General features: G+C 45.4%; 17 non-coding genes and 3 pseudogenes across 17 annotated transcripts; all 20 read left to right on the top strand.

Annotated features, from left to right (window-relative positions):
• The first annotated feature begins 37,274 nt into the window (after positions 1-37,274).
• On the top strand, positions 37,275-37,390 carry LOC141241023 (U2 spliceosomal RNA; annotated as a pseudogene).
• A 524-nt stretch (positions 37,391-37,914) lies between these two features.
• Positions 37,915-38,096, top strand: LOC141241019 (U2 spliceosomal RNA). Its single transcript, XR_012305811.1, has one exon. It is a non-coding gene; the product is annotated as a U2 spliceosomal RNA (small nuclear RNA).
• A 6,134-nt stretch (positions 38,097-44,230) lies between these two features.
• Positions 44,231-44,416, top strand: LOC141241022 (U2 spliceosomal RNA). Its single transcript, XR_012305812.1, has one exon. It is a non-coding gene; the product is annotated as a U2 spliceosomal RNA (small nuclear RNA).
• A 1,115-nt stretch (positions 44,417-45,531) lies between these two features.
• Positions 45,532-45,722, top strand: LOC141241013 (U2 spliceosomal RNA). Its single transcript, XR_012305805.1, has one exon. It is a non-coding gene; the product is annotated as a U2 spliceosomal RNA (small nuclear RNA).
• Positions 45,723-46,837: 1,115 nt separating this feature from the next.
• LOC141241012 (U2 spliceosomal RNA) lies at positions 46,838-47,028 on the top strand. Its single transcript, XR_012305804.1, has one exon. It is a non-coding gene; the product is annotated as a U2 spliceosomal RNA (small nuclear RNA).
• A 1,115-nt stretch (positions 47,029-48,143) lies between these two features.
• LOC141241010 (U2 spliceosomal RNA) lies at positions 48,144-48,334 on the top strand. Its single transcript, XR_012305803.1, has one exon. It is a non-coding gene; the product is annotated as a U2 spliceosomal RNA (small nuclear RNA).
• Positions 48,335-49,449: 1,115 nt separating this feature from the next.
• On the top strand, positions 49,450-49,640 carry LOC141241009 (U2 spliceosomal RNA). Its single transcript, XR_012305802.1, has one exon. It is a non-coding gene; the product is annotated as a U2 spliceosomal RNA (small nuclear RNA).
• A 2,853-nt stretch (positions 49,641-52,493) lies between these two features.
• LOC141241021 (U2 spliceosomal RNA) lies at positions 52,494-52,674 on the top strand (annotated as a pseudogene).
• Positions 52,675-53,789: 1,115 nt separating this feature from the next.
• Positions 53,790-53,980, top strand: LOC141241008 (U2 spliceosomal RNA). The gene has a single exon (XR_012305801.1). It is a non-coding gene; the product is annotated as a U2 spliceosomal RNA (small nuclear RNA).
• Positions 53,981-56,833: 2,853 nt separating this feature from the next.
• On the top strand, positions 56,834-57,014 carry LOC141241020 (U2 spliceosomal RNA; annotated as a pseudogene).
• A 1,115-nt stretch (positions 57,015-58,129) lies between these two features.
• Positions 58,130-58,320, top strand: LOC141241014 (U2 spliceosomal RNA). Its single transcript, XR_012305806.1, has one exon. It is a non-coding gene; the product is annotated as a U2 spliceosomal RNA (small nuclear RNA).
• A 1,115-nt stretch (positions 58,321-59,435) lies between these two features.
• On the top strand, positions 59,436-59,626 carry LOC141241015 (U2 spliceosomal RNA). The gene has a single exon (XR_012305807.1). It is a non-coding gene; the product is annotated as a U2 spliceosomal RNA (small nuclear RNA).
• Positions 59,627-60,741: 1,115 nt separating this feature from the next.
• LOC141241007 (U2 spliceosomal RNA) lies at positions 60,742-60,932 on the top strand. Its single transcript, XR_012305800.1, has one exon. It is a non-coding gene; the product is annotated as a U2 spliceosomal RNA (small nuclear RNA).
• Positions 60,933-62,047: 1,115 nt separating this feature from the next.
• Positions 62,048-62,238, top strand: LOC141241026 (U2 spliceosomal RNA). The gene has a single exon (XR_012305815.1). It is a non-coding gene; the product is annotated as a U2 spliceosomal RNA (small nuclear RNA).
• A 1,121-nt stretch (positions 62,239-63,359) lies between these two features.
• On the top strand, positions 63,360-63,550 carry LOC141241025 (U2 spliceosomal RNA). Its single transcript, XR_012305814.1, has one exon. It is a non-coding gene; the product is annotated as a U2 spliceosomal RNA (small nuclear RNA).
• A 1,115-nt stretch (positions 63,551-64,665) lies between these two features.
• LOC141241024 (U2 spliceosomal RNA) lies at positions 64,666-64,856 on the top strand. The gene has a single exon (XR_012305813.1). It is a non-coding gene; the product is annotated as a U2 spliceosomal RNA (small nuclear RNA).
• A 1,115-nt stretch (positions 64,857-65,971) lies between these two features.
• Positions 65,972-66,162, top strand: LOC141241017 (U2 spliceosomal RNA). The gene has a single exon (XR_012305809.1). It is a non-coding gene; the product is annotated as a U2 spliceosomal RNA (small nuclear RNA).
• Positions 66,163-67,277: 1,115 nt separating this feature from the next.
• LOC141241018 (U2 spliceosomal RNA) lies at positions 67,278-67,468 on the top strand. Its single transcript, XR_012305810.1, has one exon. It is a non-coding gene; the product is annotated as a U2 spliceosomal RNA (small nuclear RNA).
• Positions 67,469-68,583: 1,115 nt separating this feature from the next.
• LOC141241016 (U2 spliceosomal RNA) lies at positions 68,584-68,774 on the top strand. The gene has a single exon (XR_012305808.1). It is a non-coding gene; the product is annotated as a U2 spliceosomal RNA (small nuclear RNA).
• Positions 68,775-69,889: 1,115 nt separating this feature from the next.
• On the top strand, positions 69,890-70,080 carry LOC141241006 (U2 spliceosomal RNA). Its single transcript, XR_012305799.1, has one exon. It is a non-coding gene; the product is annotated as a U2 spliceosomal RNA (small nuclear RNA).
• Positions 70,081-71,193: the final 1,113 nt, after the last annotated feature.

Here is a 71,193-nt window from a genome sequence, read left to right as displayed (position 1 = left end):
GACTATTGCGCTACCCACACACATTACCCATTGGGGCTGCTCCGGGATATTGGGAGGTGAAGCTTCAGCAGGAGCCTCCGGGTTAGGATCATCGAAGACCATTAGAAAGGCCACCAGGAAGGCCATTAGGTCCAGGAGGATCGGATCCTGTGTTTCATATAGGGGGTTGATCCATTCCAAGGCATCACTCGCCAGGTAAGACATAATGAATGCCACCTTAACCCGATCGGTGGGAAAACATAGAGGGTAGAACTTGAAGTGTAGCATGCATTGCTCCACAAATGCACGACTTTGTCTTGGATCCCCATAGTAACGTGGCGGATCCGCAGGAACGAGAGCAGATAGATCCATCTGGACGGGTGCGTAATTCGCCTGGAACTCAGCTGAGAAAAAAAAAAAATTATTTATTTATTTTTAATGCATGTATTCGCTGGAAAACTTCTCAGAGAGCGAAGGCCGTGGGGCTCAACGGGAACCATGGCCTGAGCATGCTGTTATGCACACGCCCGGACTGACTGGCGTGTGCGGGTGTTGTGGTTCCACTGGACCATGGACCGGAGAGTGCCTGGAGGGGCGTGACTAAGTATCTGGCCGATCCGACCAAGGTGGCACGACGGCATACGACGCCAGTGCACCAGGGAGAAACCGGGCAGAGGGACCAGGTGCTACTCCAGGTCAAACTCCGGACACGGGGGTTGACCCACACTGGGATTACTGGAACAGGCAGGTTAGGCTGGCACAGACTGGTGGATGTAAGCAAACACGGCAGGTATGCAGATGGGTGGATACAGGCGAGTATGCAGGCAGGGAGGTACTGGCCGAAAGGACGGGCTGGAGCACAGAGAGGTTAAGACCCAGTACAGACTGGGTCACAGAACCGCAGATGCGGTAGACAACCACAGCAGAGAGGGAACGCCCGAAGCGGTGGGCAAGAACAGAGCAGGACAGGACTGCCGGAGCAGCGGGCAGAAGCAGGGCAGGGCGGAAACCGCAGAAGCAGTAAGCAAGATAAGAGCAGAGCAGAAACCGCAAGAGCGGCAAGCAAGGCAAGAGCAGAGTGAAAACCGCAAGAGCGGCAAGCTAAGCAGGAGCAGAGCGGACACCGCAGAGCGGTAAACAAGGCAGGAGCAGAGCAGAAACCGCAAGAGCAGCAAGCTAAGCAGGAGCAGAGCGGACACCGCAGAGCGGTAAACAAGGCAGGAGCAGAGCAGAAACCGCAAGAGCGACAAGCTAAGCAGGAGCAGAGCGGACACCGCAGAGCGGTAAACAAGGCAGGAGCAGAGCAGAAACCGCAAGAGCGGCAAGCTAAGCAGGAGCAGAGCGGACACTGCAGAGCGGTAAACAAGGCAGGAGCAGAGCAGAAACCGCAAGAGCGGCAAGCTAAGCAGGAGCAGAGCGGACACCGCAGAGCGGTAAACAAGGCAGGAGCAGAGCAGAAACCGCAAGAGCGGCAAGCTAAGCAGGAGCAGAGCGGACACCGCAGAGCGGTAAACAAGGCAGGAGCAGAGCAGAAACCGCAAGAGCGGCAAGCTAAGCAGGAGCAGAGCGGACACCGCAGAGCGGTAAACAAGGCAAGGGGATAGGACTCTGTTCACAAAGAACAGACGGAGAAGGAAAGGCAGAACCAGAAGCACGCACAGTACTTACATAGAAGTAGCGAGCGTACACTAAATTCACAACAGAGGTACAGAGACGACGAGAAGGAATTTAGGAGCGGGTTCAGACTCTGCAGAAAGACGCAGAAAACAGACATAGAGGGAAAAGGGAGACAAGGTTAAAGTAGAAACGAGGCACAGACAACAGGGAACAGAGGAACGGGAACAGAGACAGCAAGGCAGGAACACAAACAGGACTCTGTTCAGACGGGAACAGATACCGCAAGGCAGGAACACAAACAGGACTCTGTTCCGACGGGAACAGATACCGCAAGGCAGGGACACAAACAGGACTCTGTTCAGACGGGAACAGATACCGCAAGGCAGGAACACAAACAGGACTCTGTTCAGACGGGAACAGATACCGCAAGGCAGGGACACAAACAGGACTCTGTTCAGACGGGAACAGATACCGCAAGGCAGAGACACAAACAGGACTCTGTTCAGACGGGAACAGATACCGCAAGGCACAGACAGGCAGATCTAGGAATACGGCCCCTAGAAGGCGAAAGAACAGGCAAGAAGCGTGTTCACAAGAACAGACCACAGTTCAGACACAGAACTGGAAAACAGGCAGGAAAACAGGATAGGACCTGGCATGTCAGAGACAAAACGCCAACTGACAAGAAACAATGCTCAGGCGCCATCTTGAGGAAGAAGGTGGTATAAATACCCAAAGATGGACAGCAATAGGCTGAAGGTGCAACAGGGGCGTGTCCGCAGCAGGTACAAGAAACAGGAAGTTCAGCGGGCGTCGCCCTATGCAGCCAAAACAGACAAACAGACAGCAAGGAGGGAAGCCAGAGAGACATTCTGGACTGGAGATCAAGTGCGCGCTCTTGCACAGTGGGAGATGGACCACCATGCAAGGACGCCGCCAGGTATGTTACAGCTGTTATAGTGTCTGCCATCACTACTTCTTGTGGTAGGGAATTCCACAGTCCCACTGCCCTGACTGTAAAGAACCCTTTCCTGTTTAGGTGCCTTAAAAAATGGGAATATTCAAAATACACTTTTAACCCACTTCATTCTGTTGTTATTTACAGATGTAAGAAAAATGTAAGAGGTTTTAGTTGCATTAAAAAGCTTTGCAGGTTTTTTTGCTTTGTTTAACTATATAGATGTTCCATGAGAAGGCTCAATGGCTTCTGGAATGGGTACCCCTGGCATGGACTGGAATGACATTGGCATGGGTGTCTTCACAGGACTTTGATGAAATAGTCCTCCATTCTTACCCCCAGCTCATAGGTGGATCTGCCGGCTCTGCCATCCTCAGGGTCTTAATGAAATGTACTTTTTAGGACTGCGGCTCTCATTTTACACTTACATCTGGAGGATGTGCAAGTCCACTAGCTGTAAGCTCTTGTGTTCTCCATAGGCCAAATTTTCCCTATTTAAAAAAAAAAAAAAAAAATCCGGCCTCCTGCCACCCCTTAATAGCCGGCCATCTCTCACCTTTTTCCCCACTCCTATGACAACACTGTCATAAGTATGAGGAAATCCAACTGCCGGTAATGGTAGATTTATCATAGGCAAGTGCAAGATGTTGTTAAAAAAAAAAAATCCGGCCTCCTGCCACCCCTTAATAGACGGCCATCACGCACCTCAGTATTTCATCATTGCCCAAGACAGCACCAAAAATTGGAGCTAAAATGAGCAGGAGGAAATCCTATTACCGGTCAGTGAAAAATGTTTGGCACATGCCTATGATTGGAATAAAGCGCAGATATTATGGCGCTTATTCTTACCGCCAGCCCATAGGTGGATCTGCTGGCTCCGTCATTCTCTGTGTCTTCATTCGGGGTCCCTCGACGTCTCCATGGTCACCTTGATTCTTGCAGCGTTTGTTCCAGTGATGTCCAGTCTTCTGATTTTCAGTCTTCCGGAGGCTCAGGTGGGCCGCTCGCTCTGATGACTATAGAGCTGGGGTCTGCTCAAGGGTTTCCAAGTTGACAAATGAAAATCCCTCAAACAATGCCTGGTCCTTTGTTGATATAGGTGCTGTGGCCTCTGCTGCTTCTAGTTTCTCCAGGTGGAATGGTTTATGACGACGGGGAGGCTCAGATGGCTATAAAGGAAAAAAGGAATTATAACATTAAAATTATGACTTTATATCAGAGTCTCCGTTAAAAACAAGTTGTGTTGATTGAAAACTAGTAAAAGAATAGACACAAAGATTTTAATACTAAGAAACCATATCTGCTCATATACTTACTGCAGGGACGTATGGTGGGGGCAGTTTCAGGGCTTCCACAGAGACCCAGTCGATACGCTGAAAAAACCTGTGCTTTCTGATGTTACCGTTGGCTCCTAAGCGACTGGCAGGATCTTTCTGAAGGAGCTAATAAAGATAAAACCAAAATCCATGAATGTAAACTGGAGAGAAAATGATGACTACTATGCAGAGATGAGCAAATCCACTTGATGCGAACTGAATTTGTGTTGAATTTTTGTGAATCTGCTGAACCCGGTGAATTTCAACAATTTGTGATTTGCTTCTTGGGAATCACCTAAAATAATTGCAGCCAATTTTCATACAGTATTTCTAAAAATTACATCAGCCAGAGAAGACTTATAGGACCTCTGATGTAAGCCGTCCAGGCTTCACCATAATGCTTTAAGGTGTCACATCACATGTTATAGCACAATCAGGAGGGACTATCATAGCCTGTATGAAAGCCAAAGCAATGAATGTAGGAGTCATTTTGTGGTGAATCTGGATAGGGAGAGCACATCACAGCTTAGCAGTAGAGATTGAGAGAGAAAGACATAAAACAGTAAAAGACTGCACAGATAGTATGTGACAGCACAGCAGTAAAGAACGGTTACCACAAGTTTACCCATTTATGTTGAGTACTTGCGATTTTAACATTTTTGGGAAAAAATTGGAACAAGCTGGTTAATTTGAATTTCAAAAGGTTTGCTCATCTCTACAACTATAACATTGTATCCATCATAGTACTAATGACTGTTAAGACAACTGACCTGTTTAATGATGTTCCTGATGCCGGAGGATTTATCGTTGAGTGTCTGATGGTAGGCGCACTCATCGGTAACCATTTCTTTTAAGATGACACCAAAAGAATACCAGTCTACTCCGGCGTTATACTCCTTCCCAGCCAAAATCTACATAAAGAAGAAGAAAATAGATAAAGAGTTGGTCAAAAAGTTCCATATCTTCAGTGTAACAAAGTTCTCAGCATAATAATTGTAAGACTATGTAATATAGTGAGAGTGGATGATTCCTCTGGTTGTGGCATCACTTGAATATTATGATTACTACACTAATGACTGAAAGGAGCCATGCTGCTCTTCTGAGCTCCAGAACCTTTGTGGGCTGACTTGTAACTCTTTGGGTCTCTAATGCTGGCAAAACATATAGCATGATCATGTATTGTGGCCGGACTCACAGATTCCGGAGAGATCATCTAATGTGTATGGAGACATCCCAATTCAGCTCAAACACTGGATGCTGAATTTCAGTGCCCGATCCTTTGTGTCTGGCATGGTCATACTCCCCCCTCCCATTCAGAACGCATGTACACTCAGCTGAGGCAAGCTGCCTATCTAATGTGCATGGCATGCCAGATGTCAATGTCAGAATGTCCCATTTACTGTAATGGACATTTGTTGGATTATGTGTGTGATCCAGGCAGACATACAATTATAGTATGAAAAAAAGAGAAAATCCTTGTTCTTCTCACCTCAGGAGCCATGTAGCCTGCAGTTCCAGCGTATCCAGTGGCTGTTCGGTCTCCATGCATGTTGTCAATTGAGAGACCGAAATCTGTGATCTTAATATGGCCCGTTTCAGCCACCAAGATGTTCTCGGGCTTGAGGTCTCTGTGGATGACGCCCTTTGAGTGGAGATGTTGGATTCCACAGACGAGTTCAGCGGCATAGAATCTGACAGAGAGACAAGAAATTAGTGACTGTCTACAGAAATACAAGAAATCCTGCCCTATCCATAGTGTAATAAAGTGGCCGGTCAGGATTCTGTCCAGGTTCTGATGACTAATATATTGCTTTAGTCTAATCCATATTGCCATCAAAGAGCAATCAATACTGATGACAGAACTGCTGTTTATATATACTGTATATTTCTACTCGTGTATAATTACATAAAAATAAAACTGTACCTTGCACTGGGGATGTCAAGCTGCCCCTTCATCAGTAAGTAGCTGTAAAAGTCCCCGCAGCTCACGTATTCCAGACCAAGGAGCAAATGCAGCTGTTGTACAGAGCAGAGATATAGGTGAATTGCCAGATTATTACAGTACCTACACATCTACTACAGAATAACTATAGGCTACATGGTAAATGCCTGTCTGATTGTCCAGATACAAACATAGAGACATAACTATAGTAGGTACATGTGTTGCAGTTGCACTTAGCCCTGGAGCCTATGGGGCCAAAATATCCTTTTGGCCCATAAGAGAACACCAGTACTATTAAAGATCTGTAATGGTTGGGGGCCATGTTGGAAATTTTTCATTGGGGCTGTAATGCAGCGGCTTGCGGCATTACTGTAATGGTCCAGGGTGTGTTTTGGCCGACCATGTACCTCCCGAGGTGACTGATCACATGACTGTAACATCGTACAGGTCCTGTGCATACAGAAGGTCTGATCACATGACTGTGACATCAGCACAGGTCCTGTGTGTGCACTAGAGGATATATAAACCCTGGTAGATTTGAGACAGGTGTGAAAGGCGTGAGGCCTGTTCCCGTGTGTGGGACACCGTTAGCCTGGAGAGGCTTAGTGAGGCCTAGTGAAGCCTGAAAGGCAGAGGCTGGATCCTTACGTGTAAGCAATACCAGTAGCCTTGGAGGGCCAGAGGCTTGAAGGCAAGAGTCCTGGAAGGCAGAGGCTAGATGTTAGGTGAGAAAACATACCAGTAGCCTCTGAAGGAACGAGGGCTGGAGACCCCCATCTGGGAAGCCGTAAAGCCACAGTGGTAGCAGAACAAATCTGACTGAAGCAGCTAAAACCGGGCAAAGGTAAAGCACTGCATTATATGGACGTTGATATAAGTGACTTTGCTGATGGCTGTAACTGGAGCCAAGTGGGCCTGTCTGCCGCTCCTGGACATTATATGTGTATGTCGGCGAGCCACTGAGTTGGACTCGGTGATAAGCAGTAGTGAAGTGTAATAAACTGCTGGATTGTGAAATCCTGGAAAACGTGGCTGGTGTGCTTTAATTGACATGATGCAGCGAGTGTCCCCCAGCATGATGACTAGCGCTACCTTACAGGGTCTATAAACTTCAAGCAACGCCACTATACACATATACACATACTGTATATACTCACACACATGCACATGTACTGTATGTACACACCAATGTGTAAGTGTGTCTATATACAGGGTCGTACTGGGGCACCGGGACACTGTAGAATTCTCCGGTGGGCCCGGGTCCTCAGCGGGCCCCCGAGCAGGACACACGGGTGCCCCTGGTTAACATGGCCGCCGGTGCTCCGCACTGCAAGGGCCTGGAGGGTCAGGGGGGGCCTTGCAGTGCGGCTGATGAAGGCAATCTGGCCTGCTTCTCGGTCCCATGGGCAGATTGCCCTCATCCTGTGCGGCAGGCAAGGAGCGATCCCTCCAGCTCCACTGCCGACAGGAGGAAAATGGCAGCATAGCTGCAGGGATCCGTCCTCACCTCTGCTTTCTGCCCGGCGTTTCCTCCCTCACACAGGCTCGCGCTGCTTGATGACGTCATCATGCAGCATGGACCTGTGTCAGGGAGAAAGATGCCGGGCAGGAAGCAGAGGACAGTGCTGCGGGGGAGCGCGCTGAGAGATAAGTTTTGGTTTTTTTTGAGGGAGAGCAATGGTGATTGAGGAGGTGGGGGGAGATATGACATGGTGGGGGATATATGGCATGGCAATGGGGGAGGTGGGGGAAGATATGCATGGCATGGTGATGGAGGAGGTAGGGGGAGATATGACATGGCATTAGTGATAGAGGAGATGGGGGAGATATGACAATGATGATGGAGTAGGTGGGGGGAGATATGGCAATGATGACGGAGCAGGTTGGGGGAGATATGGCAATGATGACAGAGCAGGTGGGGGAGATATGGCAATAATGACAGAGCAGGTGGGGGAGATATGGCAATGATGACGGAGCAGGTGGGGGGAGATATGGCAATGATGGAGAAGGTGGGGGAGATATGGCAATGATGATGGAGTAGGTGGGGGGAGATATGGCAATGATGACGGAGCCGGTTGGGGGAGATATGGCAATGATGACAGAGCAGGTGGGGGAGATATGGCAATGATGACGGAGCAGGTGGGGGGAGATATGGCAATGATGGAGGTGGTGGGGGGAGATATGGCAATGATGATGGAGGGAGATATGGCACTGATGGAGAAGGTGGGGGAGATATGACAATGTTGGAGAAGGTGGGGGAGAGCAATGATTGGGATGGGGAAGAGCAATTATGGAGGTAGGAGAGAGAAATGATGGGGAATTATTTGGACGCTATTTGCTGTTAATATCTGGTCTGGTCATGGCATGGTGGTATTTCTCCCTTGTGTGTAGTAATATTCGGTCACTATGGGGTGGTAATATCTGGTCTGGTCAAGGTGTGGTGGTATTTATACCTTGTATGTAGTATTATTTGGTCACTATGTGGTGGTAATATGTGGTCTGGTCATGGTTTAGTGGTATTTCTCCCTTGTATGTGGTATTATTCGGTCACTATGCGGTGGTAATATGTGGTCTGGTCATGGTGTGGTGGTATTTCTCCCTTGTATGTAGTATTATTCCATCACTATGTGGTGGTAATATGTAGTCCAGTCATGGTGTGGCAGTATTTCTCCCTTGTATGTGGTACTGTTTGTGTTGGTACAGTGGATTGTGTTGTGTATGGCAGTCATTTGTTCTCTCTGATATTAATTAGGAGAAGATTCTTTATTTCCATTAGTGATTAATTAAATACTTGGAACAAGATGCACTTACAGGGGTTCTCCGATGAAAACAAGTAATCACCTCTCCACAGGATAAGTGATAAGTTATTGATTAGGGGGGTCTGAATGCTGGGACCTGCACCGATTGGTAGAATGTGGAGCTTTTATCCCCATTAGACTGGAGCTCATGTGCGACTTGACCACTGATCCATTCATTCCCTCAGTGGTTGTTCTTGTTTTTTTTCTGGAAACCCCAAAGAGAATGAAGGGAGCTGCAGTCAGACGTCCCACCTGCCGCTGCATTTTAAAATGGGGATAAGTATCCTGACAGGGATAAAACTTCCCCATTCTTCTGATCGGTGCGGTTTCCAATGTTCGGACCCAAACGATCAGTCAGTTATCACCTATCCCGTGGAGCCCTTGGATCGGTGATAACTTGTTTTAACCAAAGAACATTGTACATCCTAGTTATAGCATGTGCACAGTAGATGTGCAGGAGCCGCCTGTGATTTACAGCAGACGCTCCACTATAACGGGGATATCGGCTATCAGGTATTTACATATAGCTGTAGGGTGGGCCCTGAGGATCAATTCCTCCTGTGGGACCCAGACACCCCAGTCCGACACTGTCTATATATATATATATATATATATATATATATATATATATATATATATACACGAGAGTTGCCATTAAAATGGTATTGGTTGTATATCTCATACTTATGTTCAAAGATATATTGACCTCTAGAACCATGCCACTACTACAAGCCCAACAGGCACATGCTCACTGGGCTGCAGCCCTCACCTACATTGTGGGCCATCGGCCGTGGTTTTGCAGCTGCTGGCCTTTTAATATTTTTTCATGTCCATGTCGTGTGTACCCGCCCATGCGCGCCCATGCACGACGCACACGCACAGCGTTCAGTACACCGCAGTGGCGTACTCTTTGCCAGGCCTAGTGCCAGATAGTGTTATCAGGATGTTCTTGGTAGGAGGGGCTACCGCTCTCTGCGCGCCGGCTCCTTACTTTCCTGCAGGCTCATCTTCAAGCTCTGGGAGGGCTGCATGCTACACTGATTCATCTCCAGGCTATGGGTGAGTTAACAAGCTGAGGCCATGTAATGTATGTACATCAGCCCTAGTGTATCCTACAGTATATGATGTGTATACATCAGCCCCAGTGTATCCTCTGTGATGTACATACTGTACATCAGCACCTGTATATCCTATATGATGTATATACATCAGCCCCAGTGTATCCCATACGATGTATATGTGGCACCCCAGGGGTCTGGTTACCACAGTAATAGAATATTACGTCTGAGAGCAAGTGGGAGGTTTCCTGGTCAGGAGCCCTTAAACATGCAACACCTCCTGTCCCAGACCAGATAGGGGAGGAACCTGCCCTATATAAACTGGATCTGGGGCGGGGTTAGTGGAGTCAGAGCCTGGAGTTTATTCCAGACACAGGGACAGTAACAGCGAGGAGCTCTGTAGGAGCAGGAGCTGAAGACCAGGGACTTGAGCTAAGCGGAGTTCGTCCTGGCAGAAGACGCTAAGAACCGGACACAGGAGTCAGAAGCTGTGGGGACTTATATATACCCAGCAGCAGAAACCCGCCGGCAGGGGATTTCAGGTCCTCTGGCCATAGAAGCCCGGAGGCTCAGTCATGAGCAAGGGACCAGCACCGCCATGGAGGAGCGGGGGCTATCAGAAGGCCCCAAGTCACCAGCCATGCTGGTGAGCACCACACGGTACACTCAGGGACGTGGGCTACTTCCACTCGCTTACAGCAAGGTAGCCAGGAAGAGTGCAGTCAGACGGGGAGGCCTACAACTCCACCTGGTCAGGGGAACTCCTGTTTGCTCACAGACTGACCAGGCCCCTTATGCTAGCCAGTACTCCCGGTAGGGTCTGCCTTATTATCACCAGTAAAGACCCTGAACTGCACTGCAAAGACTCTGAGTCGTTCCTGCTGCGCTCGTGCACCATCACTCCCATTATCCACATTCCCTGCCCTGAGGCTATACTCTTCCCGTGGGGAGTTATCCCATCCTTTGCTGCGCACACCACACCAGCCTCAGCGGTCTGCCTCGCAGCGGCGGTACACCCTGACCGCAATCCACAGGTGGCATAGTCGGACATTAAACCACAAAAACCCTATAAAGACTGCCACTGGTTTGACCACCCTGAGCCACGGGACCTGGTCGCCGCCACGGAGACTACAACCCCCAGAGGCCCGGCTCCGGGTAACCCACACACGTGCACACACGGCCCAGGGGGCGCGTCATATATACTGTACATTAGCTCCAGTATCTCTTATATGATATATATACATCAGCCCTAGTGTATCCTATACGATGTATATACATCAGCCCCAGTGTATTCTATACGATGTATATACTGTACATTAGCTCCAGTATCTCTTATATGATATATATACATCAGCCCTAGTGTATCCTATACGATGTATATACATCAGCCCCAGTGTATCCTATATGATGTATATACTCTACATTAGCACCCGTATATCCTTTAAGATGTACTATATATACATCAGCCCTAGTGTATCCTATATGATATATATACATCAGCATGTCACAAGGAGGTTTTCTCTAACATCATAAACTGTGATGGCGGCGTCCAAGTCTGTGGATTCCACAGATTCATATACTGCTCCTTGTAACTCCATTGATAGCTATGGTCAGTGCAGGGTGACTAGGGCATCGACTCTTAGAGCTGCAGCTCCTTGGCAGGTGAGCAAAAGTTAGTCTTTGCTGGGCTGAGGTTGTTGACTGCCTTTGATCACATGCTAGAGGAGAACCAGTCGTGTCTGCTGTTTCTCCATTTAAGCCGGCTGTGCTTTGCTGGCAATGCCAGTATCGTTTTTCTCTATCCTGTTCTGGAAAGGTGAACACATACTGGTTTAGTGGTTATTGCTAAAGTTGTTGCAAGCGTTGTTTGGTAACCCTTTCCTTTTTCCCTAGGTGTCTTTATATTACTTTGTTGCCTCTCGGGTTTTAGACTTTATATTCCTTTGTGTATTTCCCTGAGAGCGTGTTGTATGACTGTGCTTCAGTTCTGTCCTATCTTGTTTTGTATTCCCCCCATACACTGTACAAACTAGTGCTGCTTAGGAGCATAGTAAGGAACGAGGCTCGGGCATCTCCACATTCAGGAGTAATCCTGGGAACAGAAATAGCTAGGGACCCCTAGCCTGAGGGTCAGAATAGGAGCACACTTGCTATCCCACAGTCACACCATGACACAGCCCCAGTGTATTCTATATGATGTATATATATCGGCCCCAGCGTATCCTATATGATCTATGTACATCGCTCCTATCCTATATGATGCATATACACTGGCACAAGCGTATCCTATATGATGTATATACATAGTCTCCAGCATATCCTATGTAATGTATGTACATCATCACCAGTGTATCCTACATGACGTATATACATCAGCCCCAGTGTATCTTATATTATGTATACTGATCAGCCCCAGCATCCTATATGATGTACAGGTGCATCTCACTAAATTAGAATGTCATCAAAAAGTTAATTTATTTCAGTTCTTCAATGCAAAAAGTGAAATTCATATATTATATAGAGTCATTACACACAGAGTGATCTATTTCAAGTGTTTATTTCTGTTAATGTTGATGATTATGGCTTACAGCCAATGAACAAAAGTCATTATCTCAGTAAATTAGAATACTTTATAACAACAACTTGAAAAATGTTTTTAAAATCCGAAATGTTGTCCGACTGAAATGTTTGTTCTGTAAATGCCCTCAATACTTGGTCGGGGCTCCTTTTGCATCAATTACTGCATCAATGCGGCAATGTGGCATGGAGGCGATCAGCCTGTGGCACTGCTGAGGGGTTATGGAAGCCTAGGTTGCTTTGATAGCTGCCATCAGCTCGTCTGCATTGTTGGGTCTGGTGTCTCTCATCTTCTTCTTGAAAATAAAGCTTAGATTCTCTATAGGGTTAAGGTCAGGCGAGTTTGCTGGCCAATCAAGCACAGTGATACTGTTGTTTTTAAACCAGGTATTGGTATTTTTGGCAGTGTGGACAGGTGCCAAGTAGGGTTGAGCGAGTATGTTCTGACCGAGTATGCTCGGGCCGAGCTCCGAGTATTTACAGCTGCTCGGTGATGAGGTTAAATCGCTCCCGTGTGCATGATTTGCAACTGTTTGACAGCTTTATTACATGTGAGGAATGTGTAAGAAATAGACATTCCTCACATGTAATAAAGCTGTCAAACAGTTGCAAATCATGCACACAGGAGCGATTTAACCTTATCACCGAGCAGCTGTAAATACTCGGAGCTCGGCCCGAGCATAGTCGGCGAAAGGGTTAATAGAACATACTCGCTCAACACTACTATCAAGTCCTGCAGGAGAATGAAATTTCCATCTCCAAAAAGCTTGTCGGCAGAGGGAAGCATGAAGTGCTCTAAAATGTCCTGGTAGACGGCTGCGCTGACTTTGGTCTTGATAAAACACAGTGGACCTACACCAGCAGATGACATGGCTCCCCAAACCATCACCGATTGTGGAGACTTCACACTAGACCTCAAGCAGCTTGGATTGTGGCCTCTCCACTCTTCCTCCAGACTCTGGGACCTTGATTTCCAAATGAAAATTGGAACTCTGGGACCTTGTGGAGTGTGTCAATGACTGCCTTCTGGACATCTGTCATGTCAGCAGTCTTCCCCATGATTGTGGTGCCTTCTGAAACAGACTAAGGGACCTTTTAAATGCTTAGGAAGCCTTTGCATGTGTTTTTTTTGTTAATTATTTTAATTCACTGAGATAATGGCTTTTGTGTTTTCATTGGCTGTAAGCCATAATCATCAACATTAACAGAAATAAACACGTGAAATAGATCACTCTGTTTGTAATGACTCTATATAATATACTAGATGGTGGCCCGATTCTAACGCATCGGGTATTCTAGAATATGTCTCCCAACGGTGGCGTACTTATTTTAAATCTGCCGCCAATAGGCCGGAGACCGTGTTTAAATTTGGCGCCACAATCGCAGATTGGTCGCCGAGGGCGGCCGCGAGCAATCAGCAGAGCGGTGTTTAAATTTGGCGCCGAAATCGCTGATTGGTCGCGTCCGGCAACTGCGACCAATCAGCGAACCGTGTTAGTGAGGACCGGGGAGCATCCACCTGGCTTATAATGCCCCATGCAGGTTGTCACTTCCCCCCCCCATATAATGCCCCATGCAGGATGTCACATCCTCCCCTCCCTTATAATGCCCCATGCAGGATGTCACCCCCCTCCCTTATAAAGCCCCATGCAGGATGTCACTTCCCCCCCCATATAATGCCCCATGCAGGATGTCACATCCCCCCCTCCTTTATAATGCCCCATGAAGGATGTCACATCTCCCACTCCCTTATAATGCCCCAAGAAGGATGTCACATCCCCCCCCCATATAATGGCCCATGCAGGATAATGCCCCATGCAGGATGTCACATCCCCCCCCTGTATAATGCCCCATGCAGGATGTCACATCCCCCCTTCCTTATAATGCCCCATGCAGGATGTCACATCCCCCCCTTCCCTTATAATGCCCCATGCAGGAAGTCACATCCCTCCTATAGAATGCCCCATGCACGAAGTCACATCCCTCCTATATAATACCCCATGCAGGAAGTGACATCCCCTCTATATAATGCCCCATGGAGGAAGTCACATCCCCTCCATAGTGCCATCCCCCCTCCCTTACAATGCCCCATGCAGGATGTCACTCCCCCCCACCATATAAATGCCCCATGCAGGATGTCACCACCCCCCTTATAATGCCCCATGGAGGAAGTCACATCCCCCCTCCCTTATAATGCCCTATGCAGGATGTCACACACATCCCCTCCCTTAAAATGCCCCATGCAGGATGTCACATCCCCCCCTCCTTTATAATGCCCCATGATGGATGTCACATCTCCCACTCCCTTATAATGCCCCAAGAAGGATGTCACATCCCCCCCCCCATATAATGGCCCATGCAGGATAATGCCCCATGCAGGATGTCACATCCCCCCCCTGTATAATGCCCCATGCAGGATGTCACATCCCCCCCTTCCTTATAATGCCCCATGCAGGATGTCACATCCCCCCCTTCCCTTATAATGCCCCATGCAGGAAGTCACATCCCTCCTATAGAATGCCCCATGCACGAAGTCACATCCCTCCTATATAATACCCCATGCAGGAAGTGACATCCCCTCTATATAATGCCCCATGGAGGAAGTCACATCCCCTCCATAGTGCCATCCCCCCTCCCTTACAATGCCCCATGCAGGATGTCACTCCCCCCCACCATATAAATGCCCCATGCAGGATGTCACCACCCCCCTTATAATGCCCCATGGAGGAAGTCACATCACCCCCTCCCTTATAATGCCCCATGCAGGAAGTGACATCCCCTCTATATAATGCCCCATGGAGGAAGTCACATCCCCCCATAGTGCCCCATGCAGGATGTCACATCCCCCCTCCCTTATAATGCCCCATGCAGGAAGTCACATCTCCCCTATATAATACCCCATGCAGGATGTCACATCCCCCCCCACAGTGGCCCATGCAGGATGTCACACCCCCCCTCGCTTATAATGGCCCCTCCACGATGTCATACACCCCCACCTCACCATTTAATGCCCTATGCCCCCATACAATAAAAAAAAAAAATCCAATACTCACCTCACTTCTCAGCTGCTGCTCCGGACTCCAGCGTAGCCGGCATCTTCCCGCTGCGCGCTGTGACCGCTCAGGAGAGAGCGCAGTGTAAAGACGTCACCGAGCCCTCTGACCTGAGACGTCACAGAGCAGCAGTGGAAGACACAGGAGCTGCTGCGGAGGCACAGGGAGGGGTAAGTATGGCGCCGGGTGCCGGGGCCCTGAGCAAGCGGGGGGAGGGGAGGAGAGGGGAGAGGAGGGGAGAGGGGAGGAAAGGAGAGGGGAGGGGGGGCGTCACACTTGCCGTCGGGAGATATGCGGCCGTAGCCGCTGATCTTCCGACGGTAGCCGCATGGAGGTCAGCGGCGCTTCCGGTCGGGGGACTTATGCTGCGAGCAGCCCGCTGCATCTCCCGGCTGCATCGCCGCTGACCTCCGTGCGGCAGATGAGCCGCTAACGGCCGCCATCTTTTTCTGAAATGCCGCGTCGCTGATTGGCCGCGCCAGACCAATCAGCGACGCGGGATTTCCTGGACAGAAGGACAGACAGATTGACAGACGGGATAAGACAATTATATTAATGACTCTATATAATATATGAGTTTCACTTTTTGTATTGAAGAACTGAAATAAATTAACTTCTTGATGATATTATAATTTAGTGAGATGCACCTATATATACATCGGCCCCAGTGTATCCCATGTGATGTATATACATCGTCCCCAACGTATCCTATGTGATGTATATACATTGTCCCCAACGTATCCTATATGATGTATATACACAGGGGTGGATTAAGAGTAGCCAGGGCCCCGGGCAGTTTAAAAGGTGTGCCCCTCCCCCCAGGTACCGGATGTATCACGTGACATGTCACATGATCCCCTTTGATAGATCATGTGATTGGTCATGTGATCAACACACAGATGTTCTGATCACATCTATAGACAGAGAATGAGGAAAAAATTTTTCCAGAACATAGCACTATATATAGTAGATCAGGGTGGCAGATTAATTTTCCGGAGGGGCCACATGAGAGATCGTGACTGTTATGGAGGCCGATCCAATAGGCTAAAATTAATTCTGCTCCATATTAATATTAACAAAATAATAAAAAAAAATTATATTAATTGTATGACTTAATATTGAGCAGAATTAAGTATGCTGACATCCCTCTATATACAGTATGAGCCCCCGCATAGCTCCCTAGATACAGTATGAGCGCCCGCATAGCTCCCTAGATACAGTATGAGCCCCCGCATAGCCCCTCTATATACAGTATGAGTCCCCACATAGCCTCCTATATACAGTATGAGCCCCGCATAGCTCCCTAGATACAGTATGAGCCCCTGCAGAGCCCTGTACATATAGTATGAGCCCCCACACAGCCCCCTACATACAGTATGAGCCCCCACATAGCCCTGTACATACAGTATGAGCCCACACACTGCCACCTACATACAGTATGAGCCCCTACATAGTTATTTAGATACAAAATGAGTCTGCACATAGCCCCTATATACAGTATGAGCCCGCACATAGCTCCTTATATACAATATGAGCCTGCACATAGCTCCCTATATACAGTGTGAGCCCGCACATAGCTCCTTATATACAATATGAGCCCGCAAATAGCTCCCTATATACAGTATGAGCCCGCACATAGCTCCCTATATACAGTATGAGCCCGCACATAGTGGCCTAGATACAGTATGAGCCCCCGCAGAGCCCTGTACATATAGTATGAGCCCCCACACACCCCCTACATACAGTATGAGCCCCCGCATAGCCCTGTACATACAGTATGAGCCCACACACTGCCACCTACATACAGTCTGAGCCCCTACATAGTTACTTAGATACAATATGAGTCTGCACATAGCCCCTATATACAGTATGAGCCCGCACATAGCTTCCTATATACAATATGAGCCCGCACATAGCTCCCTATATAAAGTATGAGCCCGCACATAGCTCCCTATATACAGTATGAGCCCGCACATAGCTCCCTATATACAGTATGAGCCCGCACATAGCTCCCTTCTCTGATCGACTGTCGGTTCCACAGCAAGCTCAGAGAATGGTCGACTCCCACTCTGGGGGCGGCAAATTGCAGCTGCCTGGGAGACACTTCTGACCACCGCATGAGGTGGCCCAAAGGCACCCCCCTGACGGCTGTACCCAGGTCACATGCCCCTCCTCTTCCCCTAGGTACGGCCCTGTAGAGTCTATATGAGAATACATGACTATCTATAATATAATCAGGGATGTGTCCGTCAGTCCGAAGCCTCTATAGACTGTGCACGCAATGCGCCTGCACAGTCTGGCCGGAGACAGAAGAACACATCAGATGTTACAGGTGACAGGGAGGAGGACGAGGATAAAGGATTGTAATGACGGAGATCACGTCATACTGCCATCTTCGGCGCCATTAGGACACATACCTTGATGTCCGGCGAGGTTGGAGGAGTGTGGCGTTGTGGTTCATGCATGCGCAGGTGCGAACTCTGGCGCCACACTCCTCCAGCCTTGCCGGTGTTCGAGGATGCACTGAAAGCGAGAGGGGAAAAGGCGAGTAGGAGTGTTGTTTTTTTTTTTGAATGGATGGAAGAACATCAGAGCAGGCAAGATGGGGGAACATATACCAGGATGGGGGATAAGGATGGGGAGGGAGCATATACCAGGATGGGGAGGGAGCATATACCAGGATGGGGGAGCATTTGGTTTTAGTAATGGGGTCTGGCCCGGCGCCGGTTCAGTCTTTACTTTCAGTATACAGAGCAACCCCTGTAATCCTGGCCCTGACTGACAGCCGGTCTCAATGTAGAGTCAGTGTCAGTCAGGGCCGGGGGCTCGGTTGCAGAGGACGCTATGTATACTCAGAGTGGTGACCGAACCGGTACTGCCCTCATGACTGAAACCGAATGCTGGCGAGTAGAATAAAGATCATTTTCTCCCCATTGCATTCAGCTACTGGGCAGTATAAAAACCCTGTTTACCTGAACGCAGGTTAATAGCGTTATTTCCGATGAAAGGATCCCTTTAATTTTGTAGCACATTACTTCAATGAAATGGTGCCGGAGTCAGTGCATGCGCTTACCACGCTATCCAGCGCCATTTTATTGAAGGGTTTATGAGAATTCGCAGACACAGTGTCTTAAAAAAAATGGCGCCAGAAATGTACCACTAAAAATGCTTGTGACCCGGGTGTAAAACGGGTTCAATAGCTAGTATAATATACTGTGATACAGACATTAGATGTTATACTATACACATTGTTATATCCCATCTGATGTCTGTACCACAGTATAATATACACTAATCTGTTTACTGGATGTGACATTTTGTACAGGGATATACACTGTACTGATCACACCTGCCTACAGGACCTCACATATCATATATGGATCAGTACAGTATGTGATGTCCTGCAGGTTCAGGGTTGATCAATCAGTGCAGGATCCTCTATGCAATGTCTGTGGTCGCTCTGCTGGGGCTCAGTGGGATTTATTACAGGACTCTGAATTTTCCTGCAGATCTGGTGATGCTGGAGCCGATGACCCAGAGTGACCTGATCTGCAGCAATGATGAAAGTCCTGCAATAACTTATACAGAGCCCTATCAGAGCGGCCGCTGAACTGACACTATGGAATCTTATGCAAACTCATCAGGAGGGGAGCAGCGTCCTGCAGCCCCCTTCTCACTCCAGACATCCTCTCCAGACCTCATATTTACCGCCATTCACTGACCTGATCCACCAGCTCCTCTCCCGCAGGATAAAGAAGCTCCAGGTGCTGCTGTGTGATGTCAGTCCTGGAGACGCAGCACACAGCGCGCAGGGTGTGTGTCTGCCTCCCTGTGATGTGGCCGGCGTCTAAAAGGTACAGTGCAGTCCCCCTGCCAAACCTGCCCCAGCCTCCGCACAAAGCATTATAATGAGGGCAATGTGGCCATGGGTCCCCCTGAAGCCTCGGGCCCCGGGCGGTAGCCCAAATTGCCCTCATTATAATCCGTATATACATCAGCCCCAGTGTATCCCATGTGATGTATATACATCGTTCCCAGCATATCCCATCTGATGTATATACATCGGCCCCAGCGTATCCTATGTGATGTATATAGATCGCCCCCAGCACATCCCCTCAGAAGTATATACATCGGCCCCATTGTATCCTATGTAATGTATATATATCATCCCCAGTGTATCCTATGTAATGTATATGCATCGGCCCCAGATTATACTATCTGATGTAAACAGCATAATTAAGTACTGTATATAGTGTGGACCTGTGTATATAGCATGTAGTGAGGTGCTGTGTGTAATATATAGTGTAGATGTGATGTGAATATAATATGTGTGTATAGCATATAGTGTGGGCTGCACATTTTATATAAAAGGCACATCTCTACACTATATAGTATACACACAGCTCCATACCATGTTTTATAACCCAGTATATAGTGTGGAGCTCTGTATATGGTGTGGACTTCCCACTAAAAGTTATGTACTCAGGCACAGCACCACACTAAATAACTATATACACAGCTCCATAGTTCATACTATAATATATATACTATAATATTTACTACATGTATATACAATGGTCCCAGTGTTTGTGTGGGTATATATATATATATATATATATATATATATATATATTTATATATATATATATTTATATTTAGATGTTTGTAGCATATATTTTGGAGCTATGTATGCTGTGTATAATTCTCCCTATGGCCACGGCCCCACTATCAGTATTCGGTCAGTATTTTTTCTCAGGAGTTGGAGACAAAACCAGGAGTTGGTGATAAATGCAGAATTGGTGACTTGCTTCTATTATACCTTTTCTCTGATTGTTCCTCACCTGGTTTTGGCTCCCACTCCTAAGAAAAAATACTGACCAAATACTGATAGTGGGGCCGTGGCCTTACACACAGTATATATAGGACTTGAGAAGTGGTACTTTCCAGTGTACTGTATATATACAGAATAATACAGATACTGACAATTGCAACCAGCATACAGACAGAAGTGGTACTGTGCAGTGTATACTGTATATACAGAATAATACAGATACTGCGGAAATAATACTGACCGAATACTGACCAAATACTGATAGTGAGGCTGTGGCCTAAGTCTCAGTATCTGTATTATTCTGTATATATACACTGCACAGTACCACTTCTCCTGCCCTGTATACTGGGTGTAATTCTCAGTATCTGTATTATTCTGTATATTATACTGGGTGTAATTCTCAGTATCTTTATTATTCTGTATATATACACTGCACAGTACCACTTCTCCTGCCCTGTATACTGATGTAAATCTCAGTATCTGTATTATTCTGTGTATATACTGTATATAGACTGTATATACACTGCACAGTACCACTTCTCCTGCCCTGTATACTGGGTGTAATTCTCAGTATCTTTATTATTCTGTATATATACACTGCACAGTACCACTTCTCCTGCCCTGTATACTGATGTAAATCTCAGTATCTGTATTATTCTGTGTATCTAAATTGACTGCAATATTCTCAGTATTTGTATTATTCTGTGTATATAAATTGACTGCAATATTCTCAGTATCTGTATTAATCTGTATATATACACTGCACAGTACCACTTCTCCTGCCCTGTATACTGATGTAAATCTCAGTATCTGTATTATTCTGTGTATATACTGTATATAGACTGTATATACACTGCACAGTACCACTTCTCCTGCCCTGTATACTGATGTAAATCTCAGTATCTGTATTATTCTGTGTATATAAATTGACTGCAATATTCTCAGTATCTGTATTAATCTGTATATATACACTGCACAGTACTCCTTCTCCCGTCTTGTATACTGGTTTTAATTCTCAGTATCTGTATTATTCTGTGTATATACTGTATATAGACTGTATATAGACTGCACAGTACCACTTCTCCTGCCCTGTATACTGATGTAAATCTCAGTATCTGTATTATTCTGTGTATATACTGTATATAGACTGTATATAGACTGCACAGTGCCACTTCTCCTGTCCTGTATACGGAGTGTAATTTTCAGTATTTGTATTATTCTGTATATATATACACTGCACAGTACCACTTCTCCTGTCCTGTATACGGAGTGTAATTTTCAGTATTTGTATTATTCTGTGTATATAAATTGACTGCAATATTCTCAGTATCTGTATTAATCTGTATATATATACACTGCACAGTACTACTTCTCCCGTCTTGTATACTGGTTTTAATTCTCAGTATCTGTATTATTCTGTGTATATACTGTATATAGACTGTATATAGACTGCACAGTGCCACTTCTCCTGTCCTGTATACGGAGTGTAATTTTCAGTATTTGTATTATTCTGTATATATATACACTGCACAGTACCACTTCTCCTGTCCTGTATACGGAGTGTAATTTTCAGTATTTGTATTATTCTGTGTATATAAATTGACTGCAATATTCTCAGTATCTGTATTAATCTGTATATATATACACTGCACAGTACTACTTCTCCCGTCTTGTATACTGGTTTTAATTCTCAGTATCTGTATTATTCTGTGTATATACTGTATATAGACTGTATATACACTGCACAGTACCACTTCTCCTGCCCTGTATACTGGGTGTAATTCTCAGTATCTTTATTATTCTGTATATATACACTGCACAGTACCACTTCTCCTGTCCTGTATACGGAGTGTAATTTTCAGTATTTGTATTATTCTGTGTATATAAATTGACTGCAATATTCTCAGTATCTGTATTAATCTGTATATATATACACTGCACAGTACTACTTCTCCCGTCTTGTATTCTGGTTTTAATTCTCAGTATCTGTATTATTCTGTGTATATACTGTATATAGACTGTATATAGACTGCACAGTAGCACTTCTCCTGTCCTGTATACGGAGTGTAATTTTCAGTATTTGGATTATTCTGTATACATATAGACTGCACAGTGCCATTTCCTCTGTCCTATTGTTGGAGAGGCTGTATTACAGTTAGGTAGAGTCATTATTGCTTTATAATTTTCTACATTCCTATGGGCAAATAAAAATACATTTTGAAATCCTGTTTAAATGGGTTATCCCAAGTTTGGAAGTTATCCCCCTTCTTATGGATAGGGGATGGCTTTCTGATCACTGCGGACCTAACCACTGGGACCACCATGATCCAGAGAAACGGAACTGTGAAAAGATAAATGGAGCTGTGGTTGATGATGCGCACTGCTGCGCCATTCACGTGGGGCTCTTCAAATAACTCCTTTAAGAGAGTGCTGAGGGCATGACCAAGAAAAGTAACACATAGGTGCGCTTGTACACATCTGTAGATGGACAAAGACAGCGGTGCACACAGCGCGCAGCGCAAAGTTTACCCTTATGTACAGCACCATACAGAAAATGGCACTATATAAAATAGAGCAGGGGTGGGAGATTAATTTTCCCAAGGGGCCACATGAGAGACCATGATTGTTGTGGAGACCAAACCAATAGGCTGAAATTAATTCTGCTCAATGTTAATATTAACATATTAATTATAATTATTTTTTATAATATAATATTTAATAATAATAAATAATAACTTAATATTGAGCACAATTAAGTATGCTGACATCCCCCTATATACAGTATGAGCCCTCCCACATCACCCCCTACATACAGTATGATCCACCACATAGCCCCCTACATACAGTAAGAGCCCCACATAGCTCCTTATATACAGTGTGAGCCCCCAGATAGCGCCTTAGATACAGTATGAGCCTCCATATAGCCTCCTATATACAGTATGAGCCTCCATATAGCCTCCCATATACAGTATGAGCCTGCGCATAGCTCCCTAGATACAGTATGAGCCCCCATATAGCTCTCTAGATACAGTATGAACCCTCGCATAGATCCCTAGACACAGTAGATACAGTATGAACCCTTGCATAGCCTCCTAGATACAGTATGAGCCCCGTGCATAGCTCCCAAGATACAGTATGAGACCCAGCATAGACTCCTAGATACAGTATGAGACCCCGCATAGCCTCCTAGATACAGTATGAGCCCCGTGCATAGCTCCCAAGATACAGTATGAGCCCCCGTATAGCCTCCTAGATACAGTATGAGACCCCACATAGCCTCCTAGATACAGTATGAGCCCCTGCATAGCCTCCTAGATACAGTATGAGCCCCGTGCATAGCTCCCAAGATACAGTATGAGACCCCACATAGCCTCCTAGATACAGTATGAGCCCCTGCATAGCTCCCAAGATACAGTATGAGATCCCACATAGCCTCCTAGATACAGTATGAGCCCCGTGCATAGCTCTCAAGATACAGTATGAGACCCCGCATAGCCTCCTAGATACAGTATGAGACCCCACATAGCCTCCTAGATACAGTATGAGCCCCGTGCATAGCTCTCAAGATACAGTATGAGACCCCGCATAGCCTCCTAGATACAGTATGAGCCCCTGCATAGCCTCCTAGATACAGTATGAGACCCCACATAGCCTCCTAGATACAGTATGAGACCCCACATAGCCTCCTAGATACAGTATGAGCCCCTGCATAGCCTCCTAGATACAGTATGAGCCCCTGCATAGCTTTTTGGTAATAATCTAAATTGAATACATTTTTAATTTTTAAATGGATAAATTTGTTAGCTAGATATTACTAATCCTCAGATATACATCAGTTTTTTGTACACTGGTCCACACGCACATGTAGACACACACACTCACTCACAAACACAGGCAGTCATGCACAAACACACACGCAGTCACACACATACACACACATGCAGTCACGCACATACACACACATGCAGTCACACACATACACACACATGCAGTCACGCACATACACACACATGCAGTCACACACATACACACACATGCAGTCACGCACATACACACACACGCAGTCACGCACATACACACACATACGCAGTCACGCACATACACACACATGCAGTCACGCACATACACACACATGCAGTCACGCACATACACACACATGCAGTCACGCACATACACACACATACGCAGTCACACACATACACACACATGCAGTCACGCACATACACACACATGCAGTCACGCACATACACACACATACGCAGTCACACACATACACACACATGCAGTCACGCACATACACACACATGCAGTCACGCACATACACACACATGCAGTCACGCACATACACACACACGCAGTCACACACATACACACACATGCAGTCACGCACATACACACACATGCAGTCACACACATACACACACATGCAGTCACGCACATACACACACATACGCAGTCACACACATACACACACATGCAGTCACGCACATACACACACATGCAGTCACACACATACACACATGCAGTCACGCACATACACACAAGCGCAGTCACACACATACACACATGCAGTCACGCACATACACACAAGCGCAGTCACACACATACACACACATGCAGTCACGCACATACACACACATGCAGTCACGCACATACACACACATGCAGTCACGCACATACACACACATGCAGTCACGCACATACACACACATGCAGTCACGCACATACACACACACGCAGTCACGCACATACACACACATGCAGTCACGCACATACACACACATGCAGTCACGCACATACACACATACGCAGTCAAGCACATACACACACATACGCAGTCACGCACATACAGACACACGCAGTCACACACATACACACACGCGCAGTCACACACATACACACACATGCAGTCACGCACATACACACACATGCAGTCACGCACATACACACACATGCAGTCACGCACATACACACACACGCAGTCACACACATACACACACACGTAGTCACGCACATACACACACACACGCAGTCACGCACATACACACACATGCAGTCACGCACATACACACACATGCAGTCACGCACATACACACACATGCAGTCACACACATACACACACACATGCAGTCACACACATACACACAAATGCAGTCACACACATACACACACACGCAGTCACGCACATACACACATGCAGTCACATACATACACACGCGCAGTCATGCACATACACACACATGCAGTCACGCACATACACACACATGCAGTCACACACATACACACACATGCAGTCACACACATACACACACATGCAGTCACGCACATACACACACATGCAGTCACACACATACACACACATGCAGTCACACACATACACACACACATGCAGTCACACACATGCACACAAATGCAGTCACACACATACACACACACGCAGTCACGCACATACACACATGCAGTCACACACATACACACACGCGCAGTCATGCACATACACACACATGCAGTCACGCACATACACACACATGCAGTCACACACATACACACACATGCAGTCACACACATATGCAGTCACGCACATTCACACACATGCAGTCACGCACATACACACACATGCAGTCACGCACATACACACATACGCAGTCACGCACATACACACACATACGCAGTCACGCACATACACACACACGCAGTCACACACATACACACACGTGCAGTCACACACATACACACACGCGCAGTCACACACATACACACATGCAGTCACGCACATACACACACATGCAGTCACACACATACACACACATGCAGTCACGCACATACACACACATACGCAGTCACGCACATACACACACATGCAGTCACGCACATACACACACATGCAGTCACGCACATACACACAAATGCAGTCACACACATACACACACACGCAGTCACGCACATACACACATGCAGTCACACACATACACACACGCGCAGTCATGCACATACACACACATGCAGTCACGCACATACACACACATGCAGTCACACACATACACACACATGCAGTCACACACATACACACACACGCAGTCACGCACATTCACACACATGCAGTCACGCACATACACACATGCAGTCACGCACATACACACACATGCAGTCACGCACATACACACACATACAGTCACGCACATACACACACATGCAGTCACGCACATACACACACATGCAGTCACGCACATACACACACATGCAGTCACGCACATACACACACATGCAGTCACACACATACACACACATGCAGTCACGCACATACACACACATGCAGTCACGCACATACACACACATGCAGTCACGCACATACACACACATGCAGTCACGCACATACACACACATGCAGTCACGCACATACACACATACGCAGTCACGCACATACACACACACGCAGTCACACACATACACACACGTGCAGCCACGCACATACACACACATGCAGTCACACACATACACACACACGCAGTCATGCACAAACACACACGCAGTCACACACATACACACACATGCAGTCATGCACATACACACACATGCAGTAACGCACATACACACACACGCAGTCACGCACATACACACATGCAGTCACACACATACACACACATGCAGTCATGCACATACACACACATGCAGTAACGCACATACACAAACATGCAGTCACGCACATACACACACATGCAGTCACGCACATACACACACATGCAGTCACACACATACACACACATGCAGTCATGCACATACACACACATGCAGTAACGCACATACACAAACATGCAGTCACGCACATACACACATGCAGTAACGCACATACACACACATGCAGTCACACACATACACACACATACGCAGTCACGCACATACACACATGCAGTCACACACATACACACACGTGCAGTCATGCACATACACACCTATGCAGTCATGCACATACACACCTATGCAGTCACACACATACACACATACGCAGTCACGCACATACACACACATGCAGTCACGCACATACACACATGCAGTCACACACATACAGACACGTGCAGTCATGCACATACACACACATGCAGTCACGCACATACACACACATATGCAGTCACGCACATATGCATGCAGTCTTGCAAATACACAAACATGCATTCAACACTCAGTCACGCACACACGTAGTCTTGCACACACATGCAGTCTTTTACACAAGCAGTCACACACATGCAGTCACATACACTCACGCGGTCATGCACACAGTCAGACACCAGCAGGCATGCGCACACATGGTCATACACACACGGTCATGCACATGCAGTCACGCATATACGCACACGGAGTCACGTATACACATGCAGACTTGCACATATACGGGTCGCAGAAACATATACAGACATATACAAAGACACATACAGACATAAACATATTTGAAGACATACAGAAAAATACATGTAAACAGACATATCACATATTACAACTGTGCTGGTCTCAGAGATGGTCTTCAATGTCCAAGGGCTACTAAATGGATTTGATGCTTACATTCATGTGATAATTTACCCCATACTGTAAATCATACTAATATTAGTGGTTTCCCTGGGAAGAAGCTAAACCACCCTAGCCACCGGTCTGAGGGTCCTTGGGATACTACAATTTAGGGTAAGCGGTCATAGGCCCTTTGGTCCATTATTCTGATACTTATACATTTGCTGATGGTGGCCCTGGGAGTTGGTATTTTAGTGGCACACTTAGTGCTTATACTCTCACCACTTGCCCTATATAGATTACCTGGGTCAACCTGTTACCACTAGCCTAAAACACCCCGCTTTTCCCAGCCTATACCTTGCATAGAGCTATATATAATCTCTGATTGGTTTTCCCCTGGGGGGTTTCCTTACACTTACCCCTATGCACACTGTTTTTGTCTTTATTGTCTATTTGCTATTATGTATACATGTGTATTTAATAAAGATTTTGTCATATTTTTGCATAAGAAACTCCTAGTTTCTCTGTTTTTTTTCCAAATTATACTAATATTAGTGGTTTCACTAGGAGCATCAGGACCTAAGATGTTATTATACAGATGAGGGAACACTGCGAAAAATGTAATAATCTATAGTAAGGGGTATATTGGGCCTCATTTACCCCAAAAATGTCCTTGTTACCCATCCCAAGAAGTCAGAGCTCAGTGTAATGAGTACAATTCCTCACGTTACTAAATCATTGTGACGTCTATAAACATGGACCAGTGCGTCCTACTGTAAACTCTAGACATATTAGCTGTCATCCAAAGAGCACCATGACCTAAAGAATCAGGGGAATCTTGGGGTGATGGCTGATAAATCTGCTTTTTAAAAATAAAATAAAAAAAATAAAAAAATTGAGGTTTTATTACTATTGTTAACAAAGCCAATTTTAATATTAGACAGTATATCTGAATAAGGCCTAATGTTACCCCTACTATTGATAAAATATTAGCTGTCACCCCAAAGCCAAAACCAGGTGAGGAACAATCAGAAGAAAGGTATAATAGAAACAAGTCACCAATTCTGCATTTATCACCCACTCCTGGTCTTGGCTCCCACTCCTGAGAAAAAATACTGACTGAATACTGACCAAATACTGATAGTGGGGCCGTGGCCTAAGAGCTAAAGTCGGTCTCAGGGGTAGGTAAGCCTTTCTATCATGCTCTCCCACTGCTAACTTATAAAGGAGGCAGAAAAGCGTTTGCCGACATATGATGTAATGGCTCCTCCAATGTCAGGTCTCTATGTATGGAGCAGGTTCAGGAGCTGAGCCCGCATCATACTGGGCAGATGCCTGTACACATAACACCGACAATGAATGGGGTATAGCTACACATTCAGGAAAAAAATACATGTGTATAATCATTAAGGTCCACTGGACCACAATTCAAGTATGAAATGACCTACAACAATCCAGTAAGGATTAAATAATACAGCAGACATAATGGAGTAAATTCTTTATTTGGATAAATCAGTGATCAGACATAGAAAAATACGTTAAAAAGCATGTAATTGACAACTATACATTAAAACACACGTGGGGTGTAGAGACACAGCCTATGTATTGAATAGTGGTTCTCCCTAGGATGCACATATATTGGATTTCATGCAGTAAATACATGAATACAAGTAAATTAACACCATCGATATATTAAATACATAAAGTGCATGTGCAGATATATATATGTATATACCAGAATAACATCAAAGAGAAAAACAGTACATCTAATATAATAAATAGGAAAAATCTCATATAATTCTTGTGACACATAACTTGAATATATGGCCGTAATAATGTACATAGTGCAAAAGTCATTGGCCAACATAAGAATAAATATCAGGATATAATGAAGAAATAAAGATGGGATTAGCCAAATCCAGAGGCAGTATGGCATGAGCGGGGTAGGGCTGTGTGACCTCCACCCACAGGCGTTTTGCTCGCGGTTCTACAGGGAGATGCCTGTACACAGCCGGCATCTGTAACCGCAGCCATCAGAGATTGTTCTGATCGCTGCTGTTACACTGATCACTGGCTGCGGATGGGTTATCATGGCAGCTGACTATGAGAACTACTAGGATGAGTTTAAAATAAATGTTCCTGTGCTGAGATAATCTTATAAATGTGCCCCTGCTGTGTACTGTGTAATGACTGTTTCTGACCGTGCTGGACAATGGTCTGATCATACCACAGCTCCTGGGCAGGAGGAAGCAAAAGAGTATACAGACAGGATCAGGCTGTGTTCACACGATGCGTATTTCATGCGTTTCCGCGGCGTTTTTGCAGTTGCGTAAACGCCGCGGAAACGCATGAAAAACGCATGGTAGAAGGGCAGCAATGTTCCCCAATGGAAATCCGCATGTGCTGTGCCCATGATGCGGATTTTTCCGCAGCGTTAACGCTGCGGTCAAAAATCCGCAGCATGTCAATTCATTTTGCGGAAACGCGGCGATTTCGCCGCCATTGACTTGCATTAGAACGCGCCAATTCCGCAAGACAGCATTTGTACTTGCGTAATTGGTGCGTTCTAATGTGCGGATGGTACCCGGGTGTGGAGGAGAGGAGAGTCTCATCCACACCCAGGTACCATTAAAAAAGCTGTAAAAAGAAGAATAAAATAAAAAATAAATGTATTCTTACCTTCTGTCGGCCCGCGCAGCGCTCCCGCTTGGTTCCCGGCACTTGCAGTGAGTTGTAGGACCTGCGGTGACGTCAGAGTCATGTGACGGGTCACGTGACGCTGACGTCGGCAGGTCTTTCAATTCAAAGTTGCCGGCAGCCGGGAGAACGGAGTGAGCAGGACAGCGCGGGCCATCAGAGGTAAATATATACACTCTCTCGGTTCACACTGTATAAATCCATGCTGTTTGCATGGATTTATATAGTGTGACCTAGTTATCAAGCACTTTCCAGGTGATGCTAACATCGCCTGGAAAGCGCTTGTCAATCTGCATGCGGAAACGCATGTGAATCTGCATGTGGATCCGCATGTATTCTGCAGGAAAAACGCATGCACAATCTGCATGCGTTTTTTCTGCCAGGGAGATGCAGAAATGATGCAGAAATTTTCTGCTTCATTTCTGCATCGTGTGCACATACCCTCACAAAGGATTATTTCTTTCAGGAAAAATATTGCTTAAAAACAGACAGCAAAATGTTTTGCCTCACAAAATGAATCAGCTGTGATCCCGTGTTGTAATGTCTGTATACTCTTTTGTGTCCTCCCCTGCCCAGGAGCTGTGGTATGATCAGACCATGGCCCTGTAAGGTCAGACACATCCATTACACAGTACAAACCAGGGGCACATTTATAAGATTATCTCAGCACAGGAACATGTTTTTAACACATCCAATTGTAGAACTTATTTTTACTCCAAGATCTATTAGTTAAAATGTACTTTGTTTGTGGGAAAACCCTTTAAATTCCATAAGAGGACTGAAAAAATAAAGTAAACATACATAAAAAAGTGTTAAAAATATAAACCAAATAAAAACTTATAATAATTTGAATCAACCCTTTTCCTTTATTAAGTACAAAAAAAAATAATTATATTATTATCAAAATATTCAATTAAGTGTGTTTTTGGCCGACACACTTTCCTAACAAAAGGCAATAAAATGTGATCAAAACATCTCCCCACCTCAGAAAAAAAAGAATAAAACATTTGCAGGTCTTAGAAAATGGACGCACAAACCCAATGTTTTTTTATTTACAAATGTTCACATTTTTTTCATCACTAGTGTTGAGCATTCCGATACTGTAATATCGGGTATCAGCCGATATTCGCGGTATCGGAATTCCGATACTTAATTCCGATACTTTTACAATATCGAATACCGGAATCGGAAGTTCCCATAATGCCTGCGCTCTGCAGTGTCTCTGAAGGATGACAAGCTGGATGGCAGCGCTCAGCTGAGATCCAGCCTCTCATCAGAATGCCATCCCGGCGTGGGAGAATTCTCCTGATCGTTTAAAAGCCGGCGGGCGGTAAAAAGCCGCCGGCTTTTAAACAATCACACAGCCCCATACTGCTTCCCTGCAGCCTCCCACCCGATCCTCCGCTCCCCTCGCCACCTCCCATCCCGATCGTAAGTTAGGACCGGGCGGGGAGCGCAGCACCAAGGAGCGGGGAGAGAAGGACCCGGGCGGGGAAGTCGGCAGTGAAAAGACTTCACCGCCGGCTTTCCCGTTCTGTGCTGCGCTTTCCCGCCGGTTATTTCAAATGAACAGCTGAGGTATCAGGTGATGCTGATCAGCTGTTCATTTGAAGTAGCCGCTGCCCTCAGAGGGTTCATGTGAGTTCATGCTTGACTGCATTGCATGAACTCACATGAACTTTCCCACGGTCGCACAGGTCAGCCTCACCTCCCAGACGATCAGCCCGTCATGATTGGTGTGTGTGGGTGTCTGTGCGTGTGTCTGCGAGTGTGTGCGGGGTGTCTGTGCGATGTGTGCGGGTGTGTGCGATGTCTGCGGGTGTGTGCGGTGTCTGTGCGATGTGTGCGGGTGTGTGCGGTGTCTGTGCGATGTCTGCGGTGTCTGTGCGATGTCTGCGAGTGTGTGCGGTGTCTGTGCGATGTCTGCGAGTGTGTGCGGGGTGTCTGTGCGATGTCTGTGCGATGTGTGCGGGTGTGTGCGGTGTCTGTGCGATGTCTGCGGTGCCTGTGCGATGTCTGCGAGTGTGTGCGGTGTCTGTGCGATGTCTGCGAGTGTGTGCGGGGTGTCTGTGCGATGTCTGCGGGTGTGTGCGATGTCTGCGGGTGTGTGCGGTGTCTGTGCGATGTGTGCGGGTGTGTGCGGTGTCTGTGCGATGCCTTCGGTGTCTGTACGAGGTCTGCGAGTGTGTGCGGTGTCTGTGCGATGTCTGCGAGTGTGTGCGGCGTCTGTGCGATGTCTGCGGGTGTGTGTGGTGTCTGTGCGATGTCTGCGAGTGTGTGCGGTGTCTGTGCGATGTCTGCGGGTGTGTGCGTGCAGGCAGACATAGGCCGATGTGACACTACTACTCCCATCGGCCTATGTCTGTCCCCCGTCCACTCGTGCCAGCAGGATCAGCTCGATGGGAGCAGTAGTTCCCATCAGCCTGATCCTGCTATTTAAATTGCCCTACTGTGTCCCCAATAAATTTTAAATACATGTCATTGGTGGCCAGTGGTTGCCTACAATAAATTAGTTCATACATTACCTGTCCCCGCCGATGGCCACCTAAAATAAAGTAAAAAATAAAAAACTACACCTATACTCACCTAGACACCTAATTCCCCGAAGCCATCGATCTCCTGTAATAAAATATAAAATAATAAACCACAACCTTATCCTTACCCCTCCGTAGTAGTCCACGAGTGTCCCACGATGATCTCCAGTTTAGAGCAGCCACATAGAATGTGACCGCTCTGAACCGCTGCCGCCGCTAGAATGATGGGGCCGTAAAGCAGCCCCGTCATTGCATAAGCGGGTTCGCCGGAGTTCAGGCAGCGCTGCTCCGGTTAGCTGCTTTACGGCCCTGCTGTATCGTGAGAAATTCCCATGGTACAGCACTGCCGTAAAGGAGGTCTCCGGAGCTGCGCTGCCTGAATGCACTCCGGTGACCTCAGTCAGTGGCTCCCGCTGCCGGGAGCGGACGTGTTCCCGGCAGTGTGAGCTTACAGCAGCCATGCACAGCTGTCACCATCTCCAGATGTGACAGCTGTGCATGGGAGATCAGCGCAGGAACGTGGACAGGTAACTATTTTTTTTTAGTAAACTAAGAATTAAATAAAATGGTGTGTTTTATTTCAAATAAATTATTTTTTTCTGGGTGTAGTGTGTTTTTTCTTTTTAACACTTTGTAGGTTAGTAATGGGGGTGTCTTATAGAAGCCCATCATTACTAACCTGGGCTTCATGGCAGCTGGCGGTGACATGAACCCCAACCCTATTACCCCCTGCCACCGCACCAGGGCAGCATGGAAGAGCGAGGCTAAGTGCCAGAATTGGCGCATCCTATGGATGCGCCATTTCTGGGGCGGCTGACGGCTGGTGTTTCTAGCCTGGGAGGGGGCCAATATTCATGGCACCCTTCCTGGGCTATTAATATCAGCCCCCAGCTGTCTGCCTAGCCTTTGCTAGCTATTAAATAGGGGGTCCCCCATTTTAATAGCTAGTAAAGGCTAGGTATTCAGCTGGGGGCTGATATTAGTAGTCTGGGAAGCTCCGTGGGTATTACCCACTTCCCAGGCTTCAAACATCTGCCCCAGCCGTCTGCTTAACTTCCGCTAGAGCCTAAAATTATGGGGGATCCCACGCCAATTTTATTTTAAATAAATCCTTTATTTTAACACTAAATGACATTTGAGGAGTTAATAAAGATGCAGTCCCTAAATTATTATTTATTTTTTAATTAATTTTTCCCAAAAATTTTGACGTGGGCTTTGCCATATTTTTGTATGCCAGCCAGGTACATCATCCAGCTTCTATGAACGCGCCATTTTCCGGGGTGGCTGCGGACTGCAATTTGCACCAGGGGGGGGGGGCCCAGAAAGCTTGGGCCTCCCTGCGCTGCAGATTCCATCCCCCAGCTGCCTAGTTGTACCTGGCTGGACACACAAATAGGGAGAAGCCCCACGTATTTTTTTTTTAAATTATTTCAGGAAATTCATGAAATAATTAAAAAAACATTGATGTGGGGCTTCGCCCTATATTTGTGTCCAGCCAGGTACAGCAGGCAGGAACGGGCTGCCCCCAACCACCAGCTGCCTATTTGTACCTGGCCGGACACAATATAGGGAAGCCCTTTTTTTCTTAATTATTTCATGAATTTCATGAAATAATAAAAAAAAAAAAAATACGTGGGGCTTCGCCCTATTTTTGTGTCCAGCCAGGTACAACTAGGCAGCTGGGGGCTGGAATCCGCAGCGCAGGGAGGCCCAAGCTTTCTGGGCCCACGCGCAGCAAATTGCAGTCCGCAGCCACCCCGGAAAATGGCGCGTTCATAGAAGCGCCATCTTCTGGCGCTGTACCCAACTCATCCAGGGCACTGGTGCGGTGGCTCACTGGGTAATAAAGGGGTTAGGGCCAGCTTGGCATTATCAGCTGGCCCTAAGCCCGAAATTCATGGGGTCACGCCAATATTAGACATGACCACCATGAATTTCTAGTAAAGTATTTAAAAAAAACACAACACCCAGAAAAAAGTCCTTTAATTGAAATAAACACACAATTCTTTATTGTTCTAAATTAAACTATACTTACCATCACGCCCATTCCAGCTGAAGCCAACGATCTCCTGCAATAAAAGAAAAATAATAAAGCAACCTCATCCTTACCTTTCCATGGTTCCCACGACAGCTTCAGCTCTGCTACATCGAGATGACAGGCTGGACCGCAGCAGAACGCTGCCATCCAGCCTGTCATCCCGCGGACACTGAGAAGCGCAGGCATGCTTGCGCTCCTCAGTGTCTCTCTGTGACGGCATAAAGATGAGCCGAGGTCATGTCCAATGAACTCGGCTCACCTCATGCACGTCACTGACAGCGTGGGAAAATTCTCCTGCACTCAGCGCTTCAGCGTGAGAATTTTCCCACGCTGTCAGTGACGTGAATGAGGTGAGGTCATGTCCAATGAACTCAGCTCACCTCATGCACGTCACTGGCAGCGTGGGAAAATTCTCACGCTGAAGCGCTGAGTGCAGGAGAATTCTCCCACGCTGTCAGTGACGTGCATGAGGTGAGCTGAGTTCATTGGACATGACCTCGGCTCATCTGGATGCCGTCACAGAGAGACACTGAGGAGCACAAGCATGCCTGCTCTTCTCAGTGTCTGCGGGATGACAGGCTGGATGGCAGCGTTCTGCTGCGGTCCAGCCTGTCATCTCGATGTAGCAGAGCTGAAGCTGTCGTGGGAACCATGGAAAGGTAAGGATGAGGTTGCTTTATTATTTTTCTTTTATTGCAGGAGATCGTTGGCTTCAGCTGGAATGGGCGTGACGGTAAGTATGGTTTAATTTAGAACAATAAAGGACTGTGTCTTTATTTCAATTAAAGGACTTTATTCTGGGTGTTTGTGTTTTTTTTAACTTTGACTATGGGGTTAGTAATGGGGGTGTCTTATAGACGCCTCTCCATTACTAACCTGGGCTTGATGTCAGCTGGCATTATAAGCTGACATCAACCCCAACCCTATTACCCCCTGCCACCGCACCAGGGCAGCGTGGAAGAGCGAGGCTAAGTGCCAGAATTGGCGCATCCTATGAATGCGCCATTTCTGGGGCGGCTGACGGCTGGTGTTTCTAGCCTGGGAGGGGGCCAATATTCATGGCTCCCTTCCTGGGCTATTAATATCAGCCCCCAGCTGTCTGCCTAGCCTTTGCTAGCTATTAAATTAGGTGGGACCCCACGTCATTTTTTTTGGGGGGTCCCCCATTTTAATAGCTAGTAAAGGCTATGTATTCAGCTGGGGGCTGATATTAGTAGCCTGGGAAGCTCCGTGGGTATTACCCCCTTCCCAGGCTTCAAACATCTGCCCCAGCCGTCTGCTTAACCTCCGCTAGAGCCTAAAATTAAGGGGAACCCCACGCCAATTTTTTTAATAATAAATCCTTTATTTTAATACTAAATGACAAGTACAGTAACCAACACTATCACTGTACTTCATATATATGTGACTGACATGTTTCTATCTATCTAATCTATGTGTGAAGCTCTATTCTGTCTGTTATAAATTGTCGGGTACCGCTGCTGAATTGCCGGCCGGCTTTTTTAAAGAGACGGTGCATGAAAACACTATTATTTTTTTTGATAAATCCTTTACGCTAAATGACAAGTACAGTAAGCAGCACTTTCACTGTACTTCGTATATATGTGGCTGACATGTTTCTATCTATCTAATCTATGTGTGAAGCTCTATTCTTTCGGTTCTAAATTGTCGGGTACAGGTGTATGCCGCTGCTGAATTGCCGGCTTTTCATGTTTCACTGTTGGCACTGTTCCCATCGATTTGGGCAATCACTGTAATGCCACAACCACCATGGCTGTGGCATTACAGTGAGTGGCAGACAATCCATGCAGGACACGCTTTTGGTGTACGAACAGTTATCGAACATAACCTCGAACAGCCGAATTTTTTGCAAATCGTTCGGGTTCGTCGAACAACTCGAACACCGCCCAAAACAGCTCGAATTTGAGATTGGCGAACAGTTCTAGTCGAACACCGCTCATCTCTAGTCATAATAGGCTCTGAGCCTTTATATACCTGTGCACAGCAGCAGCCACCTTCAGTCTGCTGCTGGACAGCCAGCAGCAGCAGCAGCAGGAGAGGTATGTAATCAGGAGCCCTCCTGCTAAGGGTAGACAGCTGCTCGTTCCACCCCACCCCCCGCCTTAATTGGTTCTCCTCCCTTCCAACGGTGTTGAGGCGGGTGGGAACAGCAGGGGGTGAAGGTGCTGTGTTTAAAGAGGTGGAGTTATGCAGATCTAAAACGCGTGGATTGCAGCAGCAGCAAGCCGAAAAGTGCAGGCATGTAAGGGATCTAGAGGTTGACAACATGTCTTCTTAACGGGAGTCCAGGAGCTCATCTCCACAAATGGACTTTTCAGGATCCTTGGGTGGCTCCGTAGTTTGAAACCAATTCTGGTTATCGCTTCTCGGCCTTTTGGCTAAGATCAAGTGTAGTATCTTTTGAAAAGGCAGTTTTGTCCTTGGGCTGCCCTAGTAAATTGATGCATATTACACACTGGTTTGGTGCACTTGTTAGTACGCCAGGGGGCTCATAGAGTTATCTGATGGAAAACATGGCCCTCCAGGATCGAAGTCACTAGGCTGGGTAAGTGTGAGGGCTTTGGAGCAATGTGCCCCAGGAGTAGGCGCCCTGGTGGGAGTCCAAGCTTACTGGGACTGGGAACCCCAGAAAGACTTGGCTTCGTAGCACGCCGCACCTTTGCCAATCATACTTTCTGAGCAACCCCCCCTATTCCTGGCCTCCGGGCTAGGAAGGGGAATTTTTATAAACCCGGTCGGAGGTCCGGTCAGCTTTGGGCTGAGAAACCAACACAGGCTCCAGCTCCACTAGGGTGGCAGCCTAGATGGAAGCTGGGAGCACGAAAACGGCTCTTCTCCGGCTTCGGCTAGGGAGAGCATCGGAGATCCCTGACCCTCGCTGTGGCCTTCTGGCTCGGAGGGATGGGGATGGTTTATTGGGGACCCTCTCCTCCGGGAAGGGTCCACATGAATCCTCGCCTCGTGCGCTGTTTTGGTGTGACTTCGGTCACATTTTTCAGTGCCTTGGATGCAGCTTCAATCAAAAAATCTGTTCTTATCAGTTTAATATCTGATACGTCCCCTATCTGGGGACCATATATTAAATGGATTTTTAGAACAGGGAGATGGAAAAAGAGCTTGCTCTGTCCACTCCACGCATTGACCTGGTATTGCAGTATCTCCAGGACCGGTGCACCCCTTCTTTAATGCAGTTTCTAAAATCAGAAAGAATTGAATTCAATGTTTTTTGTTCATTTTGCTTGTTTGTCGGATTTTGGGATGGACTCTTTGGCTTTGCTTTTCTTCTCCTCATTGGATTTTTCATGTTCAAAGTTGCAGAAGCCAGATTACAAGCTCATTTTGGTTCAACTTCAGCAACTGTGCATTGCATTGCCATGTAATGTGATGCAATGCTATCTTTCTAGCTCTCCCTTTTTACTTCCTTTTGGATAAACAGACATATTAGGCAAGCATTTTGGAGCTTTCACCTAAATAACTACAGGTGGTGAGATAAGCTGCACAATATAATTGACCTTTCAGTATATTGTTGCACACACACCATCTATTTAGCAAATGCCCTTGTTATCAACAGCAGCCTTTTAAACTCACCTGAGCTAACAGGTATGTGCGCTGGTTACTCTGCTGCGCTTAAAATTTCTTTTTTGGTTTGCTACAATGCCTTTTCTGAAACGTTGTCTCCCTCTGCTGGAACACTGACTTCTTTCATTTAATGCCTGCAGACTATAAAAGAGAACCCAACCCAAAAAGTTTGGTTGATTAGTCTGTGGCATTCTGTTAAACTGTTGCTTATGGCGGTCTCTGTGAGCTTCTCAGCGACATTCAGCCAGCCAGGTATCCTGCCTGCAGTAGATGGAATGTGGCAATGGAACGCTGGCTGCGCGTGTCATAATAGGCTCTGAGCCTTTATATACCTGTGCACAGCAGCAGCCACCTTCAGTCTGCTGCTGGACAGCCAGCAGCAGCAGCAGCAGGAGAGGTATGTAATCAGGAGCCCTCCTGCTAAGGGTAGACAGCTGCTCGTTCCACCCCACCCCCCGCCTTAATTGGTTCTCCTCCCTTCCAACGGTGTTGAGGCGGGTGGGAACAGCAGGGGGTGAAGGTGCTGTGTTTAAAGAGGTGGAGTTATGCAGATCTAAAACGCGTGGATTGCAGCAGCAGCAAGCCGAAAAGTGCAGGCATGTAAGGGATCTAGAGGTTGACAACATGTCTTCTTAACGGGAGTCCAGGAGCTCATCTCCACAAATGGACTTTTCAGGATCCTTGGGTGGCTCCGTAGTTTGAAACCAATTCTGGTTATCGCTTCTCGGCCTTTTGGCTCAGACCTAGTGTTTGGACAAGAGGTTCCTTGTGTACTAGCCCTCGGCCTTCCAGCATCGCCACTTCGGTGGCTTAAGCTGGATGCTGCTATAGGGGGAGAGTGAGGAGGAAACGAGAAGGCGATTCCTGAAGCGACCATGCGTGTCAAGCTTCGCTTTGCTGGGACCGGGGATCCCCGGGTCAAGAATGCTTTCCGTATCGAGGTCTCTGAGGAGAAGAAGGACCATTTCTCGTTGTCATACCTGGTCAACGCCATTTTCTATGAAATCCTGAAGATCCAGAAGTCGGAGATCATCTGTTTGCAGGAGTTCAGAAGGGAGCATAGGTACGTCTTGGTGCTTTCTTCTATGGCGGCTTGCCAAAACCTTTTCAAAACTCTTCAAGTCCTTTCAGAGCACCCTCAGCTGGATGGACTTATCTTCACTGTACTCTACTCTAAGGGGGATATCCCGGTGGTAGTATTCATGCACAACCCCTTTATCTCCCGGGATGATATCACTGCATTCCTGAGAAGACACTGCATTTTTGTGCAATTCTCCCATAAAATCTTAAATGGAGAAGGGCTGTGGACTGGGAAGTATAAATACTTTGTGAGGTTTGGGATAGACCCTCATGGTCCTGGAGGTATTCACTATCCTCCCCTGAACTTTACAATTGGAAGAGACTCTGGATATCTGTTTTTTCCCGAGGCGCCATTGTTCTGCAGGAGATGCAACATGTTCGGGCATATCCAGGATTTCTGCAAGCAATTGCCAAACTGTAGAAAGTGCAACAAGTACGGTCATCTGGCGAAGGATTGTTCCAACCCGGTGGTATGTGATGCCTGCGGGGAGGAAGGACATGTGATTCGGGATTGTAAGGCTAAAGTCAAGCCTAGGTCCTTCTCCGAAGTGACCAAAGGTAAGCCTACTGTCCCTGCTGTTACCCCACAGGTGACTACTGCAGAGATCAATGAGGAGACGGAGCCCCCTGAGGTTGAAGATCTGGTGGGTGAGGCCCAGAACCTGTTGGACCCTCCGGCCCCTGCTGGGCCAGGTATGGAGATCTCCGAGTTGGATGTGGACCTCCCTCATCAGTCCGAAATATGTGGTGAGGGTGACATGGATGTGTCTCTAGCTCGAACCCCTGCATTGTCCTGGGGTGCTACAGACGAAGAGGTGGCCAGGGATGGTGGCCAAGGAGACTTTACTTCTGGGAGGTCTTTTGATGATGATGATACTCCTGAACTGGCCAATAAAAAACCCAGACGAGAGTACTCACCTGCCAGCGGAGGGTGCGACAGTCCTGCAAGTGACCGCATTTACCCGCAGGATGTCTTCTCCCCTGATGCTCCTTACCTTGGCATCCCTGAGAGCATCAACACCTTTGGGGTGCTTTCCCAGTCTGATGATAATGGATGAGTATGGTGTGATCAACATTGAGTCATGTATTTCTTTTCATTAATTAATGTCTTGCCAATCTGGTTGGGATGTAGTGTCCCTAAATGTAAGGCAGATCAGATCTAAAATCAGAAGAACAACTGTTCTGGACTACCTGAAACATTTAGGTGCTGATGTTTTTTGCCTTCAGGAGTGTGGGATTCAGGATGCTCCTTGTGACAAAGACTGGCCTTACGGACAGCATATCTGGTCAGGGTCTAATCATAATAAAAATGATGGGGTGGGGATATTAGTTGGGAATAAAGAAATCTCTATTGATAGTTATATTGTGGTGGAGGTGGGCCGATGTTTAATTGCATTTTTGAGTTATAGAGGGTGGCGGGTCAGAATTATTAATTTATATTGCCCTACAGGGAAGGAAGAGCGGCTTGCTCATCTTGAAAAATTAAGTTTTTTTCTTCCAGGGAAATCTCCCACTATTTTTGTTGGGGACGTTAATTGTGTCACAGAAGGAAAGTGTGACATAACAGGAAAGAAATTGTCCCATTTAATTTGTGATTTTTCCTTTTTAGATGCAGCAGTTGTTGTTCTTGGCATGCCACCACCGCCGACATACCATGCTGACCGTGGTGAGATTCATTCCAGAATTGATTTAATGTTATTTTCTAAAAATATGGTATGTTTGGATTTTTCTCAACAAAAGGTACCTTTTTCGGACCATGAATGTTTGAGAGGCGTGTTTTGTGCGAATGGTGACCAAGTGTATGGCGGTGGGGTATGGAAGTTGAATACAAGGCTGTTAGAGGATGATGAGGTGATGAATGAGTTTAATGTAAAGTATGAAAGATGGAGAATGCGTAAGAAGGATTTTGTGTGTGTTCTTGACTGGTGGGACTGGGTGAAAGTGCAATTTAAAACTTTCTTCAAAAAGTGGGGCTATAGAAAAGCTGCCAGATATAGGAATAGGTTTAATGACCTTAATAGACGGATTGACTGGTTGAGAAAGTGTGTTGCAAGTGGTTTGGAGATGTCTGATCAACTTACTGAGGCTAAGAATGAATTGAAGCGTGTGTTGGATGAGAAAGGAAAGGAAATTATATATCGTACTAAAATTGAGCACCTGGAGAAAAATGAGAAGTGTACGAGGTTCTTTTTTAAAAAAATGAATGGTAGGAAGACTGATATGAATGAAGTTGTGAATGAAAGTGGAACCAACTGTATGGGTGAGGATGTGCTGAAAGAAGTGAATAGGTTTTATAGCAAGTTGTATGATGAGAAATGGATTGACTCTGGGCTTGTGTCATATGTTCTGAATGGTGTGGAGAAAAAACTTGATTCTGAGGAGCGTGATCTATTGTGTGAGGATGTAGTTCTGGATGAAGTGAAGAATGTGGTGTGGAGTGCTAAAAAGAGTAAGACTCCTGGGAAAGATGGTATACCTGTAGAGTTGTATGTGAAAGCATGGGAAGTTTTGGGAACAGATTTGACTGAGGTATGTAAGTATATGTGGGTGAATGGTAGGTTGTGTGAATCATTGAAAGAAGGAGTGGTTGTGCTTGTGTATAAAAAGGGTGAGAGGAAACGTTTGGAAAACTGGAGACCAATAACACTGCTGAATTCGGATTATAAGGTCTACAGTAAGTTACTGGCAAATCGTATGCGTGAAGTGATTGGTAGTGTTGTGGAGGAGGACCAAGTATGTGCAGTGCCTGGAAGAAGTATGAGTGATAACTTGTTATTGTTGAGAGATATGATTGGGGATTGCAAGGATAGAAAGCAGAAATGTATGACTTTAGCTATTGATTTTGAGAAGGCGTTTGACAGGGTTTCGCATGTGTTTTTGTTTAAAGTACTGGAAAGAATGGGGTTTCCTAGAGAATTTGTGAATTGTGTAAAATCATTGTATGATTGTGTGTCAAGTGAGTTCTTGGTTAATGGGTGGCTGTGTGACAAAGTGAAGATTAGGTCAGGAGTAAGGCAGGGGTGTCCTATGTCCCCCGTCTTATTTGTATGTGTAATAGAACCATTGTTATGTTTGATTAGACGGGATAAAATGATGAGAGGTTTGTTGGTGCCTGGTAGTGGTGGTAAGCATGTGAAAGTGTTAGGTTATATGGATGATGTTGTGGTTGTGAGTGAAAGTATGGCTTCTTTGAGTAGAATTAAATTGCTTTTGGATTTTTTTGTTGGTGCGTCTGGTTTTAGGGTAAATTGGAATAAATGTAGTTTTAAATGTTTTGGAGATAGTAGTATTCGTATTGATGGTGTAAAGTGTGAAGAGGGTGCAATCAAGATTTTGGGCGTATTATTTAATGATGACTTAAAAGGGAATGAAAGTTGGGAAGAGTGTGGTATGCGGGTTGAACGTAAATTGAATTTTTGGCGAATGAGAGAATTGACTCTGCGTGGTAAGGTGTTAATTATCAAAGCAGTGATTCTCCCTATCCTGCTTTATGTGGCGACTGTTTTTCCTTCTCCTTACAGGAAAATTAAGAGAATAGAGAAGTTGGTATTCACATTCCTGTGGTGTAGTAAGATGGAGAAGTTGAAGCGGGAGAGCCTTTTTAAGGCTTGTCAGCATGGTGGGCTGGCCTTTCCCAATATTGAAGTTTTTTTAGGTCTTAATTATATTAAGACTGTGGTTATTTTGCTGGGTAAAGGCAATAAAGGTGCTTTTATGGCTAATTATTCTGCTGGATGGATGTTGTATGGGTTATGCTGGAGGAAGAGAGATGCGAGTGTGCCTGTGGCCTTTAAGTGTCCTGTTTGGTATGAGGTGATTGAGAAATTTGTGAGAAAGCATGATTTGTTGAGTGTGGGAATGAATGATTTTAGAATGACCAAGAATGTGGTGAAAAGAATGAGTGCAAATGAGGTAGAGTGTAATATTGTTGGGCTGAGAGGGAATGAGGTTTCAGATGCATGGAAGAAGTTAGATACGTATGGGATGTCAAACAAACAGAAGGATGTTGTGTGGATGACTTTACATAATATTTTACCTGTGAGAGAAGTGCAGAAGAAAAGAGAGTTGATAAGAACAGATGTGTGTCCGAGAGTGGGATGTGGTGGTTGTGAGACTGTCAGGCATGTTATGTGGGATTGTGAGTACGCGTACAGTGTGTGGAAGTGTGTAGGTGGATTGTGTAAGGGTTTAGCAGGCGTGAATTTTGTGGATTGGCGTGTGGCGATGTTTGGAATTGGTGCGTGTAGTCGGTCTAAAGATAGAATTTTATGGTTGATAATGGCTTGTGTGATGGAGAGTTTGTGGGATGCAAGGAACCTTGGACTTTTCAAAAGGAAATCTTTATCAGTGAATGAATGTGTTAGACTTATTCTTTCAAGACTATACCTGATATATAAGTTGGACAGCAGAGGCGGTGGTGGCACAGATGCCGAAGGGATTTGGAAATTTAAAAAGTGGCATTACCATATCAAATACCAGTGATTTTTTTTCTTTGTGATTCCTTGAAGTTTCTGCATTTGTGTTATGTAAAGGATGTTCCCTTGTGATTATATCTCGTCTTATACTACTGCTAAATAAATAGAACCATGATGATGAGAAGTTTTAAGTAGCAAATTTTGGAGAAATTCATACTGTTTGCTAAAAAACTAAACTGAATGGTTTTTAAAAAAAAAAAAAAAAAAAAAAAATCTGTTCTTATCAGTTTAATATCTGATACGTCCCCTATCTGGGGACCATATATTAAATGGATTTTTAGAACAGGGAGATGGAAAAAGAGCTTGCTCTGTCCACTCCACGCATTGACCTGGTATTGCAGTATCTCCAGGACCGGTGCACCCCTTCTTTAATGCAGTTTCTAAAATCAGAAAGAATTGAATTCAATGTTTTTTGTTCATTTTGCTTGTTTGTCGGATTTTGGGATGGACTCTTTGGCTTTGCTTTTCTTCTCCTCATTGGATTTTTCATGTTCAAAGTTGCAGAAGCCAGATTACAAGCTCATTTTGGTTCAACTTCAGCAACTGTGCATTGCATTGCCATGTAATGTGATGCAATGCTATCTTTCTAGCTCTCCCTTTTTACTTCCTTTTGGATAAACAGACATATTAGGCAAGCATTTTGGAGCTTTCACCTAAATAACTACAGGTGGTGAGATAAGCTGCACAATATAATTGACCTTTCAGTATATTGTTGCACACACACCATCTATTTAGCAAATGCCCTTGTTATCAACAGCAGCCTTTTAAACTCACCTGAGCTAACAGGTATGTGCGCTGGTTACTCTGCTGCGCTTAAAATTTATTTTTTGGTTTGCTACAATGCCTTTTCTGAAACGTTGTCTCCTTCTGCTGGAACACTGACTTCTTTCATTTAATGCCTGCAGACTATAAAAGAGAACCCAACCCAAAAAGTTTGGTTGATTAGTCTGTGGCATTCTGTTAAACTGTTGCTTATGGCGGTCTCTGTGAGCTTCTCAGCGACATTCAGCCAGCCAGGTATCCTGCCTGCAGTAGATGGAATGTGGCAATGGAACGCTGGCTGCGCGTGTCATAATAGGCTCTGAGCCTTTATATACCTGTGCACAGCAGCAGCCACCTTCAGTCTGCTGCTGGACAGCCAGCAGCAGCAGCAGCAGGAGAGGTATGTAATCAGGAGCCCTCCTGCTAAGGGTAGACAGCTGCTCGTTCCACCCCACCCCCCGCCTTAATTGGTTCTCCTCCCTTCCAACGGTGTTGAGGCGGGTGGGAACAGCAGGGGGTGAAGGTGCTGTGTTTAAAGAGGTGGAGTTATGCAGATCTAAAACGCGTGGATTGCAGCAGCAGCAAGCCGAAAAGTGCAGGCATGTAAGGGATCTAGAGGTTGACAACATGTCTTCTTAACGGGAGTCCAGGAGCTCATCTCCACAAATGGACTTTTCAGGATCCTTGGGTGGCTCCGTAGTTTGAAACCAATTCTGGTTATCGCTTCTCGGCCTTTTGGCTAAGATCAAGTGTAGTATCTGTTCTTATCAGTTTAATATCTGATACGTCCCCTATCTGGGGACCATATATTAAATGGATTTTTAGAACAGGGAGATGGAAAAAGAGCTTGCTCTGTCCACTCCACGCATTGACCTGGTATTGCAGTATCTCCAGGACCGGTGCACCCCTTCTTTAATGCAGTTTCTAAAATCAGAAAGAATTGAATTCAATGTTTTTTGTTCATTTTGCTTGTTTGTCGGATTTTGGGATGGACTCTTTGGCTTTGCTTTTCTTCTCCTCATTGGATTTTTCATGTTCAAAGTTGCAGAAGCCAGATTACAAGCTCATTTTGGTTCAACTTCAGCAACTGTGCATTGCATTGCCATGTAATGTGATGCAATGCTATCTTTCTAGCTCTCCCTTTTTACTTCCTTTTGGATAAACAGACATATTAGGCAAGCATTTTGGAGCTTTCACCTAAATAACTACAGGTGGTGAGATAAGCTGCACAATATAATTGACCTTTCAGTATATTGTTGCACACACACCATCTATTTAGCAAATGCCCTTGTTATCAACAGCAGCCTTTTAAACTCACCTGAGCTAACAGGTATGTGCGCTGGTTACTCTGCTGCGCTTAAAATTTCTTTTTTGGTTTGCTACAATGCCTTTTCTGAAACGTTGTCTCCTTCTGCTGGAACACTGACTTCTTTCATTTAATGCCTGCAGACTATAAAAGAGAACCCAACCCAAAAAGTTTGGTTGATTAGTCTGTGGCATTCTGTTAAACTGTTGCTTATGGCGGTCTCTGTGAGCTTCTCAGCGACATTCAGCCAGCCAGGTATCCTGCCTGCAGTAGATGGAATGTGGCAATGGAACGCTGGCTGCGCGTGTCATAATAGGCTCTGAGCCTTTATATACCTGTGCACAGCAGCAGCCACCTTCAGTCTGCTGCTGGACAGCCAGCAGCAGCAGCAGCAGGAGAGGTATGTAATCAGGAGCCCTCCTGCTAAGGGTAGACAGCTGCTCGTTCCACCCCACCCCCCGCCTTAATTGGTTCTCCTCCCTTCCAACGGTGTTGAGGCGGGTGGGAACAGCAGGGGGTGAAGGTGCTGTGTTTAAAGAGGTGGAGTTATGCAGATCTAAAACGCGTGGATTGCAGCAGCAGCAAGCCGAAAAGTGCAGGCATGTAAGGGATCTAGAGGTTGACAACATGTCTTCTTAACGGGAGTCCAGGAGCTCATCTCCACAAATGGACTTTTCAGGATCCTTGGGTGGCTCCGTAGTTTGAAACCAATTCTGGTTATCGCTTCTCGGCCTTTTGGCTAAGATCAAGTGTAGTATCTGTTCTTATCAGTTTAATATCTGATACGTCCCCTATCTGGGGACCATATATTAAATGGATTTTTAGAACAGGGAGATGGAAAAAGAGCTTGCTCTGTCCACTCCACGCATTGACCTGGTATTGCAGTATCTCCAGGACCGGTGCACCCCTTCTTTAATGCAGTTTCTAAAATCAGAAAGAATTGAATTCAATGTTTTTTGTTCATTTTGCTTGTTTGTCGGATTTTGGGATGGACTCTTTGGCTTTGCTTTTCTTCTCCTCATTGGATTTTTCATGTTCAAAGTTGCAGAAGCCAGATTACAAGCTCATTTTGGTTCAACTTCAGCAACTGTGCATTGCATTGCCATGTAATGTGATGCAATGCTATCTTTCTAGCTCTCCCTTTTTACTTCCTTTTGGATAAACAGACATATTAGGCAAGCATTTTGGAGCTTTCACCTAAATAACTACAGGTGGTGAGATAAGCTGCACAATATAATTGACCTTTCAGTATATTGTTGCACACACACCATCTATTTAGCAAATGCCCTTGTTATCAACAGCAGCCTTTTAAACTCACCTGAGCTAACAGGTATGTGCGCTGGTTACTCTGCTGCGCTTAAAATTTCTTTTTTGGTTTGCTACAATGCCTTTTCTGAAACGTTGTCTCCTTCTGCTGGAACACTGACTTCTTTCATTTAATGCCTGCAGACTATAAAAGAGAACCCAACCCAAAAAGTTTGGTTGATTAGTCTGTGGCATTCTGTTAAACTGTTGCTTATGGCGGTCTCTGTGAGCTTCTCAGCGACATTCAGCCAGCCAGGTATCCTGCCTGCAGTAGATGGAATGTGGCAATGGAACGCTGGCTGCGCGTGTCATAATAGGCTCTGAGCCTTTATATACCTGTGCACAGCAGCAGCCACCTTCAGTCTGCTGCTGGACAGCCAGCAGCAGCAGCAGCAGGAGAGGTATGTAATCAGGAGCCCTCCTGCTAAGGGTAGACAGCTGCTCGTTCCACCCCACCCCCCGCCTTAATTGGTTCTCCTCCCTTCCAACGGTGTTGAGGCGGGTGGGAACAGCAGGGGGTGAAGGTGCTGTGTTTAAAGAGGTGGAGTTATGCAGATCTAAAACGCGTGGATTGCAGCAGCAGCAAGCCGAAAAGTGCAGGCATGTAAGGGATCTAGAGGTTGACAACATGTCTTCTTAACGGGAGTCCAGGAGCTCATCTCCACAAATGGACTTTTCAGGATCCTTGGGTGGCTCCGTAGTTTGAAACCAATTCTGGTTATCGCTTCTCGGCCTTTTGGCTAAGATCAAGTGTAGTATCTGTTCTTATCAGTTTAATATCTGATACGTCCCCTATCTGGGGACCATATATTAAATGGATTTTTAGAACAGGGAGATGGAAAAAGAGCTTGCTCTGTCCACTCCACGCATTGACCTGGTATTGCAGTATCTCCAGGACCGGTGCACCCCTTCTTTAATGCAGTTTCTAAAATCAGAAAGAATTGAATTCAATGTTTTTTGTTCATTTTGCTTGTTTGTCGGATTTTGGGATGGACTCTTTGGCTTTGCTTTTCTTCTCCTCATTGGATTTTTCATGTTCAAAGTTGCAGAAGCCAGATTACAAGCTCATTTTGGTTCAACTTCAGCAACTGTGCATTGCATTGCCATGTAATGTGATGCAATGCTATCTTTCTAGCTCTCCCTTTTTACTTCCTTTTGGATAAACAGACATATTAGGCAAGCATTTTGGAGCTTTCACCTAAATAACTACAGGTGGTGAGATAAGCTGCACAATATAATTGACCTTTCAGTATATTGTTGCACACACACCATCTATTTAGCAAATGCCCTTGTTATCAACAGCAGCCTTTTAAACTCACCTGAGCTAACAGGTATGTGCGCTGGTTACTCTGCTGCGCTTAAAATTTCTTTTTTGGTTTGCTACAATGCCTTTTCTGAAACGTTGTCTCCTTCTGCTGGAACACTGACTTCTTTCATTTAATGCCTGCAGACTATAAAAGAGAACCCAACCCAAAAAGTTTGGTTGATTAGTCTGTGGCATTCTGTTAAACTGTTGCTTATGGCGGTCTCTGTGAGCTTCTCAGCGACATTCAGCCAGCCAGGTATCCTGCCTGCAGTAGATGGAATGTGGCAATGGAACGCTGGCTGCGCGTGTCATAATAGGCTCTGAGCCTTTATATACCTGTGCACAGCAGCAGCCACCTTCAGTCTGCTGCTGGACAGCCAGCAGCAGCAGCAGCAGGAGAGGTATGTAATCAGGAGCCCTCCTGCTAAGGGTAGACAGCTGCTCGTTCCACCCCACCCCCCGCCTTAATTGGTTCTCCTCCCTTCCAACGGTGTTGAGGCGGGTGGGAACAGCAGGGGGTGAAGGTGCTGTGTTTAAAGAGGTGGAGTTATGCAGATCTAAAACGCGTGGATTGCAGCAGCAGCAAGCCGAAAAGTGCAGGCATGTAAGGGATCTAGAGGTTGACAACATGTCTTCTTAACGGGAGTCCAGGAGCTCATCTCCACAAATGGACTTTTCAGGATCCTTGGGTGGCTCCGTAGTTTGAAACCAATTCTGGTTATCGCTTCTCGGCCTTTTGGCTAAGATCAAGTGTAGTATCTGTTCTTATCAGTTTAATATCTGATACGTCCCCTATCTGGGGACCATATATTAAATGGATTTTTAGAACAGGGAGATGGAAAAAGAGCTTGCTCTGTCCACTCCACGCATTGACCTGGTATTGCAGTATCTCCAGGACCGGTGCACCCCTTCTTTAATGCAGTTTCTAAAATCAGAAAGAATTGAATTCAATGTTTTTTGTTCATTTTGCTTGTTTGTCGGATTTTGGGATGGACTCTTTGGCTTTGCTTTTCTTCTCCTCATTGGATTTTTCATGTTCAAAGTTGCAGAAGCCAGATTACAAGCTCATTTTGGTTCAACTTCAGCAACTGTGCATTGCATTGCCATGTAATGTGATGCAATGCTATCTTTCTAGCTCTCCCTTTTTACTTCCTTTTGGATAAACAGACATATTAGGCAAGCATTTTGGAGCTTTCACCTAAATAACTACAGGTGGTGAGATAAGCTGCACAATATAATTGACCTTTCAGTATATTGTTGCACACACACCATCTATTTAGCAAATGCCCTTGTTATCAACAGCAGCCTTTTAAACTCACCTGAGCTAACAGGTATGTGCGCTGGTTACTCTGCTGCGCTTAAAATTTCTTCTTTGGTTTGCTACAATGCCTTTTCTGAAACGTTGTCTCCTTCTGCTGGAACACTGACTTCTTTCATTTAATGCCTGCAGACTATAAAAGAGAACCCAACCCAAAAAGTTTGGTTGATTAGTCTGTGGCATTCTGTTAAACTGTTGCTTATGGCGGTCTCTGTGAGCTTCTCAGCGACATTCAGCCAGCCAGGTATCCTGCCTGCAGTAGATGGAATGTGGCAATGGAACGCTGGCTGCGCGTGTCATAATAGGCTCTGAGCCTTTATATACCTGTGCACAGCAGCAGCCACCTTCAGTCTGCTGCTGGACAGCCAGCAGCAGCAGCAGCAGGAGAGGTATGTAATCAGGAGCCCTCCTGCTAAGGGTAGACAGCTGCTCGTTCCACCCCACCCCCCGCCTTAATTGGTTCTCCTCCCTTCCAACGGTGTTGAGGCGGGTGGGAACAGCAGGGGGTGAAGGTGCTGTGTTTAAAGAGGTGGAGTTATGCAGATCTAAAACGCGTGGATTGCAGCAGCAGCAAGCCGAAAAGTGCAGGCATGTAAGGGATCTAGAGGTTGACAACATGTCTTCTTAACGGGAGTCCAGGAGCTCATCTCCACAAATGGACTTTTCAGGATCCTTGGGTGGCTCCGTAGTTTGAAACCAATTCTGGTTATCGCTTCTCGGCCTTTTGGCTAAGATCAAGTGCAGTGATCTAGCGGCTGCTGCCTTGGTCTTGGCTGAGAGGTGCTCGGGGTACCCGGCTCCTTGGCCTGGGGGGATCGCTCTGTTTTTCAGCAGGGCTTCACCTCCCTGCTGCTATTAGGGAGTCGGATTAGTCCCCGGGCAACGGGAGGCGATCATCTACCTGGCACTTCGGTGTTGAAGGTTTCTATTGAGAAGAGGAGAACCTGTTTGTGAAGAAGATGTCTGCAGCATCACATGAAGGAGAGGAAGATCATGTGCCTGAATTCGCTAAGGTGCAGAATTCTATTCGTTTGGTTGTTCAGGAGAACTTTCGAGATCAAAAGGATTTTAGGTATGTGATGAGTCAAGTTCTTGTGGATCTTTTTGGTTTGAAGACAGAAGAAGTGTTGGCGATAATGGACTACCCCAGGAGGGGTGTTTATGATATAGTTTTTGTTGACAAAGTTTTTTTTGAAGGATATCTAAGGAAAATGACTGCAAGCCAGGATAAAAGAATGGAGGGGATAAGTGTAATGCCACACTTCCCCGTTAGAGATAAATGGATCATTGTTAAAATGTACTCTCCATTGGTGGACGAAGAGGATGTTCTTACATTTTTGGAGTTTTTTTGTTTGTCAGTAACACCAAAAGGGAAGATTTATAATGAATTTGGTTTTTGGACTTCGAAGTGGAAATTTTTGGTCCGTTTCAAAGAAGATGAGCAGGGGACTGTGTTGCTTCCCCCAGCTAGGTTTAAGTTGGGTAATATAAATGGTGATATTTTTTTCAGTGGTATACCCACTTTTTGTCGAGTTTGTCGTCAATACGGGCATGGAAAGGAAAATTGTTCGGGTGGTGTATGTGGTTTTTGCAAAAAAGGTGATCATGAGTCAAAGGATTGTAAAGATCGGAGGAAGTGCAACTTGTGTCAGGAAGATACACATGTTTTTAAGAATTGCCCAAAGAGGAAAAGAAATAAAGAGAAGGAGGTAGTGGTTAAAAAGGTTTTGGTAGAGAGAAAGGAGGAAAGTGTAGAAAAGGTGTTGGTGGTAAAGGGAAAAGAAAGCAAACCTGTAGGAGTGCAGAGGGAGATGGAGAAAACAAGAGTAGATTGGGGGGATAGGGTAGAGAGTGAAATGGGAGGTGTAAGTCAGGGAACTGGCCGTGGTAAGGTTAAAAAGCAAGAAAAGAGAAAGGAACAGGAAGTGGAGGTGGCAATGGAAGAAAATATAGTTGTTTTTCAACAACCTATGTTTATAAAGAATGCAGAATATTTTAACCGGTTGTACCGTAAGTTGTATGATGAGAAACGTTTGGACTATCTTATAGAGAATGTTAGGAAAGAACTAATAAGAGATAAAAATGTTTTTTGTGTGAAATATAGAATACCAGATGGTGTATCGAAACAAGTTTTTTCAGCATCAAGGGTTGAAGATTTGTCCCTTAAGGTTCTGAGTTGGGTTGGGGTTCATGCTTTTGATAATGGTTACAAGTATTTTACTTGATGTTATTACTGTTGTTAATACAGTTATAATTTAATTTTTATTTTTTTGGTATCCATTCAGGTTCTGAAACATTTCTTTCTTTGTAAGTATTGTTGTATTTTTGTAATTTTTTTTTCTGACATTAAAAGTACCAAAACCTCATGATGATTTAAGTTGGAGTCCACGTCTTGTCTCCCTTTGGGGAGAAGAGGACTGTGGAGTGGACTTTAATTTTAACCTGAATAGGTTTTAAAAAAAAAAAAAAAAAAATCTGTTCTTATCAGTTTAATATCTGATACGTCCCCTATCTGGGGACCATATATTAAATGGATTTTTAGAACAGGGAGATGGAAAAAGAGCTTGCTCTGTCCACTCCACGCATTGACCTGGTATTGCAGTATCTCCAGGACCGGTGCACCCCTTCTTTAATGCAGTTTCTAAAATCAGAAAGAATTGAATTCAATGTTTTTTGTTCATTTTGCTTGTTTGTCGGATTTTGGGATGGACTCTTTGGCTTTGCTTTTCTTCTCCTCATTGGATTTTTCATGTTCAAAGTTGCAGAAGCCAGATTACAAGCTCATTTTGGTTCAACTTCAGCAACTGTGCATTGCATTGCCATGTAATGTGATGCAATGCTATCTTTCTAGCTCTCCCTTTTTACTTCCTTTTGGATAAACAGACATATTAGGCAAGCATTTTGGAGCTTTCACCTAAATAACTACAGGTGGTGAGATAAGCTGCACAATATAATTGACCTTTCAGTATATTGTTGCACACACACCATCTATTTAGCAAATGCCCTTGTTATCAACAGCAGCCTTTTAAACTCACCTGAGCTAACAGGTATGTGCGCTGGTTACTCTGCTGCGCTTAAAATTTCTTTTTTGGTTTGCTACAATGCCTTTTCTGAAACGTTGTCTCCTTCTGCTGGAACACTGACTTCTTTCATTTAATGCCTGCAGACTATAAAAGAGAACCCAACCCAAAAAGTTTGGTTGATTAGTCTGTGGCATTCTGTTAAACTGTTGCTTATGGCGGTCTCTGTGAGCTTCTCAGCGACATTCAGCCAGCCAGGTATCCTGCCTGCAGTAGATGGAATGTGGCAATGGAACGCTGGCTGCGCGTGTCATAATAGGCTCTGAGCCTTTATATACCTGTGCACAGCAGCAGCCACCTTCAGTCTGCTGCTGGACAGCCAGCAGCAGCAGCAGCAGGAGAGGTATGTAATCAGGAGCCCTCCTGCTAAGGGTAGACAGCTGCTCGTTCCACCCCACCCCCCGCCTTAATTGGTTCTCCTCCCTTCCAACGGTGTTGAGGCGGGTGGGAACAGCAGGGGGTGAAGGTGCTGTGTTTAAAGAGGTGGAGTTATGCAGATCTAAAACGCGTGGATTGCAGCAGCAGCAAGCCGAAAAGTGCAGGCATGTAAGGGATCTAGAGGTTGACAACATGTCTTCTTAACGGGAGTCCAGGAGCTCATCTCCACAAATGGACTTTTCAGGATCCTTGGGTGGCTCCGTAGTTTGAAACCAATTCTGGTTATCGCTTCTCGGCCTTTTGGCTAAGATCAAGTGTAGTATCTGTTCTTATCAGTTTAATATCTGATACGTCCCCTATCTGGGGACCATATATTAAATGGATTTTTAGAACAGGGAGATGGAAAAAGAGCTTGCTCTGTCCACTCCACGCATTGACCTGGTATTGCAGTATCTCCAGGACCGGTGCACCCCTTCTTTAATGCAGTTTCTAAAATCAGAAAGAATTGAATTCAATGTTTTTTGTTCATTTTGCTTGTTTGTCGGATTTTGGGATGGACTCTTTGGCTTTGCTTTTCTTCTCCTCATTGGATTTTTCATGTTCAAAGTTGCAGAAGCCAGATTACAAGCTCATTTTGGTTCAACTTCAGCAACTGTGCATTGCATTGCCATGTAATGTGATGCAATGCTATCTTTCTAGCTCTCCCTTTTTACTTCCTTTTGGATAAACAGACATATTAGGCAAGCATTTTGGAGCTTTCACCTAAATAACTACAGGTGGTGAGATAAGCTGCACAATATAATTGACCTTTCAGTATATTGTTGCACACACACCATCTATTTAGCAAATGCCCTTGTTATCAACAGCAGCCTTTTAAACTCACCTGAGCTAACAGGTATGTGCGCTGGTTACTCTGCTGCGCTTAAAATTTCTTTTTTGGTTTGCTACAATGCCTTTTCTGAAACGTTGTCTCCTTCTGCTGGAACACTGACTTCTTTCATTTAATGCCTGCAGACTATAAAAGAGAACCCAACCCAAAAAGTTTGGTTGATTAGTCTGTGGCATTCTGTTAAACTGTTGCTTATGGCGGTCTCTGTGAGCTTCTCAGCGACATTCAGCCAGCCAGGTATCCTGCCTGCAGTAGATGGAATGTGGCAATGGAACGCTGGCTGCGCGTGTCATAATAGGCTCTGAGCCTTTATATACCTGTGCACAGCAGCAGCCACCTTCAGTCTGCTGCTGGACAGCCAGCAGCAGCAGCAGCAGGAGAGGTATGTAATCAGGAGCCCTCCTGCTAAGGGTAGACAGCTGCTCGTTCCACCCCACCCCCCGCCTTAATTGGTTCTCCTCCCTTCCAACGGTGTTGAGGCGGGTGGGAACAGCAGGGGGTGAAGGTGCTGTGTTTAAAGAGGTGGAGTTATGCAGATCTAAAACGCGTGGATTGCAGCAGCAGCAAGCCGAAAAGTGCAGGCATGTAAGGGATCTAGAGGTTGACAACATGTCTTCTTAACGGGAGTCCAGGAGCTCATCTCCACAAATGGACTTTTCAGGATCCTTGGGTGGCTCCGTAGTTTGAAACCAATTCTGGTTATCGCTTCTCGGCCTTTTGGCTAAGATCAAGTGCAGTGATCTAGCGGCTGCTGCCTTGGTCTTGGCTGAGAGGTGCTCGGGGTACCCGGCTCCTTGGCCTGGGGGGATCGCTCTGTTTTTCAGCAGGGCTTCACCTCCCTGCTGCTATTAGGGAGTCGGATTAGTCCCCGGGCAACGGGAGGCGATCATCTACCTGGCACTTCGGTGTTGAAGGTTTCTATTGAGAAGAGGAGAACCTGTTTGTGAAGAAGATGTCTGCAGCATCACATGAAGGAGAGGAAGATCATGTGCCTGAATTCGCTAAGGTGCAGAATTCTATTCGTTTGGTTGTTCAGGAGAACTTTCGAGATCAAAAGGATTTTAGGTATGTGATGAGTCAAGTTCTTGTGGATCTTTTTGGTTTGAAGACAGAAGAAGTGTTGGCGATAATGGACTACCCCAGGAGGGGTGTTTATGATATAGTTTTTGTTGACAAAGTTTTTTTTGAAGGATATCTAAGGAAAATGACTGCAAGCCAGGATAAAAGAATGGAGGGGATAAGTGTAATGCCACACTTCCCCGTTAGAGATAAATGGATCATTGTTAAAATGTACTCTCCATTGGTGGACGAAGAGGATGTTCTTACATTTTTGGAGTTTTTTTGTTTGTCAGTAACACCAAAAGGGAAGATTTATAATGAATTTGGTTTTTGGACTTCGAAGTGGAAATTTTTGGTCCGTTTCAAAGAAGATGAGCAGGGGACTGTGTTGCTTCCCCCAGCTAGGTTTAAGTTGGGTAATATAAATGGTGATATTTTTTTCAGTGGTATACCCACTTTTTGTCGAGTTTGTCGTCAATACGGGCATGGAAAGGAAAATTGTTCGGGTGGTGTATGTGGTTTTTGCAAAAAAGGTGATCATGAGTCAAAGGATTGTAAAGATCGGAGGAAGTGCAACTTGTGTCAGGAAGATACGCATGTTTTTAAGAATTGCCCAAAGAGGAAAAGAAATAAAGAGAAGGAGGTAGTGGTTAAAAAGGTTTTGGTAGAGAGAAAGGAGGAAAGTGTAGAAAAGGTGTTGGTGGTAAAGGGAAAAGAAAGCAAACCTGTAGGAGTGCAGAGGGAGATGGAGAAAACAAGAGTAGATTGGGGGGATAGGGTAGAGAGTGAAATGGGAGGTGTAAGTCAGGGAACTGGCCGTGGTAAGGTTAAAAAGCAAGAAAAGAGAAAGGAACAGGAAGTGGAGGTGGCAATGGAAGAAAATATAGTTGTTTTTCAACAACCTATGTTTATAAAGAATGCAGAATATTTTAACCGGTTGTACCGTAAGTTGTATGATGAGAAACGTTTGGACTATCTTATAGAGAATGTTAGGAAAGAACTAATAAGAGATAAAAATGTTTTTTGTGTGAAATATAGAATACCAGATGGTGTATCGAAACAAGTTTTTTCAGCATCAAGGGTTGAAGATTTGTCCCTTAAGGTTCTGAGTTGGGTTGGGGTTCATGCTTTTGATAATGGTTACAAGTATTTTACTTGATGTTATTACTGTTGTTAATACAGTTATAATTTAATTTTTATTTTTTTGGTATCCATTCAGGTTCTGAAACATTTCTTTCTTTGTAAGTATTGTTGTATTTTTGTAATTTTTTTTTCTGACATTAAAAGTACCAAAACCTGATGATGATTTAAGTTGGAGTCCACGTCTTGTCTCCCTTTGGGGAGAAGAGGACTGTGGAGTGGACTTTAATTTTAACCTGAATAGGTTTTAAAAAAAAAAAAAAAAAAATCTGTTCTTATCAGTTTAATATCTGATACGTCCCCTATCTGGGGACCATATATTAAATGGATTTTTAGAACAGGGAGATGGAAAAAGAGCTTGCTCTGTCCACTCCACGCATTGACCTGGTATTGCAGTATCTCCAGGACCGGTGCACCCCTTCTTTAATGCAGTTTCTAAAATCAGAAAGAATTGAATTCAATGTTTTTTGTTCATTTTGCTTGTTTGTCGGATTTTGGGATGGACTCTTTGGCTTTGCTTTTCTTCTCCTCATTGGATTTTTCATGTTCAAAGTTGCAGAAGCCAGATTACAAGCTCATTTTGGTTCAACTTCAGCAACTGTGCATTGCATTGCCATGTAATGTGATGCAATGCTATCTTTCTAGCTCTCCCTTTTTACTTCCTTTTGGATAAACAGACATATTAGGCAAGCATTTTGGAGCTTTCACCTAAATAACTACAGGTGGTGAGATAAGCTGCACAATATAATTGACCTTTCAGTATATTGTTGCACACACACCATCTATTTAGCAAATGCCCTTGTTATCAACAGCAGCCTTTTAAACTCACCTGAGCTAACAGGTATGTGCGCTGGTTACTCTGCTGCGCTTAAAATTTCTTTTTTGGTTTGCTACAATGCCTCTTCTGAAACGTTGTCTCCTTCTGCTGGAACACTGACTTCTTTCATTTAATGCCTGCAGACTATAAAAGAGAACCCAACCCAAAAAGTTTGGTTGATTAGTCTGTGGCATTCTGTTAAACTGTTGCTTATGGCGGTCTCTGTGAGCTTCTCAGCGACATTCAGCCAGCCAGGTATCCTGCCTGCAGTAGATGGAATGTGGCAATGGAACGCTGGCTGCGCGTGTCATAATAGGCTCTGAGCCTTTATATACCTGTGCACAGCAGCAGCCACCTTCAGTCTGCTGCTGGACAGCCAGCAGCAGCAGCAGCAGGAGAGGTATGTAATCAGGAGCCCTCCTGCTAAGGGTAGACAGCTGCTCGTTCCACCCCACCCCCCGCCTTAATTGGTTCTCCTCCCTTCCAACGGTGTTGAGGCGGGTGGGAACAGCAGGGGGTGAAGGTGCTGTGTTTAAAGAGGTGGAGTTATGCAGATCTAAAACGCGTGGATTGCAGCAGCAGCAAGCCGAAAAGTGCAGGCATGTAAGGGATCTAGAGGTTGACAACATGTCTTCTTAACGGGAGTCCAGGAGCTCATCTCCACAAATGGACTTTTCAGGATCCTTGGGTGGCTCCGTAGTTTGAAACCAATTCTGGTTATTGCTTCTCGGCCTTTTGGCTAAGATCAAGTGTAGTATCTGTTCTTATCAGTTTAATATCTGATACGTCCCCTATCTGGGGACCATATATTAAATGGATTTTTAGAACAGGGAGATGGAAAAAGAGCTTGCTCTGTCCACTCCACGCATTGACCTGGTATTGCAGTATCTCCAGGACCGGTGCACCCCTTCTTTAATGCAGTTTCTAAAATCAGAAAGAATTGAATTCAATGTTTTTTGTTCATTTTGCTTGTTTGTCGGATTTTGGGATGGACTCTTTGGCTTTGCTTTTCTTCTCCTCATTGGATTTTTCATGTTCAAAGTTGCAGAAGCCAGATTACAAGCTCATTTTGGTTCAACTTCAGCAACTGTGCATTGCATTGCCATGTAATGTGATGCAATGCTATCTTTCTAGCTCTCCCTTTTTACTTCCTTTTGGATAAACAGACATATTAGGCAAGCATTTTGGAGCTTTCACCTAAATAACTACAGGTGGTGAGATAAGCTGCACAATATAATTGACCTTTCAGTATATTGTTGCACACACACCATCTATTTAGCAAATGCCCTTGTTATCAACAGCAGCCTTTTAAACTCACCTGAGCTAACAGGTATGTGCGCTGGTTACTCTGCTGCGCTTAAAATTTCTTTTTTGGTTTGCTACAATGCCTTTTCTGAAACGTTGTCTCCTTCTGCTGGAACACTGACTTCTTTCATTTAATGCCTGCAGACTATAAAAGAGAACCCAACCCAAAAAGTTTGGTTGATTAGTCTGTGGCATTCTGTTAAACTGTTGCTTATGGCGGTCTCTGTGAGCTTCTCAGCGACATTCAGCCAGCCAGGTATCCTGCCTGCAGTAGATGGAATGTGGCAATGGAACGCTGGCTGCGCGTGTCATAATAGGCTCTGAGCCTTTATATACCTGTGCACAGCAGCAGCCACCTTCAGTCTGCTGCTGGACAGCCAGCAGCAGCAGCAGCAGGAGAGGTATGTAATCAGGAGCCCTCCTGCTAAGGGTAGACAGCTGCTCGTTCCACCCCACCCCCCGCCTTAATTGGTTCTCCTCCCTTCCAACGGTGTTGAGGCGGGTGGGAACAGCAGGGGGTGAAGGTGCTGTGTTTAAAGAGGTGGAGTTATGCAGATCTAAAACGCGTGGATTGCAGCAGCAGCAAGCCGAAAAGTGCAGGCATGTAAGGGATCTAGAGGTTGACAACATGTCTTCTTAACGGGAGTCCAGGAGCTCATCTCCACAAATGGACTTTTCAGGATCCTTGGGTGGCTCCGTAGTTTGAAACCAATTCTGGTTATCGCTTCTCGGCCTTTTGGCTAAGATCAAGTGTAGTATCTGTTCTTATCAGTTTAATATCTGATACGTCCCCTATCTGGGGACCGTATATTAAATGGATTTTTAGAACAGGGAGATGGAAAAAGAGCTTGCTCTGTCCACTCCACGCATTGACCTGGTATTGCAGTATCTCCAGGACCGGTGCACCCCTTCTTTAATGCAGTTTCTAAAATCAGAAAGAATTGAATTCAATGTTTTTTGTTCATTTTGCTTGTTTGTCGGATTTTGGGATGGACTCTTTGGCTTTGCTTTTCTTCTCCTCATTGGATTTTTCATGTTCAAAGTTGCAGAAGCCAGATTACAAGCTCATTTTGGTTCAACTTCAGCAACTGTGCATTGCATTGCCATGTAATGTGATGCAATGCTATCTTTCTAGCTCTCCCTTTTTACTTCCTTTTGGATAAACAGACATATTAGGCAAGCATTTTGGAGCTTTCACCTAAATAACTACAGGTGGTGAGATAAGCTGCACAATATAATTGACCTTTCAGTATATTGTTGCACACACACCATCTATTTAGCAAATGCCCTTGTTATCAACAGCAGCCTTTTAAACTCACCTGAGCTAACAGGTATGTGCGCTGGTTACTCTGCTGCGCTTAAAATTTCTTTTTTGGTTTGCTACAATGCCTTTTCTGAAACGTTGTCTCCTTCTGCTGGAACACTGACTTCTTTCATTTAATGCCTGCAGACTATAAAAGAGAACCCAACCCAAAAAGTTTGGTTGATTAGTCTGTGGCATTCTGTTAAACTGTTGCTTATGGCGGTCTCTGTGAGCTTCTCAGCGACATTCAGCCAGCCAGGTATCCTGCCTGCAGTAGATGGAATGTGGCAATGGAACGCTGGCTGCGCGTGTCATAATAGGCTCTGAGCCTTTATATACCTGTGCACAGCAGCAGCCACCTTCAGTCTGCTGCTGGACAGCCAGCAGCAGCAGCAGCAGGAGAGGTATGTAATCAGGAGCCCTCCTGCTAAGGGTAGACAGCTGCTCGTTCCACCCCACCCCCCGCCTTAATTGGTTCTCCTCCCTTCCAACGGTGTTGAGGCGGGTGGGAACAGCAGGGGGTGAAGGTGCTGTGTTTAAAGAGGTGGAGTTATGCAGATCTAAAACGCGTGGATTGCAGCAGCAGCAAGCCGAAAAGTGCAGGCATGTAAGGGATCTAGAGGTTGACAACATGTCTTCTTAACGGGAGTCCAGGAGCTCATCTCCACAAATGGACTTTTCAGGATCCTTGGGTGGCTCCGTAGTTTGAAACCAATTCTGGTTATCGCTTCTCGGCCTTTTGGCTAAGATCAAGTGTAGTATCTGTTCTTATCAGTTTAATATCTGATACGTCCCCTATCTGGGGACCATATATTAAATGGATTTTTAGAACAGGGAGATGGAAAAAGAGCTTGCTCTGTCCACTCCACGCATTGACCTGGTATTGCAGTATCTCCAGGACCGGTGCACCCCTTCTTTAATGCAGTTTCTAAAATCAGAAAGAATTGAATTCAATGTTTTTTGTTCATTTTGCTTGTTTGTCGGATTTTGGGATGGACTCTTTGGCTTTGCTTTTCTTCTCCTCATTGGATTTTTCATGTTCAAAGTTGCAGAAGCCAGATTACAAGCTCATTTTGGTTCAACTTCAGCAACTGTGCATTGCATTGCCATGTAATGTGATGCAATGCTATCTTTCTAGCTCTCCCTTTTTACTTCCTGTTGGATAAACAGACATATTAGGCAAGCATTTTGGAGCTTTCACCTAAATAACTACAGGTGGTGAGATAAGCTGCACAATATAATTGACCTTTCAGTATATTGTTGCACACACACCATCTATTTAGCAAATGCCCTTGTTATCAACAGCAGCCTTTTAAACTCACCTGAGCTAACAGGTATGTGCGCTGGTTACTCTGCTGCGCTTAAAATTTCTTTTTTGGTTTGCTACAATGCCTTTTCTGAAACGTTGTCTCCTTCTGCTGGAACACTGACTTCTTTCATTTAATGCCTGCAGACTATAAAAGAGAACCCAACCCAAAAAGTTTGGTTGATTAGTCTGTGGCATTCTGTTAAACTGTTGCTTATGGCGGTCTCTGTGAGCTTCTCAGCGACATTCAGCCAGCCAGGTATCCTGCCTGCAGTAGATGGAATGTGGCAATGGAACGCTGGCTGCGCGTGTCATAATAGGCTCTGAGCCTTTATATACCTGTGCACAGCAGCAGCCACCTTCAGTCTGCTGCTGGACAGCCAGCAGCAGCAGCAGCAGGAGAGGTATGTAATCAGGAGCCCTCCTGCTAAGGGTAGACAGCTGCTCGTTCCACCCCACCCCCCGCCTTAATTGGTTCTCCTCCCTTCCAACGGTGTTGAGGCGGGTGGGAACAGCAGGGGGTGAAGGTGCTGTGTTTAAAGAGGTGGAGTTATGCAGATCTAAAACGCGTGGATTGCAGCAGCAGCAAGCCGAAAAGTGCAGGCATGTAAGGGATCTAGAGGTTGACAACATGTCTTCTTAACGGGAGTCCAGAAGCTCATCTCCACAAATGGACTTTTCAGGATCCTTGGGTGGCTCCGTAGTTTGAAACCAATTCTGGTTATCGCTTCTCGGCCTTTTGGCTAAGATCAAGTGTAGTATCTGTTCTTATCAGTTTAATATCTGATACGTCCCCTATCTGGGGACCATATATTAAATGGATTTTTAGAACAGGGAGATGGAAAAAGAGCTTGCTCTGTCCACTCCACGCATTGACCTGGTATTGCAGTATCTCCAGGACCGGTGCACCCCTTCTTTAATGCAGTTTCTAAAATCAGAAAGAATTGAATTCAATGTTTTTTGTTCATTTTGCTTGTTTGTCGGATTTTGGGATGGACTCTTTGGCTTTGCTTTTCTTCTCCTCATTGGATTTTTCATGTTCAAAGTTGCAGAAGCCAGATTACAAGCTCATTTTGGTTCAACTTCAGCAACTGTGCATTGCATTGCCATGTAATGTGATGCAATGCTATCTTTCTAGCTCTCCCTTTTTACTTCCTTTTGGATAAACAGACATATTAGGCAAGCATTTTGGAGCTTTCACCTAAATAACTACAGGTGGTGAGATAAGCTGCACAATATAATTGACCTTTCAGTATATTGTTGCACACACACCATCTATTTAGCAAATGCCCTTGTTATCAACAGCAGCCTTTTAAACTCACCTGAGCTAACAGGTATGTGCGCTGGTTACTCTGCTGCGCTTAAAATTTCTTTTTTGGTTTGCTTTTTTTTCAATGCCTTTTCTGAAACGTTGTCTCCTTCTGCTGGAACACTGACTTCTTTCATTTAATGCCTGCAGACTATAAAAGAGAACCCAACCCAAAAAGTTTGGTTGATTAGTCTGTGGCATTCTGTTAAACTGTTGCTTATGGCGGTCTCTGTGAGCTTCTCAGCGACATTCAGCCAGCCAGGTATCCTGCCTGCAGTAGATGGAATGTGGCAATGGAACGCTGGCTGCGCGTGTCATAATAGGCTCTGAGCCTTTATATACCTGTGCACAGCAGCAGCCACCTTCAGTCTGCTGCTGGACAGCCAGCAGCAGCAGCAGCAGGAGAGGTATGTAATCAGGAGCCCTCCTGCTAAGGGTAGACAGCTGCTCGTTCCACCCCACCCCCCGCCTTAATTGGTTCTCCTCCCTTCCAACGGTGTTGAGGCGGGTGGGAACAGCAGGGGGTGAAGGTGCTGTGTTTAAAGAGGTGGAGTTATGCAGATCTAAAACGCGTGGATTGCAGCAGCAGCAAGCCGAAAAGTGCAGGCATGTAAGGGATCTAGAGGTTGACAACATGTCTTCTTAACGGGAGTCCAGGAGCTCATCTCCACAAATGGACTTTTCAGGATCCTTGGGTGGCTCCGTAGTTTGAAACCAATTCTGGTTATCGCTTCTCGGCCTTTTGGCTAAGATCAAGTGTAGTATCTGTTCTTATCAGTTTAATATCTGATACGTCCCCTATCTGGGGACCATATATTAAATGGATTTTTAGAACAGGGAGATGGAAAAAGAGCTTGCTCTGTCCACTCCACGCATTGACCTGGTATTGCAGTATCTCCAGGACCGGTGCACCCCTTCTTTAATGCAGTTTCTAAAATCAGAAAGAATTGAATTCAATGTTTTTTGTTCATTTTGCTTGTTTGTCGGATTTTGGGATGGACTCTTTGGCTTTGCTTTTCTTCTCCTCATTGGATTTTTCATGTTCAAAGTTGCAGAAGCCAGATTACAAGCTCATTTTGGTTCAACTTCAGCAACTGTGCATTGCATTGCCATGTAATGTGATGCAATGCTATCTTTCTAGCTCTCCCTTTTTACTTCCTTTTGGATAAACAGACATATTAGGCAAGCATTTTGGAGCTTTCACCTAAATAACTACAGGTGGTGAGATAAGCTGCACAATATAATTGACCTTTCAGTATATTGTTGCACACACACCATCTATTTAGCAAATGCCCTTGTTATCAACAGCAGCCTTTTAAACTCACCTGAGCTAACAGGTATGTGCGCTGGTTACTCTGCTGCGCTTAAAATTTCTTTTTTGGTTTGCTACAATGCCTTTTCTGAAACGTTGTCTCCTTCTGCTGGAACACTGACTTCTTTCATTTAATGCCTGCAGACTATAAAAGAGAACCCAACCCAAAAAGTTTGGTTGATTAGTCTGTGGCATTCTGTTAAACTGTTGCTTATGGCGGTCTCTGTGAGCTTCTCAGCGACATTCAGCCAGCCAGGTATCCTGCCTGCAGTAGATGGAATGTGGCAATGGAACGCTGGCTGCGCGTGTCATAATAGGCTCTGAGCCTTTATATACCTGTGCACAGCAGCAGCCACCTTCAGTCTGCTGCTGGACAGCCAGCAGCAGCAGCAGCAGGAGAGGTATGTAATCAGGAGCCCTCCTGCTAAGGGTAGACAGCTGCTCGTTCCACCCCACCCCCCGCCTTAATTGGTTCTCCTCCCTTCCAACGGTGTTGAGGCGGGTGGGAACAGCAGGGGGTGAAGGTGCTGTGTTTAAAGAGGTGGAGTTATGCAGATCTAAAACGCGTGGATTGCAGCAGCAGCAAGCCGAAAAGTGCAGGCATGTAAGGGATCTAGAGGTTGACAACATGTCTTCTTAACGGGAGTCCAGGAGCTCATCTCCACAAATGGACTTTTCAGGATCCTTGGGTGGCTCCGTAGTTTGAAACCAATTCTGGTTATCGCTTCTCGGCCTTTTGGCTAAGATCAAGTGTAGTATCTGTTCTTATCAGTTTAATATCTGATACGTCCCCTATCTGGGGACCATATATTAAATGGATTTTTAGAACAGGGAGATGGAAAAAGAGCTTGCTCTGTCCACTCCACGCATTGACCTGGTATTGCAGTATCTCCAGGACCGGTGCACCCCTTCTTTAATGCAGTTTCTAAAATCAGAAAGAATTGAATTCAATGTTTTTTGTTCATTTCGCTTGTTTGTCGGATTTTGGGATGGACTCTTTGGCTTTGCTTTTCTTCTCCTCATTGGATTTTTCATGTTCAAAGTTGCAGAAGCCAGATTACAAGCTCATTTTGGTTCAACTTCAGCAACTGTGCATTGCATTGCCATGTAATGTGATGCAATGCTATCTTTCTAGCTCTCCCTTTTTACTTCCTTTTGGATAAACAGACATATTAGGCAAGCATTTTGGAGCTTTCACCTAAATAACTACAGGTGGTGAGATAAGCTGCACAATATAATTGACCTTTCAGTATATTGTTGCACACACACCATCTATTTAGCAAATGCCCTTGTTATCAACAGCAGCCTTTTAAACTCACCTGAGCTAACAGGTATGTGCGCTGGTTACTCTGCTGCGCTTAAAATTTCTTTTTTGGTTTGCTACAATGCCTTTTCTGAAACGTTGTCTCCTTCTGCTGGAACACTGACTTCTTTCATTTAATGCCTGCAGTCTATAAAAGAGAACCCAACCCAAAAAGTTTGGTTGATTAGTCTGTGGCATTCTGTTAAACTGTTGCTTATGGCGGTCTCTGTGAGCTTCTCAGCGACATTCAGCCAGCCAGGTATCCTGCCTGCAGTAGATGGAATGTGGCAATGGAACGCTGGCTGCGCGTGTCATAATAGGCTCTGAGCCTTTATATACCTGTGCACAGCAGCAGCCACCTTCAGTCTGCTGCTGGACAGCCAGCAGCAGCAGCAGCAGGAGAGGTATGTAATCAGGAGCCCTCCTGCTAAGGGTAGACAGCTGCTCGTTCCACCCCACCCCCCGCCTTAATTGGTTCTCCTCCCTTCCAACGGTGTTGAGGCGGGTGGGAACAGCAGGGGGTGAAGGTGCTGTGTTTAAAGAGGTGGAGTTATGCAGATCTAAAACGCGTGGATTGCAGCAGCAGCAAGCCGAAAAGTGCAGGCATGTAAGGGATCTAGAGGTTGACAACATGTCTTCTTAACGGGAGTCCAGGAGCTCATCTCCACAAATGGACTTTTCAGGATCCTTGGGTGGCTCCGTAGTTTGAAACCAATTCTGGTTATCGCTTCTCGGCCTTTTGGCTAAGATCAAGTGTAGTATCTGTTCTTATCAGTTTAATATCTGATACGTCCCCTATCTGGGGACCATATATTAAATGGATTTTTAGAACAGGGAGATGGAAAAAGAGCTTGCTCTGTCCACTCCACGCATTGACCTGGTATTGCAGTATCTCCAGGACCGGAGCACCCCTTCTTTAATGCAGTTTCTAAAATCAGAAAGAATTGAATTCAATGTTTTTTGTTCATTTTGCTTGTTTGTCGGATTTTGGGATGGACTCTTTGGCTTTGCTTTTCTTCTCCTCATTGGATTTTTCATGTTCAAAGTTGCAGAAGCCAGATTACAAGCTCATTTTGGTTCAACTTCAGCAACTGTGCATTGCATTGCCATGTAATGTGATGCAATGCTATCTTTCTAGCTCTCCCTTTTTACTTCCTTTTGGATAAACAGACATATTAGGCAAGCATTTTGGAGCTTTCACCTAAATAACTACAGGTGGTGAGATAAGCTGCACAATATAATTGACCTTTCAGTATATTGTTGCACACACACCATCTATTTAGCAAATGCCCTTGTTATCAACAGCAGCCTTTTAAACTCACCTGAGCTAACAGGTATGTGCGCTGGTTACTCTGCTGCGCTTAAAATTTCTTTTTTGGTTTGCTACAATGCCTTTTCTGAAACGTTGTCTCCTTCTGCTGGAACACTGACTTCTTTCATTTAATGCCTGCAGACTATAAAAGAGAACCCAACCCAAAAAGTTTGGTTGATTAGTCTGTGGCATTCTGTTAAACTGTTGCTTATGGCGGTCTCTGTGAGCTTCTCAGCGACATTCAGCCAGCCAGGTATCCTGCCTGCAGTAGATGGAATGTGGCAATGGAACGCTGGCTGCGCATGTCATAATAGGCTCTGAGCCTTTATATACCTGTGCACAGCAGCAGCCACCTTCAGTCTGCTGCTGGACAGCCAGCAGCAGCAGCAGCAGGAGAGGTATGTAATCAGGAGCCCTCCTGCTAAGGGTAGACAGCTGCTCGTTCCACCCCACCCCCCGCCTTAATTGGTTCTCCTCCCTTCCAACGGTGTTGAGGCGGGTGGGAACAGCAGGGGGTGAAGGTGCTGTGTTTAAAGAGGTGGAGTTATGCAGATCTAAAACGCGTGGATTGCAGCAGCAGCAAGCCGAAAAGTGCAGGCATGTAAGGGATCTAGAGGTTGACAACATGTCTTCTTAACGGGAGTCCAGGAGCTCATCTCCACAAATGGACTTTTCAGGATCCTTGGGTGGCTCCGTAGTTTGAAACCAATTCTGGTTATCGCTTCTCGGCCTTTTGGCTAAGATCAAGTGTAGTATCTGTTCTTATCAGTTTAATATCTGATACGTCCCCTATCTGGGGACCATATATTAAATGGATTTTTAGAACAGGGAGATGGAAAAAGAGCTTGCTCTGTCCACTCCACGCATTGACCTGGTATTGCAGTATCTCCAGGACCGGTGCACCCCTTCTTTAATGCAGTTTCTAAAATCAGAAAGAATTGAATTCAATGTTTTTTGTTCATTTCGCTTGTTTGTCGGATTTTGGGATGGACTCTTTGGCTTTGCTTTTCTTCTCCTCATTGGATTTTTCATGTTCAAAGTTGCAGAAGCCAGATTACAAGCTCATTTTGGTTCAACTTCAGCAACTGTGCATTGCATTGCCATGTAATGTGATGCAATGCTATCTTTCTAGCTCTCCCTTTTTACTTCCTTTTGGATAAACAGACATATTAGGCAAGCATTTTGGAGCTTTCACCTAAATAACTACAGGTGGTGAGATAAGCTGCACAATATAATTGACCTTTCAGTATATTGTTGCACACACACCATCTATTTAGCAAATGCCCTTGTTATCAACAGCAGCCTTTTAAACTCAACTGAGCTAACAGGTATGTGCGCTGGTTACTCTGCTGCGCTTAAAATTTCTTTTTTGGTTTGCTACAATGCCTTTTCTGAAACGTTGTCTCCTTCTGCTGGAACACTGACTTCTTTCATTTAATGCCTGCAGACTATAAAAGAGAACCCAACCCAAAAAGTTTGGTTGATTAGTCTGTGGCATTCTGTTAAACTGTTGCTTATGGCGGTCTCTGTGAGCTTCTCAGCGACATTCAGCCAGCCAGGTATCCTGCCTGCAGTAGATGGAATGTGGCAATGGAACGCTGGCTGCGCGTGTCATAATAGGCTCTGAGCCTTTATATACCTGTGCACAGCAGCAGCCACCTTCAGTCTGCTGCTGGACAGCCAGCAGCAGCAGCAGCAGGAGAGGTATGTAATCAGGAGCCCTCCTGCTAAGGGTAGACAGCTGCTCGTTCCACCCCACCCCCCGCCTTAATTGGTTCTCCTCCCTTCCAACGGTGTTGAGGCGGGTGGGAACAGCAGGGGGTGAAGGTGCTGTGTTTAAAGAGGTGGAGTTATGCAGATCTAAAACGCGTGGATTGCAGCAGCAGCAAGCCGAAAAGTGCAGGCATGTAAGGGATCTAGAGGTTGACAACATGTCTTCTTAACGGGAGTCCAGGAGCTCATCTCCACAAATGGACTTTTCAGGATCCTTGGGTGGCTCCGTAGTTTGAAACCAATTCTGGTTATCGCTTCTCGGCCTTTTGGCTAAGATCAAGTGTAGTATCTGTTCTTATCAGTTTAATATCTGATACGTCCCCTATCTGGGGACCATATATTAAATGGATTTTTAGAACAGGGAGATGGAAAAAGAGCTTGCTCTGTCCACTCCACGCATTGACCTGGTATTGCAGTATCTCCAGGACCGGAGCACCCCTTCTTTAATGCAGTTTCTAAAATCAGAAAGAATTGAATTCAATGTTTTTTGTTCATTTTGCTTGTTTGTCGGATTTTGGGATGGACTCTTTGGCTTTGCTTTTCTTCTCCTCATTGGATTTTTCATGTTCAAAGTTGCAGAAGCCAGATTACAAGCTCATTTTGGTTCAACTTCAGCAACTGTGCATTGCATTGCCATGTAATGTGATGCAATGCTATCTTTCTAGCTCTCCCTTTTTACTTCCTTTTGGATAAACAGACATATTAGGCAAGCATTTTGGAGCTTTCACCTAAATAACTACAGGTGGTGAGATAAGCTGCACAATATAATTGACCTTTCAGTATATTGTTGCACACACACCATCTATTTAGCAAATGCCCTTGTTATCAACAGCAGCCTTTTAAACTCACCTGAGCTAACAGGTATGTGCGCTGGTTACTCTGCTGCGCTTAAAATTTCTTTTTTGGTTTGCTACAATGCCTTTTCTGAAACGTTGTCTCCTTCTGCTGGAACACTGACTTCTTTCATTTAATGCCTGCAGACTATAAAAGAGAACCCAACCCAAAAAGTTTGGTTGATTAGTCTGTGGCATTCTGTTAAACTGTTGCTTATGGCGGTCTCTGTGAGCTTCTCAGCGACATTCAGCCAGCCAGGTATCCTGCCTGCAGTAGATGGAATGTGGCAATGGAACGCTGGCTGCGCGTGTCATAATAGGCTCTGAGCCTTTATATACCTGTGCACAGCAGCAGCCACCTTCAGTCTGCTGCTGGACAGCCAGCAGCAGCAGCAGCAGGAGAGGTATGTAATCAGGAGCCCTCCTGCTAAGGGTAGACAGCTGCTCGTTCCACCCCACCCCCCGCCTTAATTGGTTCTCCTCCCTTCCAACGGTGTTGAGGCGGGTGGGAACAGCAGGGGGTGAAGGTGCTGTGTTTAAAGAGGTGGAGTTATGCAGATCTAAAACGCGTGGATTGCAGCAGCAGCAAGCCGAAAAGTGCAGGCATGTAAGGGATCTAGAGGTTGACAACATGTCTTCTTAACGGGAGTCCAGGAGCTCATCTCCACAAATGGACTTTTCAGGATCCTTGGGTGGCTCCGTAGTTTGAAACCAATTCTGGTTATCGCTTCTCGGCCTTTTGGCTAAGATCAAGTGTAGTATCTGTTCTTATCAGTTTAATATCTGATACGTCCCCTATCTGGGGACCATATATTAAATGGATTTTTAGAACAGGGAGATGGAAAAAGAGCTTGCTCTGTCCACTCCACGCATTGACCTGGTATTGCAGTATCTCCAGGACCGGTGCACCCCTTCTTTAATGCAGTTTCTAAAATCAGAAAGAATTGAATTCAATGTTTTTTGTTCATTTTGCTTGTTTGTCGGATTTTGGGATGGACTCTTTGGCTTTGCTTTTCTTCTCCTCATTGGATTTTTCATGTTCAAAGTTGCAGAAGCCAGATTACAAGCTCATTTTGGTTCAACTTCAGCAACTGTGCATTGCATTGCCATGTAATGTGATGCAATGCTATCTTTCTAGCTCTCCCTTTTTACTTCCTTTTGGATAAACAGACATATTAGGCAAGCATTTTGGAGTTTTCACCTAAATAACTACAGGTGGTGAGATAAGCTGCACAATATAATTGACCTTTCAGTATATTGTTGCACACACACCATCTATTTAGCAAATGCCCTTGTTATTAACAGCAGCCTTTTAAACTCACCTGAGCTAACAGGTATGTGCGCTGGTTACTCTGCTGCGCTTAAAATTTCTTTTTTGGTTTGCTACAATGCCTTTTCTGAAACGTTGTCTCCTTCTGCTGGAACACTGACTTCTTTCATTTAATGCCTGCAGACTATAAAAGAGAACCCAACCCAAAAAGTTTGGTTGATTAGTCTGTGGCATTCTGTTAAACTGTTGCTTATGGCGGTCTCTGTGAGCTTCTCAGCGACATTCAGCCAGCCAGGTATCCTGCCTGCAGTAGATGGAATTTGGCAATGGAACGCTGGCTGCGCGTGTCATAATAGGTTCTGAGCCTTTATATACCTGTGCACAGCAGCAGCCACCTTCAGTCTGCTGCTGGACAGCCAGCAGCAGCAGCAGCAGGAGAGGTATGTAATCAGGAGCCCTCCTGCTAAGGGTAGACAGCTGCTCGTTCCACCCCACCCCCCGCCTTAATTGGTTCTCCTCCCTTCCAACGGTGTTGAGGCGGGTGGGAACAGCAGGGGGTGAAGGTGCTGTGTTTAAAGAGGTGGAGTTTTGCAGATCTAAAACGCGTGGATTGCAGCAGCAGCAAGCCGAAAAGTGCAGGCATGTAAGGGATCTAGAGGTTGACAACATGTCTTCTTAACGGGAGTCCAGGAGCTCATCTCCACAAATGGACTTTTCAGGATCCTTGGGTGGCTCCGTAGTTTGAAACCAATTCTGG

This window comes from Phyllobates terribilis, unplaced genomic scaffold (assembly GCF_046119375.1).
Source record: "Phyllobates terribilis strain yellow unplaced genomic scaffold, ASM4611937v1 Scaffold_980__1_contigs__length_496563, whole genome shotgun sequence".
In the NCBI taxonomy this organism is placed as follows: Eukaryota; Metazoa; Chordata; class Amphibia; order Anura; family Dendrobatidae; genus Phyllobates; species Phyllobates terribilis.
Note: the sequence above shows the minus strand (reverse complement) of the source record. Positions and strands in the feature narration are given on the sequence as shown.